This window comes from Mya arenaria, chromosome 4, assembly GCF_026914265.1.
Source record: "Mya arenaria isolate MELC-2E11 chromosome 4, ASM2691426v1".
Classification (NCBI taxonomy): domain Eukaryota; kingdom Metazoa; phylum Mollusca; class Bivalvia; order Myida; family Myidae; genus Mya; species Mya arenaria.
In genome coordinates, this window is record NC_069125.1 from 3,797,658 (window position 1) to 3,858,605 (window position 60,948).

General features: G+C 35.5%; 3 protein-coding genes and 1 long non-coding RNA gene across 5 annotated transcripts; 3 read left to right on the top strand and 1 right to left on the bottom strand.

The window, feature by feature from the left end:
• The first annotated feature begins 22,017 nt into the window (after positions 1-22,017).
• On the top strand, positions 22,018-26,551 carry LOC128231227 (uncharacterized). The gene is made up of 3 exons (XR_008260317.1): positions 22,018-22,056; positions 26,208-26,274; positions 26,435-26,551. It is a non-coding gene; the product is annotated as an uncharacterized LOC128231227 (long non-coding RNA).
• Positions 26,552-27,488: 937 nt separating this feature from the next.
• LOC128233035 (uncharacterized) lies at positions 27,489-30,407 on the top strand. Its single transcript, XM_052946892.1, has 5 exons — positions 27,489-27,543; positions 27,816-27,947; positions 28,189-28,323; positions 28,595-28,723; positions 29,404-30,407. Exons 1-5 carry the CDS (start codon positions 27,489-27,491, stop codon positions 29,478-29,480), a joined length of 528 nt encoding a protein of 175 aa, XP_052802852.1. The 3' UTR covers positions 29,481-30,407.
• Positions 30,408-37,846: 7,439 nt separating this feature from the next.
• On the bottom strand, positions 37,847-47,655 carry LOC128232398 (uncharacterized). Its single transcript, XM_052945916.1, has 7 exons — positions 47,404-47,655; positions 46,827-46,866; positions 46,340-46,531; positions 45,947-46,044; positions 39,067-39,202; positions 38,495-38,733; positions 37,847-38,291 (listed from the first exon to the last, which is right to left on the bottom strand). The coding sequence occupies exons 1-7, from the start codon at positions 47,503-47,505 to the stop codon at positions 38,175-38,177; spliced, it is 924 nt and encodes a 307-aa protein (XP_052801876.1). The 5' UTR covers positions 47,506-47,655; the 3' UTR covers positions 37,847-38,174.
• A 1,627-nt stretch (positions 47,656-49,282) lies between these two features.
• LOC128229599 (uncharacterized) lies at positions 49,283-60,651 on the top strand. 2 transcript variants are annotated; one of them, XM_052941355.1, is made up of 8 exons: positions 49,283-49,382; positions 51,335-51,472; positions 53,987-54,100; positions 54,974-55,057; positions 55,816-55,938; positions 56,742-56,846; positions 58,956-59,022; positions 59,413-60,651. In XM_052941355.1, exons 1-7 carry the CDS (start codon positions 49,295-49,297, stop codon positions 58,973-58,975), a joined length of 672 nt encoding a protein of 223 aa, XP_052797315.1. In that variant the 5' UTR covers positions 49,283-49,294; the 3' UTR covers positions 58,976-59,022; positions 59,413-60,651. The 2 variants fall into 2 exon arrangements, with proteins under 2 accessions (XP_052797315.1, XP_052797317.1); XM_052941357.1 differs by lacking the exon at positions 51,335-51,472 and having other exon boundaries at positions 49,291-49,382.
• The last annotated feature ends 297 nt before the right edge of the window (positions 60,652-60,948 follow it).

A 60,948-nucleotide genomic window follows, 5' to 3' on the forward strand; every position in this document is an offset into this window, starting at 1 on the left:
AGACATTCTTGCATACCGGATGTTTGTTTCCGGTCATGTGGCCAGTGCTGGAAAAACTCATCTTACATACCCTATGTAAGATGAGTCACGCGCATCAACGCGCCACTTCTTATTCATATACTGTATGATTTATGAAAAATATGTTATGCCATTTCAAAAAAGCGCAATCAAATATATACGTTTCCAAGACTTTCAATTAAAATTGAAAACAAATAATCCTTAAAAAACGCTATTGTTACTTATTTAAAATTACTGCGCTCTATGACGTCAGTTAACAACGTCTCACGCGCTTTTTGGTGTTATTGTACAAACGTTTGTTTTCAACGTCTTTTTTACCACAAATTGATAAATATAGATTTGCAAGAAATAATATTAATCATGTTTTTCCGGTCCGGATAGAAAAATCCGACCCTCGGGCACGCTTCGTGGCTTTTAACTCGGTAATGATATGATAGATACTTATAATGTTCTACGTGGCAGAGCGGACGTTGGCCGATCAATTATTTTCTGCGACTGCTTGGAGGATAATATCTTCTTAATAACTCATAAAGAAAGAAAATAAACAGATAATGCAATAAAATGTGTTTTTTTTACTAGCTGTCCGAAGGAAGCTCGATGCTTCGTTTCGAAGACAGAAGTAAGACATAATGAAGCCATGGACTTAATCAGTGGCGAATCTCATCTTCTGTTGTGCCACAAACTTCAGCGGTAACCCACAGACTTGTTCGTGAGAAATGACAGTACTTAATGCCTTACACTCCGACAGGAATACCATGGTGTTTGTTTTGCAACATTACTACGTGGACCTATTAGTCGAAAGTTGGTTGCTAAAGATTGATAATAATTTCTGAAATTTATTATTCAATACATGACAACACCAGTTGGGTTGACTTTAATTATTCATAATTGTTCCCCCTATAAACAAATATTGACATTAGTATTGTGGAAAGCTAAATATAAAGCTCTGCAATTCCATTCCCATAAAATGATAACAGATAATAACTGCCTAAAAATATGAAATGCAAGTATCCCTCAAACAAATCCATATGTTAAATAGATTATATGTATGCAATTTATCTAATTTAATACTTTAATAAATGAAACATTCAAGTACCGGTAAATAACAAGGAAATTAAGGCAATCGTGTGCAGTCTGATTTGAAACTCGATGAACAGACATCCCACGTTGAAGCACTCCATAGAGTCATCTGCGCCAAACCATGATCACTTAAGGTAGAATAAATGTACACTACATACATTTTTATAGCACAGACACGCGCACGCACTCACGCACGCACACGCACACGCAGACACACACACACGCGCACGCGCACGCGCACACGCGCACACACACACACACACACACACGTATACAGCATTCTTTTTCGAATAACCCCATATACAAACGTACTGATTCCAGCCCCTGAGTATATTTCAGTTAAATCAAGTATGCGGTTTAAGAAAAATAATATTAAATAACAAACACGTATCGCATTTGTGTACAGTGATTTTATATCATACTGCTTCAAATTAGTTGTCATGCCTGTATTCCATATAGCACACTGACTCAAATTCAGTCTAAAGATGACTACCGTCTGAGTGTCGTCTGTTACGATCCTGATAAATCTTACTTTTAATTTCGATTTAACTTCACAAAATTGTAAAACAGCTTGGAAAGATTTTTCTCGCTAAGCATTCAGTGTTTCGCCACAAAGGTCAAGTCACATTTAGATGTCCATCATAAATCATTCTGACAAGGCCATATCGTTACCAATGTTGTCGCGTTCCTGAGACGGCTCTAGCTTATAACGATAAGTGTACCCCAGTTTGTAATACAGACTAGTAAAAGTGTCAGTGTCACACTAAAGGTTAGTTGAGTTTGTACTGATTCCCTACCAAACAATTATAAGAAAAGTGGTATTTCCTCTTTAACTGCAGCATCATTCACTTTCAATTATTCATTACTTCGTAGACACAGTACGCAGCTAGCATTTAGAAAATTTCCAAACCCTGTTAAAGTTAATGCTGGAACATATTTTTTCGGTTAAACCAACATATCTCAAGTTTGTAAGCCACTATACGAAAATAATTTTCCTTTCAAATGCATAAGTGTTCATTTTGGTACTAACTTACCAATGTTTATCTAGATTGAAAGTTGATAAAATTGCCATGCTCATGTGACATCATTATGTTTTTGTGTTATTGCCAACATTATTGAATTAAAACTGATGATAACGAAACATAATGATAGTTTCCAGTGGAACATTTCTCTTCTGGAAACCTATGTTGGGATGTCATTAGGGATATGTTAAGTCCCAACATGATTGGCATCAGAGAAGGTCTTGCTCAAAGAATGTATTAATCTGACATAATTAATTCTGTTCCGGATTGGTGCTGATAACAAGTTTCGATAAAATTCAAATGGTTATCAATGTCATTGCTTTTACGGCAATTTTCTCATTTTATGAACTATTTGAACATTATGTATTGTTTCAGATTACATTGCGGATTGGTAGATGCAGTATGGTAACTAAGGATACAATTTCCTTCCCCGGCAGATGCTAAACATCGCATATCTAAGCCCAGAAGTGCTCTTTCATCAATTGCGAGTGAAGCAGCTTTAATCCTCCGGGGGAAGCTATCGAGGCGTTTACTCTTCAAAATTAACTTGGACTCACATTGAAGGATTTCAGAAATGATTTAATTCAAATTAAATCTACAGAAAAGGAGGAAATAAAATTAATGAAAGAGCCCAACTAGATACAGTTCAATTTCAAAACGAGTTCGCAGGAATACTTAGAGAGCTTGCAAAGATTGTACTTGGCAGAAAGTAATGCAGTAGTAGTATTGCCAAAAGTCAGTCATAAAAATAAGCTTATACAAGTTGCAGACAAATCCGCCCGGTGCTGGTTAGCAGTCAATGAATATTACAAACCAGGTTAATGTTCCGATAGCGAAGACGTAAAGCGTCATTGTCAAGCAAACACACTTTTTAGAATGCAAGCTCTTCCAAGTATTCTACTAATCAGTTTCATCCTTACAAAAGTATTGTTCCTATGGCGAGGCCCGCCAGCACAGGGGGTGAACGGTTTGGGGATCAATCAGCAGGGACACTTCCGGGGAAAATGTTGTGCCACATACCCAGGGTATGACAAACAGACCTCCTATGCAAGTGTCAAAGCGGAAAATACTGCCACCGCTGTAAGAGATGAATGAATACTATTTTTATGACTTCGTTTACAACAATGAAAGTATATTTTTTTCAATTTTGAAAATATGAACTTCATTCCAGATGTTTATAAGATAAAATAGATCGAACGAAGAAAAATTATATTTTCTAGATTTTTTTTTATTATTAAACAAGACGAGCATAGTAGAAACACCATTTGTTCCCCAATTTGTTGATCCCCTTAGTGGTCCCATTAACAAACAAGGCAAGAAATGCCATATTTTACATTTTCGCAAAGTTGAAAAGTGTATTTCGAAATAATCGTTTTCTTTCGAGGGCTGAAATTTAGGCTAAGAGTATATTTGAAAGAAGGTCAATTTGTATTGAGTCAAGGTTATCATTATGTTGCAATATTTCCATCACATCATTCAGTTCCAAAGTTCGCAGTAAAGGGACATTACTACTGTGTCCCAATCTTACCTTTTGGCTCGAATCCTGCCCCCTTTGGTTAAGAAAATGTCTCAGGGCTATGGTTACGTTTTGGAGGTTGAATGGATTCAAGAATGTTTTTGTATGACGGATAGGGTACAAACAGATTTTGACAAGCTAGCTGATTCCGAGTTTCTGGGAAATAGTTTGGTTAATGCTGGTTTTGTAATTAATCTAGATAAATCAGTCTAGGTTTCTAAGCAAGAAATAGTATTGATAGGGATTTATGGCATAGAATAACAGTGTATGTATACCGCGTGATGAATTGCAAATTTAAATAAGGTTCTTTACTCTTGAATCCTTGTTGTGTATATACAAATGATCGTTGTTATTTCTCTATAGATACACAAGCATGTTCATTCATGGCTTCTACTGCTTATTTGCTGTAGTTTTACATTAAATTTAAAATGCATGTTTGTAACTCAAGCATTACTTGTCCCATTTTCAATAGCGTTTGTAAAGCATTTCAGCAAAACAGATTATAATATATATATATATATATATATATATATATATATATATATATATATATATATATATATATATTGCTTTTCCCTTTCATTAGTGTATCAGTTGTTTGTGTGTGTGTGTGTGTGTGTGTGTGTGCGGGTAGAAACCAGCCATTCATTAAGTTTAATTGGTTAAGCGTTGTGCTAATGTTCCGGCGGTCGTGTGTTCGAGCCCTAAACCGGGCGCACTTTTGTCCCGGGTTAATGTCATTGGTGTTAGAAGTAAACGGCAAGAGTTCCTATATCGGCTTAGTTGGGGATATGAAGAACTAGCTATAGTTACGGCTGTCGTGGGTTCAAGCCCTGCAACGGGCGCAGGCTTCCTCTCTTGGTTATATTTATCCTATGATCTTATTCGTATATCAGTCGGTATATGATTGTATTTGAAGTTCAATATGTATATAATCTTATTTCTAAATCAGTATCAATTTAATCGTTTTGTATATATATTTTGATTCGATCGTATGTGTGTATCCATTTTAAATGAAGTTATATGTGTATCGATCTTTTAAGTATATGATCTGATCTGTATGTCAATCTTAAAATTATCTTTTTTGTATGTCAATCTTTATATGATATTATTTTATTCTAACTCAATGTAATTTTCGACAGTATATACCCCTTGTTTTGGCAATAGGGTTTTATAAGTTTATAATACAATCCTGTATTTTTCTAAATATTAGATGTTTGAATTGGATTATCGTCTTTGTTTGCTTCAAACTTTATTCAAGTTATATTTAAAGTATCCTTTTACAAACTCGAAGCTTGTCTCATTTGTTTACTTTCTTGATGACATGTGTCATTAGACTTTGTATGAATAGTCCGTCTGAAACCTCATTACAGCTCAATCGAGGAGAGTCTTTCATTGAACAAAAGCAAGTCGCCAAACACAAAACAACATAATTATTTTCTATTAAGACATGTAAAAAAAACCAAGCCTTTCTATAAACATGTCAAGATGAATAAGTTTTTTTTGCGAATTTTATTTCTAAATTATAGCAAATTATTCAAGGGTGTAGAGCAATTAAAACAAGCATGAGTTTGCAAAATACAAGTTTATACTTGTTAAAATCAGGCCTATATGTGTCTGTCAGTCAGTTTTCAATAGACATAAGATAATAAAACATTGTTTAAGTGACACTCTTATTCGAAATCAATACATACACATGTATAACAAACATCAATTTTGACTAGTGGTAACAAGATTTTAACCGTGTATTTAATAGCAGAAAGCGCAAAAATATTAAATGATTGGTGAATGCTAAAAGAATAATAGTGATCTACTTTAGTACCATAAGGTAGAAATATCGAGTTTTCATGCACGTTTGTTTCAAATCAAACTCGGTATCCATAATAAGCAACATTGTTTTCGACATGGATTCATCTTTTTGGAATATTTAAAAGCATATTATTAATTGTAATACATCTTATTTTGGAGTAAGAGTGCATCTTTAGGCGTTTAAACTTTTCCCCGTCGTTCGTCTTAATCGGGGTGGGAGCAATCCTTAGATGTGTCCCCGCACCGTCATAACCACTTACATATATGCCTTAATCGAAATAATACGACAAAAATGTATTTTTATCACTTAACAACAACTGTAAGCTAAAATCATACCAATGCCGGACCCAACACGGAATACCATGGATAAACCTGGAACTCCCCAGGTCAAACAATTTTTTGATCCGTTATTGGGCGGGTGGTCCTGATGTAGCTTAGTTCTCACTGTGCCGGTTCTGGTCCCGGTATCTCTCGGTGAAATATAGCCGGTTAACCGGGTTAATCCGGGATGATACGGGACATTTGTGCCCCAAATCAAAACTGCATTCCCATATTCCTGTTGCTGTCCCGTCGAGCTCCCGGTTTAGAAGTTGAATGCTCCCGTTTGATCCCGTAATACCCCGCTCTGACACGGTGGATTAACGGTATCGTGCCGGTGAGTTTCCCGGTCCACTGGATGTTACCAAGATCGTGCCGGTCCAACCCGGTAGAAACCCGACCGCGCGCCGATGAAGCCACTGTGTCATGCGGTGTCAACCGTATGGTTTATATAAACCGAGACAAGCATAAATCAGCATAATTTTTTTATCAACTATTGAAGAAAAGTATCATACATCGTATAAGATGTTACATCTTAAAATAACAAAGAACGATCCGCTTGTTAGAAAAAGTATGATGAAGAATGCACTAGTTGGCACTATGCGTTTAATGCTGATGACGAATCGATTCGTGAGCCAAGACCTCCAATCCTGAGGAAGTCTTCATGCTAAGCGTAAATCACAACCACCATCACCGACGCAGCATCGACATAAAAAAGCGACAGAGGCTGCAACATCTTTCATGAACAATAGCACTGGCTTAAACATATTTTCACTTTCATATTGCAAATAAAAATGTGATCAATGATCCAAAATGACCAATAAAACATCATTTTACTGTATCATTGAGACTGCTGTTGTAAAAGTTAATGGTAAACTAAAAGGTGATTTTATTGAATAAATTTGTAATTTGAAATCGTGCTCAAAGAAATTAACATTGCTTTTTATAAAGATCATTTTTTCTAAACAAAATATAGCATTTAATTGCGACCTTTATTTCTTTCCTATTCTATAATTCTAGATGAAGACAACATCCAAGGCTACATTTGCAACAAGGGATAACATGGGACTGCCCTACCCAGTGACTCTGACCCGGAGGAGGTAGATGGTGAGGAACCATTTTAATGGCAAACCGACCAACCCGAATCCTCTCAAGCTGAATTGCCAGTAATAATTCCAACACGCCACAAGCGTGCATGCCGGAAGCTTTCTCGCGCCACCACATGCGAATCCCGATCAGCTATTCAAATCGAGGGCCGGTACAGTGGCAGAGCCGTTTCATTGGTCACTTTTGGTACGGTTCTATCTGACCTTCAGGCCTCAGCAGTCTCAGCAGCCTGATGAATACCTCACATACAAGAAGGTCCACCCTCACGTCATTATCCGACCTGCAGACGGCCCAACCTCCACATGATACCAAGTGAAGGATTCGTTCGTTAACTCGTTATTTATTGCTAATTGTTTAAAGGTATTTATTAAAGGATAGAGACCGAACTTCTGTGTTGACACACTTTTAATTATTTAAATGGGATTAATTTCATTAGCACTTGGATGCTCTCAACAAATATTGCTGTTATCGTCGTAAGTGGTTTTACTATAATAGTAATTTGTAATGTTCATTAGCTATGAAATGTTTTTTTTTATGATTATAATTTGCCAGTAGCATATTTGTTTTAATAATCATAAATGTTTTGAAATTGGCCCGCTCCTGTTGTAAAACAATAAATTTAAAAGATTAGTATTTTTCTTTGAAATTTAGAACTTGTCGTTATCTATCTTAATGCCTAGCTGTTAGTATCCGAGTTGTCTGACAAAAAGTCATAGACATGCGTATTGTATAACCTGAGCTTCAGTATTCATATTAAACTAATAAAACCAAAGTGATGGCCATTGACAAGGTCAAAATAAGGCTTATAAACATTGTTGTACGCAGTATTATTTTATAAGTTGACTATTTATTGACCTTGTCGGTATCAAGCAAGTTTGTAAAAACACTTGTCAGATTTAAATCGTTTTAAATGAAGTCAATCAGCCATGGCACAGCACCAATGGGAGCAATGTAGTTGGCGGCCATGAAGTTTTTATATGCTTTTGCTTGTTATGTCTGTCTGTTGCCACGGATCATTGTAATATCCTTAAAAAGGCGATTGTTCCTTTCATACTCCATTGTTCATAGTATGATCAAGGTCTTCTTGGTCCAATTCAACATTCTGAATAGGTGGAAACCGCACGCGCATGAGGTTGTGTAAGCAGATACAGGCCAGCCAAACGGATGAAACAATGGTCGGTTTCTGACGCATGGTAGTCAGGAGAATCTGGATGCTTAAATGCCAGATGAGTTCTCAAAGATCCTTTGAGCTCTGGAAAAACCGACAATTGAGCTCCCTTGGGCTTGCATGAGCTACGTCTTTGAGTCAAACGTGTCATCTGCTGCAATAAAGTACCCTGCATCTGTGTTGTCATCAGGTAGGGGTCATGTGCAGGGAAACATGCACTCCAAATTTTCTATACAATCATTAAACTCTGATCTTTTGAACACTTTTGTGCCACCTGCAGTCCTTGGCTGCCAACCGTCCACCCACATGGACTTGTTATCCCTTTCTACTAATGCCTTCAGAATAATTCAGTGGAACGTCTTAAAATTGAAATACTCAGATCCACCACCCGATGGACACTTAATGGAGAAAGTCGTGGGTTTGATCTTTTATAATCGATCAAAACAACTACAATACATTTAATAACACTATTATTTATTTATTCGATACACCACATGATATTAAATTATGTATAATTGCGTTAATACAAAAATGCTAATAATAATTACTCACCTCGGGATTAAAGTTAGAGATTGTGTTGTAACCTACTCTAAATGCGTACGTCAGTGAATCCCCGCTGGCGAGGTAGCGCAAAGTGATATCTTACTTAAGACCAGTCTCAATAGACTTTCTGTACCATGAATCTTGTTCGGATATTCGATGCTCTTATCACTGCAGCAGTTCATAGATCATCCTAGGATCAACTTGAAGGACGTTTCGGAACGACCGCTCATCTTCAATACGCAATTCCTCTAGAGGTCTGGAGTAATGTCCGAGTTGAAATTTTCTCTGTAACCAAGGACGAACCCACACTGTCTGTCTTTGGTGTCTTCGTGGATATCGTTTGTGGTGTAATAACTGAGCCCTATCAATCACTTCGGTTCAAGCTGTCTGCTGATGCGCCAACTTTTCCTGACGGTTTGCCAACTCGAGGCTGTTTATGATCTGGATCATATAATTCATCTTACTGATATTTGATATTCACAACTTATACATACCGGGAATCTATCCGGGGTAAACCGTTACTACAGCCACTTTGATCGTAACTTTGCCGTATGTCATACCATCGTAAAAACGGGATGATCCGGCATAAACCCTAACAACCCAAGTCAGTCTGTAATGAAACGGTGGTCTACCGGCCTTAACGGCAGAGACCAGATACTGCACGCATTGCCTGACCTGCTCAGATAGTATTAATATTATTATTATTATTATTATTATTATTATTATTATTATTATTATTATTATAAATATTTGTATTATTATTAAAAATTACTTAGTGTTTTAAATCTATTGCATATTTTTTCTGTATGTTTCCATTTGCCATATACATTCATATACTGCTTTTGCCAATTAAGTGTGGATTTGAGATAATTCATTACTAATCGGGCCTAAAGCATGCACGGGTGCCCGCGGGCCGGGTACGTTTTTGTGCACATCCGGCTATAATTTTAGTACCCTTTACCCAATCAATACAATTCCATCAAATATTTGATGCGTTTTAGTGCTCAACGTCAGCCTTATTGCCTGCTGCTTGTTGAAGGGACGTGTCTTTTTCCACATGATTTTTCATAGATAATGTTCCCCAACCTTTGTGATAGAGCTTTCATGATCAAAGACGAAATTTCACCTTTTAATATGAAAAACGATCATTAAACTTTTAAACTGTACTTGTTTTTTTCAATCGGCACGGTTAATTTGGTTGTGTTTTTTTTGTGACGTGATATGTTTATACGGGTATCCGCGGGTATTAACAATCGTTACCCGGGTCAACAAGTTCAGTTAAGCAGTTGGCTAGTGAAAGAAATCCAATTCTAACTCGCGAACAAATTTAAACATTTTATAGTTCAATTTTTTCAGCCAATTAGTATATCTCATAAAAGATGAGCAAATTTGATCATACGGTAAGCATGCTGCCGTTATAATTGCTATATAGCTGTATTTGTTTTGGTCGATTGGTGCAATGGGTTATTAACAGCTATTGATAACCGTTAAACGAATTTGAAAGGAAATCTTTCACAGGACTTGACGATTAATCACATTTGAATGAGACCCATATTTCTTTAAGGATTTCAAATTTTATTGAAAACCATTCTAAATTAACCAATTTGAAAGAGTTTTGTTCTTAAATGGTTTAACAAGAGCCGTATCAAGTAAAGTATATTACATTGTGGGAAAGTAGGCCACACATAAATACTGATGAACGATAAAGAATGAGTATAAATAAGGCAAGGTAAAAGGACTAGGCGACTTATCTTTAACATACAGAAAACGTCCTATTCATCATAGTAAACAATACTAAATTACATTTGTTAATGCATACAATAAAAGCAAGTTTTTTTATATACGAAGAGGAGAAATGAATTATCGCTATTCAATTAAGGCATCGTCGCTTACAAAAACATCAGAGTTTAAGGGACCAAAACACAAATCGGAAGTTGAAAGATGTAACATGTCTGTTTGATTCCAATCGGTCAGCAAAGTTTGGACTATTGTTACTTCCGCTCTTGCAAAGATATGGAAGGAAACTGTAACTAAAAATTTTCAACTTGCCTATTTTGCTTTATTGCATGCCAGCGCTTGAAAGAAGACATCTTGGGGGTTGTTTTCACTGAGTTAGTTGGGGTTATTCAGACTAATTAGAATTAATTATAGACGGACTTAGAATAGCTTGAGACCTTTTTTAGTCAATTTATATCAACCTTTGATGTTCTTTTGTGGCTTCGTCAAGTAGTGTTTTTGCAATGATATTAAAATATCCCAAAACCCTACTGTAATAATCCTGTATCATCAAAACGTACTACGGGTCCATATCTGCCATTATATTGGAAAATACAATTGTGTTTAGTTTAAAGAACACATACATACGCTCCATAAAATAAAACCTATTCAGCCGTGTCCCCACTGAATTGTAACTAAACGGAAAGTGATATGGCATCAGTCTAACCGATAGAGCTTCATTCCATGTCATTTATTTTGTCATTTGAGATTAGTATGATTTGTGATAGAAGTTGTGACATAGCATCCCACTGGCATTGATAATACATGCTCTAACTTAGACAAACTGTCATGTACTTTTCACACTCGTAGTAACCTGGTCAAAAGTTTCAATATTTTGAAAAAAAATTGTCACATTTTTAATTTTTAGTATCGTCTAATTTATTTTCAATTATTTTTCTTAAAGTTGAAAACAGAATAGCTCGATAAGGATTGCTACATTTATATATTGTCACATTTGTGCTTAATCTACTACCGATGTAGTCACTGTTTTCCAAACGCTTGACTTTAAAAACAAGATGACCATTAAATGGCTAATTTTCAAGGAAAGCGTGTGTAAAACAGTTACTATATCGGTAAATGATTTAGCACAAATGAGAGACCTGTGTTATATGTTTCAATGTGGCCACACTTATTCCAGCGGCGAATTATCGGAAAGATAAGTATAATGCATGTTTGGGTTTAACAACCAAATTAAATAAAACGGACATTTTTGTATTAAATTAAGCGCTAAAATTAAGCAAACTGTTTCTGAATGTTTATTGAATATATTGCATATCTAAGTGTATGTCCATGCAAACTGGACTTGTATTACATGTAAAATGGAGAAAAAAACACTGTAGAAATCTCCTAAACACGCGGTGGCAAGGCGATATCTTCTTAAAACGACGAGAAATAGTTTTTGATGCAATTGTTATGGATAAAAATAATTTCTGTCATCATATAACCATTCATTCATTATAATACTTTCTCAACAAGATGATTATGCTGCTAATAAATAGACTATTAGAACATTATTGCCATGTTTATAAAGTAGAACATCAAAACATATAATTTTAAGTACGGTTCAGATCAGGTATACAATAGGTGTATGCAAATACGATATTAACATAATCATCTAACGTAGTTCATGTAAACATATCCATTATTCCAAACGCAAAGCAAAATTGTAAAATGTATTAAACACATCTTTACATAACAGAATACTAAGGTTAAATAGCAACATGTCATTACAGTCTTGGTTTGTTATTTCATTATTTCCTAAAGCCAAATCCTAATGATATTCAGTCTTTCTTCTTCTTTCAGCTTAGTCTGAATCGATATGTTTACACAAATTAAATCAAGATAACTTCAAACACTACGTGCACTTGAACAGGGATTGTTAGGTTTTGTTAAGTTAAGCTTATTAATAAACCGAACACGATGAATGTAGTATCCGCGTTGTTTTTTATTTATCACTTATGAGCAATGAGGTTCGCAAGCTTTCAGACAGAGCTAATATTAGCAGACTACCATACAGCACATGTCTCAAAATGTTTATGAAGATTCTGAACAGTGCAATTATCTGCTAAGCAGTCGCGCCAATGCCTTAATTCCGTTTTTTATTGATTTTGGGCAGGACCTTTTCAGTTTCACTTTAAACATGTGATATTTTGCACGATAAAACGTTTAATACTCTGTTGAAACCGGTCATTGTATAACAAGGCTCTTATATCTGATATAAAGCAAAGCATATATTGTCTTGTGTTATGGTTAAGATATATTATCTTATACATAGTAGCAAATGTCAGAACATTGGCAACGCCATTATAAGGTTTTGATTTTTTTCAATGAATCTTGATAGTAGACATATCCCCACCTTTGACTTGCACATGGCCAATCGAGAGTTTTCATTGAAATTTTGGATCATTTTTACGAAATGTTGCTGAGTTAGAATGCCAATATCAAGTTCCGACTTCTTTAGTTTATTTAAATAATACAAGCTCAGTAGCATTTTTTTTAAACATAAACCCGGTTTAATGGCACTGGGTAAACGCCAAAGACATAGAGTATAAAATTACAAACAAGAAACATTGAAGAACAGTACAAAACTCCACAAGCAGCACGGTGCATACATACTATATATACACAAAAGTAGGTATGTTTATCAAGGATTGTAAGGTACCGCCTTGGAACAGCCAGTAAAATGTATATTTACTGGGGGGTTTAACCAGTTTATGTGCACACACCTCACTCTTATCCCAACATTCCTAAATAAAGATAAAACGCAAAAGGTAAATCTTATCAAAGTATGCATTAACTTGAAGAAACTTAACAATAAAACAGATAACAATAAACCTCTAGGTAAACCCCAAGTACTTCTATGATAAGAGATCCCAACTCTATCTGCAGACGGAGGAATACAATTCAGAGCATCTAATGCAAAAACTTTTCAAAGATACGATGCAGCCATTGTTTGAAACTATGAAAATTACACACAGCCTGCCTTATAGAATAAAAGGTTTAAAACTGTGTGATCATAGAGTTTCATAATTAAAAGCATCATTGTACTAAAACTGGGAACAAATAAAGGAAAACATTATTTAAAATAAAAGCGACATGTATTAGCTAATATTTCCTTCCAAATGATTTGAAAATGTAACAAATTTGAAGAAAATGAAGTCACATGCTAATACACTCCGAGTCAGCAAAAAAGTTTCAGCCAAAAAAGGTTTTAAAGATAGCATGAATTAGCAAATTCTTCATAAAATCAAAGGACTGAAAGCTTAGTTATGTTAGGATGCTATATTCAACCCTATATTTTGTTTCAGGAATTCATCTTCAAAAAGTAGAAGGCAAGTGCTCTTCAAAATATTGCCTTTATATCCACGGTTTAAATAAATTCCAAGTAATTCATTGAGTCCATCTGCCCAACTACCTGCTGAAAACATTTTAATTTTACGAATTCTCTTTAAAACATCACTATAAACATCGGTATGAGCAATACTATTAGCAATCAGCGATTTAAGACTACTATTGTACTTTAATATGAGATTATAATGACCATTAACAAATTTTGAGAAAGTTTTCTTTAATTTATAATATCTTAAACCCTGTTTTAGAAGTTTTTCTGTCATAAGTTAACTGCGAGAGCTCACTTTTTTACATCTGTACATATTCTAGCACATCTTATCAACTGTGCAATATTTAAAACTTACTTCGCTGCACAAGTGTCGAAATAAAGCATTTTCGATAAATGCTTATACTCGTAAGCGGACTTAGACCATCACTATGCTACCCATGGCAATTTATAGAACGGAAGAAGTTTGTCCCTTTTCAAAACGGTCCATGCGTGCTTTAGCTCGTATCCAGTATATAGTTTAGTTTATTTCCAAATACATCTAGACAAAAATGCCCATGCGTATACATAATATGATTACGAAACATGTTTTTAAACATAGTCAAGGTCCAATACATTCATATAAGCAACTGATCAACATTATAAATATATCAATTCATGCGACCAAATGATATATCATCAATAAACTTACATTTAAGCGTGAAGTAATTAATGTTAACAAATAAAATTACCCGTAATACAATAAATATCTTTCTCTTAGTTCCATTGCCTTATACACATAAATGGCAAGGTTTCTGTTTACAGTTACATTTTGCGATTTAAATAATTTAATAAATTTAGGTATATTCGGTGCAGTATAATAATATGTTTTTAGGTATTGCTTTCTTAGTTCTTTATACAGTTGACATTCAAGAATAAAATGAAATTCGTCTTCAAGTAAATTACATGCAAGACATTTTCTATCACAGTGTGGTATTGCTACTGGTTTGTGCCATCTACCGGTTTCTATTTCTAATCTATGTGCAGATACTCTTATTCTCGTTAAAGCAGACCTATATTTTACTATATTAACATTTGACAAATAAGATTGAAGTTTAAAATCTGCAAACAATATGTATGATCTAGCTCTAGTAGAATTATTTAACTCGGATATCCACGTTTGTATAAATATATCAGTTATTCGTTGTTTGACTGTAGACATAAATAAGTTAACATCTCCAACACCTTGGTACATCCAAACATGATTAAAGCCTAAGGTTTGGAGTAAATGCCTCACCAAAAAACCCATGATTTAAAATTTGGAGTATCATATAAATCACAATACATTTGATCATACACTATCCTAACGTATCTAATAGTCTCCATTTGGATAATTTTCATCCAATATCGTATTACACTTGTACAACGTTTAGCTAACAATGTTGTTCTACCAAGTTCTTCATATACAAAATTGTTTTGAGTCTGTGTTCTAACACATAATAAATCCTTACAAAAACTCAGGTGTACTCTTTCTAATTGTATACTATTTTGTAGTCCCCATACTTCCGAACCATAGCTTAATATTGGAAAAATGAGTTTATCAAACAGGTCTAATCTGTGCTTAATTGACAGAGTAGGATATTTAGTTAAACAACTTTTTAGTTTAAAAATCGCTTTAAGAGCCTGTCCTGATAAAGTATCAAACGTGGTAGAAAATGACCCTCCAGGTGTAAAAACAATACCCAGATAAGTAAATTTATTCACTATTTCCAACTCCTGACCATTATATAAAAATCTTAAATTTCTTCTCAGTCTTCCTCCTTTTTTAAAAATCAAAACTTTTGTTTTCACAGAATTTACACTTAACTTCCATCTATTACAATAAGCTTCTAATAATACTAACCCTTTCTGTAGTCCTACCTCTGACTCGGAAAAAATAACAATATCATCAGCATACAATAACAAGAACAACTTAAGAACACCCATATCAACGCCACTAAAATCATTTGTAATCAAGTATTCTTCAATATCATTTAAATACATGGAAAATAAGAAAGGAGATAACGATTCCCCTTGACGTACACCAAGAAAACTATCAAAATCCTCACTGATAACATTATCACACTTAACACGTGATTTAACACTTGTATACATAGATCTTACTATATCTAACATTTTGCCTCTTATTCCAAGCTTTATAAGTTTAAACCACATGATGTCTCTCACAACATAATCAAATGCTTTAGTAAAGTCAATAAACGCTGTATATAATTTTTTGTTATTGCTCAACAATCGTGAAATAATACCGTGTAGGACAAATATATTATCAACTGTGCCCATATTCTTTCTAAATCCAGCTTGTGCTTCTATGTATACATGGTATTTTTCAGCCCACTCATTTAATCTCTCATTTAAAACTTTTGTAAACAATTTTCCAAAGGTACTTAACAATGTTATCCCTCTATAATTACTAGTATTGTTGACATCACCCTTTTTGTGAAGGGGTATAATATATCCCTCAGACCACTTTTCTGGGAAATAACTCATATCAAACAATTTATTGAATAAATTACATATAACATTTGTAAATTGTTCATTCATTGAACCATATTTGAAAAATTCATTCAGAAAATAATCAGGTCCAGCAGCCTTTCCATTATTTAGTTTTCTACATGCTTTTTTTATTTCATCTACTTGTATTGGAACATTCAATTCATTAAACATAACATCTATTTCACCATTCAAGTACCTTTCATTGAAATATAAAATGTCTTCATCTGGTTGAAAATATTGTGAATCTGGATCATTTATTGACTTAAAGTAATCTAAAAATTCATCTGATGTCAATGAACGTGGTTTCTTTACCACAGAGCCTTTAAGCAATCTCCAATACATCTTTGCATTTTTGAGTCTAGCTGTTTCTAACATTTTGGTTTTATTTTTATCATATAAAAATTTCTTTTTCCTGATAGTATTTTTATAGTCCCTTCTAGCATGTACCATATCAATTCTTGTTTGGTCACATGGATAGTTTCTGTATACATTTAAACATCTATAATACTGTTGTTTATATCTATAACATTCATCGTCAAAATATTCACTATCTTTATTATCTTTAAAATCCTGCTTATTGTATCTGTTTGGGATATTCTTTTTAAACAATGGTTTACAAACACCATCCACTACATTTGAAAATTGTTGTAAATTTTCATCTAAATCTGCCTGACAAGTTGACATGTTTATATTATTACATAATCTATCTAATTCCTCAACAGTTTCTTCACATAGCAATGCTTCAATAAATAAATCTTTCTTATCATTGTTCCATCTATACATAAAGGGAATTGTAAATGAGTCAGTATCATTATCAATATTTTCAGCACATTGTATAATTTGGTGTAACCTAAAGTTAACAACACAGTGATCAGATATAATATTAGGTTCCATAACCTCAAAAGATGAAATGTTTTTAATAAAATACAATTGACTAAAATTCCTACTTGGATGGGGAATTCGACATACTTTAGAACTTGTCCTCCAAAAGTTACAAATAATGACGATGCTTGGCATTTGGCCGAAAACGGCATGTAACCTTGGTTTATTTATTTCCAATGTGTTAGTATCGCTCGATCACAGACGATTTTCAGCATATATTTTAGGCCAGAGACTGTAACAGTGGTATATTGTCCAAGAGGGTTAAATTATCTCTTGGACAATGTCATATTGTTTACTATTTGAATATGCCATTCATCAGTTCCAAGTAATTTCAAACTAACTATACGCCCCCTTGCCGGATACTTCTGAGAATATTAATAGATTTAGCGGAATATTCAGTCCACCGAATCTTTGTTTGAGGGTTTTGTTGACCGTCAAATATTGTTTTTAATAATTGTCCATGAATTCCGAGATTGCATATTTTAGAAAAAAGAGTTCTGCAAAGCAATGACAAAAACGCTTTTTTTTCAAACCTGAAGAAACATACCTATCTTTGTCGGGATCTTTAATATTAAAGGCAGGTATACAACTAAGTCCAATTTGAAATCCTTGTTGATGCCATGCTCGAATCTTCGATTAAGCGTTGAATAAAGGAAGACCCGCCTTTTACTACTATCACTTGACCGAAGATTGTCATTTCGTTTGTTTATCGGAATACTGACGCAGGACCCTTACCGATTTATATCATTGAACAACACTTAACGAGTAATACCAACTAGTTGCTAACTGTGTGAAACGTGTTTTTCAACACCGAGTCTGGACCTTGGCCTTTCCTGCGTTTTATCTTTTACACGCGAAACTAATGTATATTTAATCAATATGTTGAGCTATCATGGCATATCAGAGTCAATTCTGGAACAAGAGCAGCTTCAGACGTGCCGCGAACATAATAAGTACGCTCTCGTCCAGACGTATTTGTTGAAGTAATCAAATAAAAAAGTATGCTTTATTGTCGCCTTGTCATTTCCTTTATTTGCGATACCTCTAATCTTAGCTCATAATTTTATTCATGTTTTTATGTTCGTAACAATCTTCTTTCTTATTTGTTTGTCTGATCCGATATTGGTTTGCACACGTTTGTGAAAATATATTTCATTGTAAGATAGGTATTTATGTATTGTAAATATACTGACATTGTATACAACGTTAAGAAAACATATTTCTTGTATGTTGCATTCGCATAAAATCAAATGAAGTTCGGCGGAAGCAGATAAGAAAGTTTGAGCGACTGTACGGGAATCGTTGAAGAAACAGGCTGCGGAACCAAATTGATCCTTAGTACAAGAAAATATGAAGTATTCCGGAAAGCCGAAGGCATGTGTTTTTCTCAACAGAAAATGTTAGAAACAGCTGTACAATAACCGTATATGTTGATGAAGGGGAGCGTTTAATTGGGCTAATATACCACTGTTTGAATGTTAAGACGACTTTCTATATACGCAACATGTACATTGAAGTATTTCGTTGTTTGTTTAATGGAAACAGTTGTCCATCAGTCAGCATTTTAATGACATTAAGTAATATTATACATAGATATAAACTTGGAAAATACGCACCGTTTTTATGGAGAAAACAAACGATGTTCCATTATCTTAACAGCTAAAAATGAATAGAATGATTCTGAAATCCTGTGTTGGGACTGATGCTGCGAGTATTCAACAACGTCAAAATACAAATATTTTCCGAAGTACTTAATACGATCTTGGCATTGTTGATTAATCTTAAATAATTCTAAGATGCGCATATCAAAGCTTCGACAAACAAGTTTTCACAATTCCAAGATAAAATTGGTAGTATTAAACGTCAGGTTTGTGTGTGCACGAATGAAACTAGCAGCGACTTAAAAGACGTGAAAATGGAAGCAAAATAATAATAGGTATAAGAAATGGCGACCACTATGAATCCACAACCGGATAGAGCTGTGTGTCTATGAGAACTGTAAAAAGTGGACTAGCAATATCAGTAAGCCAAGAATTTATAAATATACAAATCTCAGGCGAACCCGACTTCCGGTTTGAACAATGTACGGCTTAATTCCCGTGCTTCAGAGAGGTCTGATACTCTAAATAATCGGAGACAGTATTTTAAAACGGACGTGGCTTGCCTGAAAGAGTTGATGTAGAAACTCTTTCCGGTGAAGGAATATGGGTTCATATCGGTGACTTTAAGATTCATCTACTGATGTAATTAGATACAGTTTATAACCGTGTAGTAATCTATAGTTAAAACAAAAACTCAAAAAAATGTTATTTTTCCTTCTAAAATGGTACGTTAAAGAAATGTCATACTCATTTTCAGAGAAGGGTTACCAAACGTACAAATGGACGTAGATCCACTAAAAAATGACTACGTCATACCAATTAATTACTCTCATCAAGCATCTACGATGATAATCGATGAAAACGATTTCATTGCATGGTTTTCACTGTATTATTTTATATCGGAATACCTTTCTTACTTTTTCGAATATTTTAATTTAATATCAATTTGGTGATTTAAATGTATTTTAAGGTATGCATTGCATTAAAAGTACAAAGCGGAATTATTTTACCTTAACATAAATAAAGCTAAGTAATTATGATGCACTTATTCAACCAGCAATCACTCTAACATCCTGAATTGATCCTCGGGCAAGTTTTGTACACGGCCTTTCGCGTTTGAATAGCTCAATTACGACTGCTCAGTTAAAAAAACGCTTCTCAAATAGGATATTTGTCAGCTTTTGCATTGATCCATCTGTCTCAATAAGCGAACAAATACCCTTTTCAAAAGTCTTAATTTCAAGTTATCGCATTGCCCCCAAGAGAAGGCGGTGCAATAGAATGATCGTGCAAATTGTCATTGTACAATTATAATTTAAATACGTTTGATCATAGTCATAATATCGATGCACCATTATCATTGCGGCGACTGTTGGGTTAAACAACCAGGATTCACGGCGTTCTTACCGGTTTTATTTCCCAATCAGTTAATCGACAGTCCAACGGTGGCGATATGATTCGTAATTAAAGGAACAACCTACATTGTAGGATAAATAGGAAAGTCATTATAAATGTTTGGCTTCTGCAATCCACATATCTCGATGGTCACCGGTGAGGTTTTTGTCTCAGCTGAGCCTTCGTTACTGTTTGATGGACGAACCGCTCCAGTCAATGTCCCCAACTGGTTGTATATTCGAAGGTTGCACGCTGGACCCTGCCTCAATAAATGAGAAAGGAAAAACTATACAAGTTGTTGAGATTCATTGGCGCGTGTGAAATGTAAAACATTTAAACATATCGATTCGTGAGGACCGCTACTGAAGCTCTGCGTGGCAGAGGAAGGAAGTGACGTTGTCTCTTTCGGCAAATTTCTCCAAATGACTGATTTTTGACGAATGTACCAAAAGAGGCCATGACCAAACATTCAAAATGGTGAGTTAGTCATTAAACCTCCGAAACGTTTGCACTTTATTCGCTGATGAAAAAACAGATCGAAACCCTTAAAGACAGTTATTGTGCACACGGCGTTTTATTTTGGTCTTTACAACATGCAAAACGATCGACATTATATCGGCTATTGTCGCATAACCCTCCATGTCTCGGACATGTTCCTGACCTTGTTGTCGTCATGCACCAACCAGTACCGCTGCTGTGGTCGGTAGATCATCAGAAGGGTGTTTATTGTTTAACATCTAATCGCATAGCGACAGATCATCAGACAGGAGGCCAGCAACTCTTGTAAAATCGTTACAAAACTACTTCAGTGAGCGCGCATTTGTTTAACTTGGTAAATTTCGACTTCTCGTCTTCTATATTGTCTATACTTTATAGCGGGGATGCCCACAACACAGTGCGACATATTGTTTATATATTGAGGACACCTTTAACATGACTGTCCCATATCTCTCTGTGAATTTTATGGCATTCGTAATATGTACATGCACTCTAAGGTGAATGCGTATTTAATCAATTGCAGTCACATATCGATGAATTCAACATGTTCTGAATACTTTTGATAATGCAAAAAGACGTTTGTGGTGTTCAAATTACGTTTAGTCGCAGGGAAAAATATTTGAACGATGAAACAAGTGAGTTCGTTGACGTTGCCGCTGTCAAATAGCCACTTTTATAATACGTTCAATATTCGATGAGGCATTATTGTTCAGCGTTTAAGTAGGATGACACCAGCGAAATTTTCACAAACATTGAATATTGTAATTTCTTGAGGACCTTTGGACTTCCCTTTTCGTAAAGAGACTACGTAGTTTGCTACACCGATGAAAAAGTTAAACATTAAATATCATGTAGACAAAAGCTAAGTACAACTAGGTTAATGAATAATGTATAAATTTTATATTGAGAAAACACTGATTATTTTGTTACGGGTTTTGGAACATATTTGCGGCAAACTGAAAATTAAAATATTTACACTAAGCAATCTATCTTATATCCTTTCATGAATTATTCGCGGTATTAAAAAGTTGTAACAAGTCTCAGCATGCTTAACACTTTCCACCCCAATACACCCTTTAGAAAATAATAATATTTATCTGTAAAGTTGTGCAAGGCTTGCACATAAAATCTACTCAAATTTCATTGCCGAAATTGAATCATTTTTGGACAGTTCATGTTTAAGCTTGGAACGGGGACTTGCATGTCAACTCACGTAACCATGTACTAAAATAGACGTTCTGCAAGTGGCCAATTCGAATTCGTTTTAATATCCACGTGATATCGTTACTACTCAACTATTTGTGTTCGCAACGCCGAACCAATGGTATTGATGGGATAGTGCGTCATGTCAACGTTATTTGTATAAAAGACGGCGCGTCTTGTGCTTTGGGCGTCGATTCTTCAAGGAAGTTCTAGTTTCAGACTATTAAAGGACAAAACAGGACAGCAAAATGGTAGGATCATATTACGTTTTAATTTCTTCAATCTCTCTGAATTGTTATAAAACAATTTGAAATGAAGACAAATTATATCTGTTTGGTGTTATAGTTTTCTAATAATGCACATGTACGTTTAATTGCCAAGATTTTGATATTACCAATTTTCGGTTGGCTGAAAATTTGTAAATATTTTTTATCAATAAATGTTTAATAAGATGGCAAAAGAAGTGAAAATATAATTTGTAATTCAAAATGTTTATGACTCTAACTTATATTACAGTTTAGTGCATCTGATCTGAATTTAAATTATGCACAATATCATCATCTACTACATGGGATTGGGCAAGACGAATATACTTAGTACAATTTAGAAACGGAATTTACTTTACAATATGCTAAAATGTAAAAATTGTTAAAATTATTGATAGGAATATTATATAATGTTACGTTTGCCAAAAGTGTAAAGTGTACTAAGTCTCAAAATAAATCAAGAAAATATTTTCGATAAAATAAAAGTTCACGTTTTCGCTCAAATGAATGTGTTTCATGCCAATTCGTCGGTATATTTATGCAAACATTTCGGGTTTGAAAGGTGTTTTTAATTCTTTACATATTGTGGTCAATTTATTCGCACTTGCAAGAGCTGTTTTTGTGCATTTTCAATATATTTTTTTTCTTGAATGTATCCATTATTTATTTATTTTCTTCATTGGAACTTGTTTTACTTAGATTTCGTTTCGCATAGATTGTTTTAAAGATTTTGATGTCAAACCATATATCAAACCTAAACGAAATCAAATACAAATGAAGTATGAATAATTTTTGCCATGTTTTACAGTAAATGTTAAAATTTTGTGCGCTTTTATATTTTTGTCGATACGTTTATAATGTTTAGAGTCGCAAAATTAAACGTATTTTGCTAACAGCGTACAAGATCAGGGCCCATTAAATACGAACAGTCTGAACTCTAGACTCGGACAAAATGTTTTATCAAATGGCAACAAATCAACTTGTTTATTCCTCTTACAAAATATTTGTGAAAAAAAAAATTTTGCTTAGTAAGGTCATTAAGCAAATTTCACTAAATATATACCAAGCTTTAATTAAAAAGAATATGCTACTCTAATTTAAAAGAAAACTGTTTAGAACTTCGTTAGGTTTACAACGTAATCAACTGCATCGTTGTTAACTTTTAATACTGTACTATACTTTGTTATGGGCATCTCGTAATTTGAAGTATTACAAACTTTGGGGCAACTGTTTAAGCTGTACTTGTATTATCTAAATATATTAGCGCATGTTTAAGAATTTCAATTTCATGCCTTTAAAAGAATTTCGGTTTACTGAACAAAAGAAAGTCTGGTTTTGCAATGAGAAAAAAATCCAAAAAATCTAGTACATTTTAAAAGCCTTCGCATTTGACCCAATTATGAGAGATTTGTTTAAAAACAGTTGACCAGTTTGCATTAAATTGCGAATAAACCGCAACACATATCATCTTCCAGATTAAGATCAATAATTTCAATTAAATGAGAAGATCGCCCAAATATGTGTCGCAAGAAATATTTGTTTGAAGCAGAACACAATTTTTAATCGTTTAAAACCTTATTAGCTAAACAAATGATTTCTATCAACGGATAAGTGTTCAGTATATTAAATTTACTAGATTAAAATCGCTTAGATTATTGATACCAATCTTTGAAATAACAGTTTTTTTATTACCATTTTGTCCGCTTTATTGAAACGTTGAGAGGTGCTTTATTTCATAAGCAATGCTATAAAAAATATATGTATCGTCGTTTACTCCTCAATTCTAACGTACTTTTACGATTATTCTTTTTCGTTACATTTGCTTACAATTTTATGTATTTTACTAGGTTATCTATTAGCGCAGTCTATATTGGTTTTCATTCATTTATGAATTATAAATTTCTTTTGTTCATATTGAAATCTACTCCCCCTACAATTGTACGTCTAGCCGTTGTCATAACTATAATAACAAGGGTAGCAATAAGAAGTCATATTTGATTAGCGCATTTAACCAAGGAGATTTAGTCACATTAAAATTACGCGTCTGTAAAAATAGCATTTCCAAAAATGAATATTCCCAACTTTAACGCTACAAATTGTCTATACAACCACTAGGCTTTTGTAATTGATAGATTTCAAATCACAGCAGCCCTTTCCACAAACTACTGAGAATATACCGAATAATATATTGCGAAGTACAACTCTAAAAATATATATTTAAAGTCCTTGAAAGAGATATGATATAATGTTACGTTCACCAACGACATTAAGTGTGAAGTCTTAACATAAATCGGCAAAATATTTTCATTCAGAATTTTTTTTATGTTTTCGCCCATATTAGAAAGTTTCATGCCTATTCGTACGTAAATTAATTCGACTGTTTCGAGTTTATGAAGTTGCTTTCTTTTCTTTTAATATTTCGGGCAACTTTATTTCTCCCTGGCAAGACCGGTTTTCTGGCATTTTCAATATAAGGTATCCTTTACTTAGGGGCTCGCTTATGTTTTGGCACAAATTTCGTTCCCAGTAATGCATATGAAAATACTTATATTATAACTACTTTACTCTCTGATATCGAAATTTCAGAAAAAAATACACTTTAAGAAAAAAAATCTGGTTTTTGTAAGGGTGCGAACGCACAAAAACATAGATACATAACTGAAATAACCTTATTCATTTCATCAAAATTTGTGATATTTTGTTTCTGTTTTCTATGTCTTTGGCGTTAAACCGTTGCCATTAAACCGGGTTTATGTTTAAACATTTTGCTACTGAGCTTGTTGCTGTAGTTTTCACATAAGTAATCATAATAATACTCGTCTACTTAAATTGTATTATCATCAAACATTAAAATGCAAAATAATTTTACAATATTTTACTGATTTTTTTATCTGTAAAAGATGCAATTTATCCAGAAACTGACACAGTGCAATGTTTACAACATAAGTGTTATCACAAAGACGTTTAATTGTTATAAACTCATGTATTCATAAATATAAAGTTGATATCGTCTCAAATAAAACCAACATCTTCATTGTTTTATTAAATGCATTCCTCTTATGACTGCAAATGATGTTCAATAATATGAAATGTAATGATAAAGTGTTTGAGTTTCTTTTGTGTGCAATATAGAACAGAACAGAACAGAAAGATGATTAATTCCATTTGTTCGGGCAAGTAAAGTGTATTTCGGGAATTTAAAAAAGCAGGTAGCTTTTCGACCATTTGTTAGCTATTTTAAGCAGGCTTAGCGACGTATGAAATAAAGTGTCAAAAAAAAACAACATTTTGGACCGTATTGACATGGGTTTTTTTATGCAGGACCGAGACAGCAATATCAAAAAAGAGACTGTGACTCATTTGTGACTCACATTTTACCGACCAATATATCATCCATTTAATGTTGTAAATATTGTAATGGAAAATGTTCTTGAAATACATACATTTTGGCTTGTCATGATTTTTTGTAAGATAAAGGTATTTTGTTTATTGTACTAGTGAAAATCTGCTCAATTTTGTAGACTTTGAAAAACATACGCCAACAGTGTTCTACATAGAAAGTGTTTCAAAATGTTTATATAGAGACGTTATATTTCAACTATCATATACAAAACTCATTTGCCATTTACTTCGTGTTCTCCTTTTACAAGCAAGGACTAATATTAAAATTGTAAAGTCCAACGCGATATATACGGATATGTATACATATATAGTTTTATTTGTGTTGTCGCTCTTTTTTTTCTATTAAATTGTTTTTCTAATATGCGGCTCAAGTATAGCATTGAAGTCAAATGTCATTTTCAAATTCAATCTCTCCATTCACGGAACACGATTTTCTTTTTCAAAATGTCTTCTAAATGTTTCTATATGGGAGCATACATCTATATTGTGTTTTGTTATGAATTTTTAAACTCTATTGCACTAAAAGGTAACCTGTTGTCTGTTTTATATGACCTTTATGGATATAAAATAAACTGTCAGAATAAAATGCGGTTTGATTTATAACAACGATTAACTTCATATTGTTTTATACGTCCCGATTAATGCCAAAATATTACACCAACAACAATTATCATTATTGTCTATGGTAATATATAAATATGGAATCATGTTTCGATTTGCAAAATGTATTTCAGTGTCGTCTGCAGCTAGCATTTATTGTTGCCGTTGTTGTACAGCTTACATGGTACCGTGTGGAAGCAGGTAAATCGAACACTCAATCTAGATCCGCAGTTTAAAAAACAATACATTTTAACATCTTATTTCAGTTCAATTGGAGCTAAAATGTAATTTTCTGACAGTGAAATATTTATTATTATCAGTGTTACTAACCATTCTATTTCGAGTGTATTTTTTATTCCAGTTGCGCTTGACGCCACCTGTACCGTGACAGCGGACTGTACAGCAACTAACAGTGAATGTACTGGCACACCTCTTGTTTGCACCTGTGTCGCAGGTTATACGGCAGATTATAGCGGCGGTTGTAGCAAAGGTAAATATATTTTAGTACGTACGTATTCATTTCACAATTGCACTGGATACAGAACGGGTTATAGAAAACACAAAAATAAAAGGTAGGATGGTTACACTTTGATGTTTTGTTTCAAACGTTTCCCTCTCAAAAGATCATGTTATCATTACAATAATTGTATTCACTATCAAAACAAAGTGTTGCACAATCTACATTGCGGAAACACATAGGAATCAGTTGACAATTCGTTCCCAGGTTACAACATTCAAACCTGGCTATTTGACTTGAATGTACCACCTGTTTATTTTTCTAAATATATTTCCGTTATGAACATCCCAGTGTTAGATAAGCTCTAGACTAAAAACAGACATATATCTCAAGCATTAAATAAAGGTTATGTACGATTATATTTAACTAACAGGTAAATGTTTTATAGTTGCACAACATAATGTTATCCAGTTGTATATACTCACTGACCAAAAGAACATTGAGCATTTTGACTTATTCATAATAATATGAAACACAATCTCAAGGCTATAGGCAGTATCTTGGACTTAAGGTTAAAATTGGTAAGTGCATATGTAATTGGTAAGTTAGATGTAAACACAAAATCCTGTAGAACGTTAGTTACCCTGTGATTAATATGTATTACTGCAATTATGTAGATAGCATTAACATATAAATATTAGCATAATCTTATGAAACGAAAACATGTTATTTACTTTTCAGAACTTTTTGTCTTGAAGTTTTAGAAATTATGGTTGGTTGTAGCCTTCAAATTAGAAACTCTCCTTACGCCCCGATATATCAGAAACATTACCAGAATAGCCCGATATTAAAAATTGAAAAGTAAATATACTGTTCGAAGATAGGTGAGCGAATAAGGGCCCATACAATTAATCTTAAAATGAGCCTATATTAATGTTTAATATCTGTTCGTATAGGTATGATTACACTCACAGGAAGCTTTCCTCGAGCTATCGTAGATACCCTCAAACAATGTACACATACTTTGAAAAAGACGTATTCACGTACACGTACCCGTTCAAGTAGTGCTTTGCAATCCATCTATTACATTTTGTTTCAGTATTTATTTTCCGAATATATCATTGTTACACGATTTATTACATTTCACATAGATAATGTCGCTTGACAAATTAAAAACATGCATATAATTAAAAAAAATAGTCGATCTTAATTTATGCGTCAGTAGCAGCGGTATTACCCTATACGACAGTGGTATGGACTATTAAACCATTATCTTCCTTTATAGCATTCGACGATGCATGTACTGCTGTTGCTGACTGCTCCAGTATTGGCGGCGTGACGTTATGCACCGGTTCAAAGTGCGCTTGCGGGGCAAACTATGCCACAGGAACTGCTGGAGACTTCACTTGCCTCGCACGTAATGGGCTGTTTGCATTTATTAACATAAATATTACATAAAAAAATAGTTTGATGTTACTATATCTGATAATATATAGTACAGTATTTCGCCTTTTAATGACTTATTGTAACTGATTATAGTAGATGGTTATACATATACCTCTATTGGAAAGTATTTTATCGATCACAATAATTATATTTTTAGTATTGCATTTTTAAAGTAGTATATCTTACATATGAATAATAATACTTTACTGTAGAGGTTGGCGCAACATGCACGGCGTCGGGTAACGAATGTTGGACACTTGCTGGGGGGTATTGTGACACAGGGGCAACTTCCCCTGTCTGCGCGTGTGGCAAACTCTACACAGCCACCACAACATGTGCCGTCAAGGGTAAGTCATCGTTCGTTTTTTTAAGTCTTTGTTCCTGTTTTTAATTTTTACCCGTCGTAACTTTTTTATAGAAATTAAACGAATTTGTATAGTCAGTATATTTTGATTTATATTGTAATAGTATTAAACATTATTTTATTAGAAAGTTAATGACGCACAAATAATAATGTCATGAGCGACAAATCACATCCGTTCTTTAGGATGTAGATCATTAACTTTTAAATTTTCCTTGCTTGTATACAATCAGAGAAAAGAAATGTTTGTTTTGCAGCATGTACGCTCGACTCAGTATGCACTACTCTCGATACCAACTCGTACTGTCTCAACGGTAATTGTGCCTGTAAAGTCGGTTATTCTGTCAACCCTGGCGGCACCACTGGCTTATGCGAATTAGTTGGAAGTAAGTGAAATAGCATGTTTTAACCATTTTTATATGACCTACCATCTAAATTTTTAATTAATTTTAAACTTTTTAATATATAAAACACTAACCGCGCGGCTCTGCGTTTATTTATGGCTCATATTAGAAAACTTGTTTGTTTTGAATCCCTGTTGCATTGCAGCGCAAACAATACAAGCGGGGAACCAAATTTTAAACGTTAGCCGTAAACAATTTTTTTCTGATCGCAAGTTAAAATACATTCCAGTTGGATGGACGTATCAACCGAACAGATCGAACTCAGTAACATTTGTCCAGTGCCATACGCATGGCCTGATTAAGGGCGTGGTTCTAGTTGGATTGATTGTTTCTATTTATTTCTGAAAAATATACATGTATGAACACTGCATTGCAACTAATACTATTCTATGATATATTATAGTACATTGACTTATTGGTATGGTAGAGCATTTACCGTTAAACAGAGGTTTTGACAAACGCATGCCAGTCTATAAAAGCATATAACCTGTCCTAATTTATGCACTGTGCTGTTTGTAGAGTTGTGTGCTGTTCTATGTTTCTTGTTTTTGAATTTGTGTTCTATGTCTTTGGCGTTGCCCATTGCCACTAAACCGGGTTTATGTTTAAACTTTTTGCTACTGAGCATGTTTCTGTAGCTTTTTGCATATATATTATTTTAGGTAGTGACGCGAAGGGTGTAGTTGCATCGATGGCGGTTCTGATAGGAAGTCTCATTCTTACAGTTCTACACATGTAAAGCGCGCCAATACCGGATATCGACACATGGCCTCACAAATACGGATTACGGATTACCGGGCAAAATAGAAATCTCATTTTCTTCAGATCGTGAATTAATTTAACAAACATATTATCCTGAATGCGTGTGTACATTGATTAGTAGTACAGGATTATTTTACCTTTATATGTTCCAATGTCAAAACTTTGACACGGAAGTTTTCATTGAATACAAAAAAATTGGTTCAAATGTGACAAGTTGATGATTTTGCTTAAGAAAACCATGAAATACAACCGTGAAATGCAAGTTCAGTAAAAGCTTTGCGAATAAGGTACAATAAAATATTGGTACATTTTTAACTCGGAAAAGCTTTCAGATCTATTGAGGATTTTAAATTGCTCTTGTTGATGCTGTGTACTATAATTATTGTGTATTAAGTAAACATGAGTTCGGCTGAACAGTTATCTCCCTTGATAGACGTTGGTATTACTTTTAAAATATTGCGATAGCATTTTGTTGTTCAATTTTTTTAATGTATGTGTATCAGCTTTCTTTAGGTTGAAGACGACTGATTAAGCCTGAGCCTGTTTACACATTCATGTTACTCCTTTAAAGCATTTTCAACTAGGCATAAACTACGTTCACTATTGTTTGAGAACAAAACAAAACTGAAAGCTGATCTGTAATATTTGTATCAGTTTTTATGTACGTTTCTGTAATGATAACAATAGTGCTGTAGTGGTGAAGCGAATTTTATTTTGAATCTGTGTTTATTATGAACATTCAGTATTTCATTATCATGTGCTAAAGAACTGCGCACCGTCTGATATTCACTTTGGGTATATATGTAATCTTACGTACGTTTACTTTACAGTTAATATAGAAACAAGCTATAACGTAGAAATTAAAGAATTATATAAACGTTGTTATAACTATATTATGAAATAAATTGACCATTAGAATAGTCTACTGTAACACATTCTCCATGATTAAATCTCTGAAAAAAACTGTTTTATTGTTAATCATTTTTTTCTTATGATCAGCTGATTGTGATTGATAATTCAAACTTATGAATAATTGCATGCATACCTGTTTTTGCCTCCTATTAAAGAATAAGAATTTTTACTAGTAAGGAAACGAAGAAAAATGTTCAAAAGACCACAGATGTTAAAGTTTATTGCAGTAACCACTTTTTGATTAAATCAGGAACGAGTTGAAGTTTGTTTGAAAAGCCGAATCGAACAGCGTGGCGACCACAGATCTGAATACTAGGCTGATTTATACCATTTAACACCGATGCATATTTCGACCAGTTAATGTCTCTAATGGTGATGCGGATGAATGTGTCTGTTTCTTCAAACTCGAGTGACCGTGCTCCTGTCTTGATGTTATTTCAATTGGCATCCTTGCATTGCGATTGAGACAATTGCCTTTTTAAGTTTAGTTTTGTTTTTCCTTTAATGTTTATTGGTTCGTATTACAAGGATTTTAAGCTAGTCTCGAAAGAAATCGATTATTTATACATTCATACAATAAAAAATATTTTTAAATTAGTATGGCGAAAACATAATACGTCTAGTCTTACTAAGAAAATATATGAAGAATGTCAATTCTTTCGTTTGCGTGAAGTAAGCTACATATTATAAGTCAATATTTATCCAACAAAGGTTCAAACAAAATCTATTTCAAGATAGCCGATTACCTTCCCGCATCTAAGACTGCACGAAAACAAAACGGCATCTGGTGCTGGCGCTCTGAATCGTGGATTACGAGTACAATGGCTGCCTATACCGCTAAGATTGACGTCTGTTCACGCCATCGTCGATTAAAAGTATTGGGTAAAAAGGAATCATCGTCTTCAATTGAATTATAATATTTGTTAGAAGGTCAGCAATGATCTCATAAACAATAAAAACAGAGGCATTGCTAGTCTAAAAAATACGGAACAATCATATAAAACAACCAACAAGAGACAAAATAACCACGGGTGAAACGCTCGGCGAAACAGAAACAATCCCTTTTTCCAATATTTATCAAGATCAGAACAAAATTTAACTATACGCATTATCGGAGACAACATGAACTTGACGAACTAATCTATGAGATATCACCCAAAACAAACAGTCGTATACATTGACATTCAAATTTTCAACGACTAGTTGCAGTCAAACAGTCAAATGGATAGCGAACTACACAAGACTTAGGACTTAACGCTTGCTTACTAACTGATGTTCGGAAATCATAAACTCTTTTTCATCCAACACTGCGTACTTGCCCTTGGCCTCTCATCTATATTTGGCTGGAATTTTAAACATTTTTGTCATGTCAATGTTTAAGTCGAGTCAGAAGAGGTCTTAATCTTGCCTCAGAAAAGCAATAAAAACAACATTATCATTTATATACTAGTAACGAAATTGTTCATGCCCTGTGTACATAACCATGGTATTTGTTAGTGACATTGAATCGATAACCTACATGAAGGACAATCAAAATACAACTAAGATTGGTAGTTTTGAATCAAGTCTCACACTTCAGAATATGAAAATGAACAATAGGAAAGGAATAATGTGCTGGGTACTTCTGATAACTATCACAAATTATGCAGCCATACATGTTCATATAAATATTACATAAACATTAAAATGTTCATCATGGCAGACCGGTAAACATACATGAGCAAGTGTCTGAGAAAACCTGTAATAATGACTAGGTTTAAAACATTAAGAATATAGATACTAGCAAAGACAAACACTTCATCTTTGCTCACTGAAAGTTTGAGAAAACACATATCTATACACACTGTGAAGGATCCTTTACACGCATTATTTAAAATAAATTTAATTTGATTGGCTAACTGAGTCTGAAAGGAACTAAGCAACTTTAAAGGTAAAACGGCTACTTTGCTATAACAGTAACAATGGCAACATTGATTAGTGATGTGAACATTCATGTGCGGATACGCTTCTGCAAAAGTACTAGCAAAAGTATAAACATTAATATTAAACATTGTGTAATATGTAATCATTTTAAATACTTAATTGTTATGAAAGGCCACTGGTTATTGCAGAGACAGGTTTCATATGCATTTAAACGTACATGCTGATTGACAAGTGTTCACAAATCTGCGCACTTACCAGTACGATGCCATTGAACAAGTCTCAAAGATGTAACCAATACTTTTGCATATGATATAAATCTAGGTCAAGCAGGAAGAGGTCACCAGCAGATTTAGGGCCGGGGGGGAAGCATTGAAGACTAAATTTAGGCATACTTTTCTTAGCCCTCTCTAGACTTGAATCTTGAATTCGCCAACGAAATAATTTATGATATTGAAGAATATGAGGAGGAAGAGGCGGATGGACTGGATGATAAATACCATGTTCATAATGAGAATAATAACGTTAACGCCAAAGTTGACGGTAAAACAAAAATATAACGTAATAGTGAGTATTATAAAATGGTGGCTTCGTTCGGGAATACTTCGTTAAAATATAATAATGGTTGACGTGGCGGTAGCGGTCATAACGGTATCCAACATTAAGAAACAGTTAAGTATAAATGTGTGTTCTGTTGTCGATTCACATTTCTGTAACAATTCAATAAGCAAAATCTCTGAAAAGGCGATTTTAGTCCAAAACACAAGGCCAATTTTAACGTTACTTATCATTGATGAACAATATCTTCCAAGTGACATTTTTTCTCACACAGAACAAGACGGGGAATATTGTTGCATTTTTTCTTCTTCTTTTATACGCTGATATTAACGAAAGAGATATCTCCTTATACACCGCGCTGAATTACATATATGAGACATGACCAATGTAAGTGCAAAAACATAAAAGACGCGGCTGAATGGTTTAAGTGTGAATATAAACATGTTTCGATCATAATTCAAATGAGGGTAAATATATATCTACACTTATACGTCAAGGGAAGTAACTGAATTTCAGTTGTGGATAGTTTGTCAGAATACATAACTAAGTAAAGGGAGACTATACAAAATTTAAAAATGTGCATTGCATTAGAACTAATGGTCCAATATTTATAATCATAACTCAGGGTATGTAAAAAGGCTTTGAAAGTATATTTTGTAAAAATCATTTTGTGGGATCTAGTGCACATCTTTCTTTGGTCATAAACCAAATTTCAATAATATCAAGATATAACGCAATGTATTTACAAAAGATACCAAAACTAGTACAACTGTATACGTTTCCACACGAACATTTTGTTTAAAAATAGCAAAGTTGTCCGTCTTTTATAGAACAGTTCTAAAATGAGTTCTCAAATGAGTTTGTGTCTGAGATCCTTTATACATTTGAGTCGGACAGAAAATTTAATTCAGATTATATCACATAATAATAATTGGTGTGTGTTATCATTCATTAAATATAAAAAACAGTTAAATATTACAGGTGTAAAGTTAATTAAATTCATCAATACTTGGTTCAAGTCAATCGAAATTGTTTAATCATTCTTTAACTGTGACTATTTCCAGGTATGTAATCAGGCAGTGTGCGCATGTGCCATTCTCCAAAGAGCACAGACAGCGGTCTGAAACGGAGACGTGTCCGCCTATAGGCATGAGCTGAAAACAATAACTAAAAAATCAAGAATAATTGAAACAGCAATGCCAGTTTCATCGACCACAATCTTAGTACTATATTCCGTTGGAAATGAACGTAATAGTATTCCGGAGTCGTCCAGATATGTGTTAACTATCAAGCATAAAAAATCGAAAACGAAACTTGCCAAATGAAGACATAAAGGCAAGAAGTATGTTCTTTGTAAATATTAGATGAGTAATGACAGCGCAAAGGTTATATCCTTTTAAAATAAAATCAATTTTACAGCTCCTTTTTCCCTTGTATCACTAAAGTTTTGTAATTAGGTTTAACTCTCCAACCATGTCATTCAACGTGTAAAACACTTGTAACGTCACAACAACGTTGATAGGATTGACGTCAGTGCTGCTTTTGTATCGTATGAATCCGCAATCTGGAATTAAACGCGAGAAAACGATCTAAGCCTCTTTTCAAGATGAACATCCGGCCACTTTGTATACGTGAGAAATTATTTCTGGAACACGACCTGCATACGCGTTTGGCCGCTATCATTGAAACGAGTGAAACAATTGGTATTTATACTTCAAGAGACAGTACGACTCTATCCGTGTAAGATATTAATGTTTTAGAATTTAACTCCTACTCTAGAGTGAGACAGAACGTCTCACTTAGTTTGAGAACGTAATTTTGGTATAATACGGAAAACTACTGAGATACATGAGTATTGCGACATACACCACAATAGCTCATTTTAACAAAGGTTATTGTTTAAATACTGAAACTGCATATACAATTTTACTAGGAATGTTCCTGTACTTTTCATTAAATTGATGAAATATTCATGTTTTATATGGCCAAAATCAAAAGTTACCTTACATTCTAAATTGAAAATTTCTCCAAGACGTAATGCTGCAACCACCAATCCAGATCTAACTTTTATATGTTTTTTTCCTACGAAACAGCAGATAGATGTTTCGATTGTAAATCAGTAGGACATCCCTCAAGGCTAGTCACAGGATTTCACCAACACTTTGCGAAGTGACCCTAAGGAAGCCGGGAGAGGACCTCCCGTGCCCTGTGACAGACCATGAAGAAATACGGTGAGTCTGTCTCAAGCAAGAGACAGCTAGCTTCCATACTTTTCATTGTCTCTAAGTCTTGGCATTTAAGGCGCCCACAAATATATACAATATTGGTTAAAAGAAAGGATGTCCTGTCCAATGACAGTGACTATCAATGGCTACCGGCAGTAAAGGGGCCCACACAACTACCTTATTGGTTAACACAAAGGATGTCCTGTCCGATGACAGTGACTATCAATGGCTACTGGCAGTAAAGGCGCCCACACAACTACCTTATTGGTTAACACAAAGGATGTCCTGTCCGATGACAGTGACTATCAATGGCTACCGGCAGTAAAGGGGCCCACACAACTACCTTATTGGTTAACACAAAGGATGTCCTGTCCGATGACAGTGACTATCAAGGCTACTGGCAGTAAAGGCGCCCACACAACTACCTTATTGGTTAACACAAAGGATGTCCTGTCCGATGACAGTGACTATCAATGGCTACTGGCAGTAAAGGGGCCCACACAACTACCTTATTGGTTAACACAAAGGATGTCCTGTCCGATGACAGTGACTATCAATGGCTACTGGCAGTAAAGGCGCCCACACAACTACCTTATTGGTTAACACAAAGGATGTCCTGTCCGATGACAGTGACTATCAATGGCTACCGGCAGTAAAGGCGCCCACACAACTACCTTATTGGTTAACACAAAGGATGTCCTGTCCGATGACAGTGACTATCAATGGCTACCGGCAGTAAAGGGGCCCACACAACTACCTTATTGGTTAACACAAAGGATGTCCTGTCCGATGACAGTGACTATCAAGGCTACCCGCAGCGAGGGTATCACCCTTTGTCTCTTCTCTAGTGTGAGACAGAACGTCTCACAAAGCAAAGTGTGGGAACTTTTGTGGTTCCAGCATAGGAGGAAGATGGTAAGCCATTTTAAGGAAGATGGTAAGCCATCCTCCATTGCAGCAATGTTGTGACTGCATTGCCATAAAGCAAAATAGTCTGCTGGTAGGACAACTAACATTACTACACAAAAGTGTAGATGTAATTTGGAACTACTTTAATGCTTTAGACAGTGCTACCTTAAACTTTTTCTTGCCCTGCCAGAAAACATTATTCTGGCTTTGTTTTTACTGAGCTTCAGAATACATCTTATGCCACAACCCATCTATGGCTACGGATAACTGTTTTGTCACTCAACCACGCATTTCATGTTTACAGAGTTTCTCGGATTCCATTTACCCGTTTTACAGTGACTCGCCTCGAACTAACCGTTAACTTAACATTGCCGTTAGACATGGAGATTCCTGGTTCACACTGTTATTCAGGCAACTCACCAGTTGCCCCTGTGGTTCCAGGAAATGTGTCAACCACTTCAGACTGTTTTAAATGATCGACAGTCATTCACTAGGTATCTAACTTGGCTGCAGCTACCATCGGGAGAGGCCTCCCGACTGAGCCGAAACCACTTCAGGTAGTCCCAAACTTTAGTTACCAGTCAAAATCTGTCACTTGTGTTATAGGGGCATTTATAACATAAATTATAACACACCAGAATCTAACCCCTCCCATTTAAGGATGGGCATGGTTACCTGGACTGCATCCGCTGCTCTACCTACAGCCGGACCCACGGCAAATAAATGTTCACTTCACTCTGTACTAGAACAATACACATGTAGTGAACCTGTTGATACTTTTTACCAGTTATATTTTGCCTGCATTCATAAACTTAAAAGGTGTCCAAGTGTCATAACTCAGTTTCTTTCATCTCAGTGTCAACAACGCGTCCCTCACCAATTAGAGTACGAATTGGTCTTCAAAACGTAATAATCAGCTGCTTGCCAATAAGACACTAGCAGAGAGCACACAAATATTATTTCTATCCAACCAGAACACTCAGCATAAGTGAGCTTACTGCACCCCAATTCCCCTCCCCATCCCAAATAAGGGATTCTGGAAGAGTTCTTGGTCGCTGCACCAATGGACAGACTTCAGTGCACAATCTGCCGGAGACGTTAAAATCGTGCCAATTTGTTTTTTTAATCAATTTGTAAATAAATAGCGATCAAAATGGCGGCCAATTTGAAAAACAAGTTTTCTTTTTCCGGATATAACGGAAAAATGCCAAAGTTATTCAAATTGCAATTAAACTGGTAAAGCAATTTAATAAAACAATACTCGTAGGCGGTACTGAATTCGAGCTTCATTGCATTGAATCTGTAATCTGAATCAAGCCAGAACAGAAAAATCACCCCTCTTTCAGAGCGGACGAGAATCGCAACGGGTTCTTTTCGAACACCACTGCCATAATTGTTGTGTTTTACAATTTACTTTAATATACCGTTTAATCTATTAGCTGGGTACCAGAACCGAACGATACCACAGGTATTTTATATACTACAATTGTGCTCACATTCTTTTAAAATTGAAGTTGATAGACGTAATAGAATAACACGATAGTATACAAGTTGAGTTAAATCTGAATACCACCTTTTGTTATGATGTACGTTTTATTCTGCTGCTCATGGAATGCATAGAATCGAAATGATGGGTCGGTTCGGTTGTGAGTTTGTTTTGATTGATGAGTGAGTGTTTTGGCAGGCGGGTGTGTCGGCATATTAAGTGAGTGGACGGATAGGCGTGAGAGCGAGCAAGCCAGTGTCAAACTATCATTCATATGATATTATGGGTATCACATAGAATGAATCAACGCTCACCTTGTTCAGGTAAAGGCACTATCAGTACTTTGATTTATAAAATACACCAAAAATAGTACAGCTGTATACGTTTCCAAGCGAACAAATTATTCAAGCAGAGCAAAGTAGTCCGTCCGTCTTTAATTCAGCATGATTAATTAAACTGAGATTGTTATTGACATCCTGCATATAATGTCTTAGATCCATTATCTATTAAAGTCGGACAGAAAATTAAATTATGGTTATATCACCTAACCATAATGTGTGCTTGTTAATATTCATTAAAAATGAAACATGACAGTTGAGTAATACAGTTGTAAACTAATTGAATTGATCACGAATTGGATCAAGACAATCGTATTGTTAAATCATTCTTGAACTGTGACTGTTTCTAAACGCGTTGTCAGGCAGTTTGCGCATGCGCCATTCCCCAAAGAGCACAGACAACGGTCGGAGACGGAGAAGTATTCGTCTATGGGTCTGATCTGAAAAACAAACAATAAACACATCAAGAATAAGTGAAATAATGTTTTAACAGCAATGCTAATAACATCTTCGGCAATTCCAACGATATGATCCGTTGAGAAAGACCGTTATAGTATTCCGGCTGTACCCGACGAAGTGACTATTATTCATCAAAACAATATTATCAAAAACAAAAGACGCCAATGATGTTACAAAATCTTACCATAACTTTATATTCTCCAGGCGTTATGCCATAAAAGATGTAGAAGAACTGTGACGTCACTACAACGTTTATGGCATTGACGTCAGTTTTTGACGCCAATGCTATTTCGTATCGTTTGAATCCGTACTCCGGAGGTGGACGCGAGAAAACGATCTCAACCTCTTTTCCAGACGCATTTCCGGGCACTAAATACCTGATTTCCGGTGACCATAGGGCAGGAGGAGGCGAAAGGAGGTTTTCTTGTTAAAGAAAAAGAAAATATTAAATGTTTTTGTTTCAACCTCATTTTTTGAACACGACACGTTCCTTGCAAGTATAACGTATATATACACTTTCTGTGTTTGTATTACACGTGCGTTTTATAACAGTTCTTGGTTTCGATTGGTCAGAAAATGTATCACTCCATTTGTATATGGTGGTATTTGGTAATAATTTAGTTATGATAACTTTTTATTTGAAAACAGAAGGAAAAATTCGATCGAATCTACTAGTTAACACATTTTCTGTATAAAGCTGTGTAGTATGTGACGGCGAGTGATATATCTTACATATATATTATCAAATATACTTACTATTCAGCTCCCATTTTCCGGTTGCCACGTCAATGACGTCAGTACCCTGTTCTGCGTATGTCCCCGGCAGCGTTGTCGCGTGAACACGATAATGTGTCATTCCAAGCATCGGAAACAACTCAACCGTGATGAGATCCTGTTAAAAAAATAAAATACAAATATATGCCTTCGTGGCGCATATAGTTCTTTTTTTATACTGACATACATATTTTATTTGTCTAGACAAAGAACCTAGGCTAATATAAACATATATTAATCAACTATTACGTATTTGACGAGATACAGACACAACTGCGGTATCAATACCAAACAATTGAAGACAATATATGCCATAATTCGCTCAATATCGACCAAACTCGGCCAATATCAACAAAACTCGCCTAATATGAGTTTCCTTCGTTCTGATTGGCTACAAAACTCGCCTAATATAGGATTTGAGAAATGGATCATTTTCATTGGCTGTCGAAACTCGCCTAATATGAGAAATATGCTGGAAATTGCTTTTTCAAGGTAGCCATTTTGTTTTCCGATTACTCACTTTTTAAAACAAATGTGCTTCGTATAAAGTTATTTGGAATACTTAAACCTATTGAATGATTGAACCACTTTGTACGGTTTGATATAACAGGGAGGAGTGGTGTCCCTTGATAATGGCGGACGTGTGTTTTTGCTCAGGGATTATAAACCAGTACAATTTAACAATGGGTGTAGATATTGCAGTGAATAGAGCTCGCATTGGATGTTTTGTGATGCCGCATAAAGTGAGGTGTAAAATGAAGGGTATTATTGTGACTAGAAGTGCATGTAGTGGATTAGTAAGACTTGTTTTGGCGTGGTCAATACTAATTGTGGTGGGTGGAGACGTGGAACTCAATCCGGGACCTACACCAGGGCCTGTCCCAGGGTCACATCGGGCTACTCGACAGAGCACACTCTCGTTCGCATCCGTGCCGGTAGCCAGGATTATGACCTCTCGCCACCGAGGGGTCGGGGTAAGGAGCCAGCGCGCAAAGCCCGTCAGGCCAAGGCGGGAAGTGATAATGAGGATGTTATGTCTTATCTACGTACCATGAAAACAGAGGTGAGAAGTGATTTGATGTCTATAAACAGTAAAATTGACGATATAAATAGCACAATCAGTAACTTACAGAAGGAAAATGAATTCTTGAAAACTGAAATTTAGAAATGAAATCAATTCTGAAGAACTTGACAATAAAAGTGGATAATGTTGAAGGGGCGTCACGCAGGAATAATCTTCGTTTTATTGGTATCGACGGCGACATGAATGAAAATTGGGAAACGAGCGAAAGCAAAGTCAGAAACTTTATCAAAAATGATCTTTCTTTGCCTGAGCTTGAAAATGCTGAGATTGAAAGGGCTCATAGGGTGAAAGGGAAGGATAGAAATAAGTGTAGTATTATTGTGAAGTTCGGCAAGTACAAGGACAAAGATACCATTTTGAACAAGGCCAGAACTTTACTCAACCGAGGCTCAGGATACGCTGTGCACGAGGACTACACAGAACGTGTAATGCGCCATAGGCGAGAACTTTCAAAACGTTTGGTGGCAGAACGTAATGATGGGAGGTTCGCAAGGCTTAGCTTCGATAAACTGATCGTTGATGACAGCGTATATAAATATGACGAGGGAAGTAAACAAATAGTGCGCATCGGCGCTGCTCGTGGGCGGCCGGTAAACCGGGCTCCGGATACACGACCGATTACTATTACAGGCGACGAGCCACGATACCGGGATGGGAGTCGAACTTCGCAGGATGACGATGACTCATCGGATGAAACCCTTCTTGGTGCCGTCGGGGGTGGAGGAATCGACTAGGGACGCGGCCGAAGCCCAGAGACAACAAATTACGATAAAAGATTATCTATTTGTACATGGAATATATGTGGATTGCATAAATACACTAATGACCATGAAATCCATAAATATTTACAAAGCTTTGACATTATTGGATTAGTTGAAACATGGAGTAATTTTAAAAGTGAATTTGATAATTTTTTGCACAATTATTGCCACTTTGACCATATCAGAACAAATCAATCGAATTGTTTTCGAAATAATGGGGGCGTTAGTGTTTTTGTTAAATCGGGCTTAGTTGAATCGGGTCTTATTCGTCAAATACGTAGTGATTTTGAAGACGGTGTAGTTCTTTATATTAAGTCAAGCATGTTTGATTTAATAAAAGACGTCATTCTCTACATTGTATATGTTTCGCCAGAAAGTTCACCTATATATGATAAAAAATATCGAGAAAATGGCATTGTATTGCTAGGAGATAGGTTAGAGTTTATCAAGAATCAATTTAATGATTGTTACATTTATTTAGTGGGCGATTTTAACGCAAGAACTAAAGATCTGCGGGACTACATTTCTTCAGATAACTTAGATAATGTGTATGGATATCATGTAGATTACGTTGGCGATACGTTTGAACAACCGCGAAATAATAAAGATCTTGGTCGAGTAAATAATTTTGGTAGGTCATTGATTGATTTATGTTGTATTCACAATGTACATTTGTTAAATGGTAGATTACATGATGATACTTCGGGGGATATAACATGTTTAGCAAATGAGGGACAGAGTGTTGTAGACTATCATATTGTTGCCTCAGAACCGTTTCCGTATATTTCATACTTTAGCGTCATGAATCGAGACGAATCGGACCACTTTCCCATCGTCTCTCATATAAGATACCGCGATGCACGAAGCGATGTCCCTTATCGGACTCAGATCAATAATGCCCAACAAACAAATATGACATACGATACTTATAAATGGCGACAAAATGTGTCGACTGAGTTTTTTAACTTATTTGGCATAAATCTTGAATTAAGCCTTGAACGTATTCAAACTGCTATTAACGAAAACGTCAACGAGGCGGTCGCGATCATATTACATGTATATAAATCGTCTGCATATAATATGCGCTCAAATCAAGGATTTAAGGCTACTATACAATCACAACCCGTTTGGTGGGATAACGGATGCGATGAATTGAAGCGCAACAAGTATTCACTCTTACGTCGCTTTAGGTACACAAATAATGAGCAGGATTTTGCTACATATAAGGCGTAACAGGTTTAAATCACTTTGTAGATCTAAACAAATTCTGCATCAAATTAACCGTAAAAATGTACTGTTACGAGCTAGCAACAATTCAAAACAGTTTGGGTCATTATTGAAGTCTAGCGCACGCCAAACTAATCCAATTCCTTGTAATATTAAGAATGAAGAGTGGTTTAGGTATTTTAAAGACCTATTATTTAAAGATGGTCAGTTTAACTTGTTAAATATAAACACGGATGGTATATATAACCATGGCATGGATTCAGTATTGAATTGTCCTATTACTTACGAAGAAGTGTTTCGGAGTATCGGTAAACTTAAAACGGACAAGGCATGTGGCGCTGATGGGATATGGGCAGAGGTTTATAAGCACACGTGTGACCAAATAGCACCCATATTATTGATACTTTTTAATAAAATTTTAGATACAGGGTCATTCCCAGATGCTTTGTGCGAAAGCATTTTGGTGCCTATATTTAAGTCAGGTTCGAGAAACGATCCATCTAATTATAGAAGCATTTCTCTCATCAATGTCATGTATAAAATATTTTCTGGTATAATAAATGACCGACTTACACGTTGGGCGGAGGAGTTCGACGTAATTGACGAGGCGCAGGCGGGTTTTCGCGCGGGTAATTCTACTATAGATAATATTTTCTGTTTGCTATCAATGATAACGAAATATACATCAAAGCCTGGGGGGGGGAGGTTTTACGTATTGTTTGTCGACTTTAAAAAGGCATTTGATTCGTTAGTTCATCAAAAATTGTTTACTAGTTTGATGAGTAAAGGCGTTCGTGGAAAAATATTAAATGTTCTTGTATTAATGTATGCAAATTTGACCGCGCGCGTTAGAGTAGAAAAGAGAAATTTATAAGAAGCCTTTACTTGCAACATCGGTACCAGACAAGGAGATTTGAGTTCGCCGATAATTTTTAGTCTATATAAAAACGACCTCTGTTCTTATTTAACGGACAATAATAATAGAGGAATTTTCATAACAAATGATATTCCCGACATTTTAAGTCTGCTATTCGCTGACGACGTAGCAAATTGCGCAGAAACCGCGATTAACTTACAATTGCAACTTAACCGTATATCGGAATATTGTGATAACGCTGAAATGACTGTTAACTTAAAGAAAACAGAAATCATTGTATTTCGAAACGGCGGTCCGTTGAGAAATTATGAAACTTGGTTATACAAAGGTCAACATGTTAAGGCAACCTCTATGTATAAATATATGGGTCTATTTTTTACCCCCCAACTTTCTTGGTCAGATGCAAAACACCAGTTAACATTGCAGGCCAGGAAAGCAGTTTTCGCTATCAAATATTATGAAAGACCGTTTGGTCGTTTTAATAACAAGGAACTTTTTAAACTGTTTAACTCTATGGTGGTCCCCATTCTGACATATGGAGCGGAAATCTGGGGTTGTAGTTACGCCCCCGAAATCGAACGAGCTCAAAGTTTGTTCTGTAAAAAAATTCTCGGTCTAAATATAAGTACTAATAATTGTATGGCACTAGGTGAATGTGGTCGTGCTCCACTTTGCGTGATATATTATTCAAAATGTATAAAATACTGGAGTAAAATTCTGCATATGCAAAACCATCGCTACCCTAAACATTGTTACGTTATGTTAAAACGTCAAGACGATATTGGAAGAATAAATTGGGTAACAAAAGTTAGAAAAATATTATTTCAGTACGAATTTGGCTACGTCTGGCTATGGCAAGACGTAGGCGACATTAATACTTTCAACGCGCAATTTAAATTTCGCTTAATCGACTGTATGACTCAGGGATGGCACGATACCGTTAATTCATCTTCAAGATGCGATCTCTATAAACATGTTAAATCCTTACTAAATCCGGAAAAATATCTTTCCATAAACTTGTCACATAAATTTGTCCGTGCGCTCGCGCGATTTAGGTGTTCAAGTCACCGGTTAAATATCGAAGTTGGCCGACATCTTAACATAGACAGAAACGACAGAATATGTGCGTCCTGCTTAATCAACGAGAACAGGCTTTTATTAGAAGATGAATTTCATGTGTTTTTCATATGCCCAAGGTTATCTACTGTAAGAAATCAGTTTTTATTTAGCTGGTACACGGGTCGATCTGACCTACATGCCTTTTACAGACTCCTAAAGTCAGATAATAGTTTTGTTATTCGACAAGTGGCAATATTTATTTTTTACTTGTTAAAAATAGCAGATTGAAGTTTGTAAACAATTTGTATTAAGCAATGACACCACTGTATTGTAATTAATGATGTATATATTATAGTATGTATTTTGGGCCGGAGGCCTTTATGTACTGAATAAAGTTGATTTGAGTTGAGTTGAGTTGTATTTAACCCGTTGGTGGATTTTACGACTATTATAATTTTGTACGCCGACAAAATGGACGACGAAGGTAAAACATTTGACGTTTTGGCAAACGATTTACAAAATAAGACGAAAAGACAAGCTTCCTTACAATGTACAGTGCTTTATGTGCAATGTCACTATAAGGATGCATGTCAAAATCAGCAAAGTCAAGTCTAGAAAAGCAGACACCATGAATGAATAAGGGATAAATACGGCTTCAATGTGAACTAAAGGTAAGTTATAAGAATGTTTTTAACCAAAACGGTAATAGTTAATTAATAAAATACTTATTAATTAGGTGATTTCATATTGGCCCAGTTATTTGTCCTCGGTCAGCTGTATTTGCCTTCGCCCTTTCGGGCTCAGGCAAATACAGCTAACCACGGACAAATAACTAGGCCAATATGAAATCACCTAATTAATAACATTATAATACTAACTATTCTTTATCAACCACTCCTCATCATCACTCTTACACCAACGACACCATCATCATCATCATCATCATCATCATTATCATCATCATCATCATCATCATCATCATCATCATCATCATCATCATCACCTCCACTCGATTAAAATCATTTGTCAATTCAGGTGTTAGAGGGTACGATCCAATTTAAATAACTCATTTTTGATTGTCCGTGTGTTAAAATGGAATAACAGTCGTGTGTGTTGTCGGCGGCGTCGGGATGATTAGGTAAAATGATTCCAGAGTTTCTTGTAAAACTTTCACTAATACATTGAAATATGCGATGAGTGGTTCTTTGTCATCATCGCGATTAAATAAACTCGTTAAACAATGGACTCAATTTAGTAAAATCTTTCAGATTTATCGTTCTCACAACTACTGTGTATTGATCTTAATCTTTATTGCCATCAGTTGTCTATCAGACCTTAGATCTGCGTGTCCTGCTGTGCAGTTCTGGAGATTTTATAATAGAAATGAAAAAAAATCTTGTCTAATAGTTCTTTTGTTTAAATTTTCGAATACTTTACAAAATTTCATTACAATGCTTTAGAACGAGAATAAGAGTAATAGTATATGTTATACATAAAATCCTATTATCGTTCCCAGTTTGGGTATAACAATCCCAACCATGATTTAAAAGTGATTGAAATATATCAGTTATATAACTTATTTAAACACTTATTACTCTAAACTAATTAATGCATTGGCAATGTCTATCTTGTATTTATAAGCTAAACAATGAGACAATCTACTCTAAAAGTGTTTCGAAAAACTCTAAATGGCCCTGAGCCAATAAACAAATACACAGGAAACGGACACCTGCTGTGGCGCCATACAACAAACAAGTGATGCACAGCAGGGATTTATCATGCCAAACATTCCTTAAACTAGGCCTTTAACGTGTGTTCATCTACGCAGTATAATAATAAAAAAAAGTTTCTTGCCTCCCTTGGCCATTGTTCATCAAGCTGTACCACGAAACACATCCTACTCCTTATTCGTCCCACGGATATTTCGTACCCTCGCGTGCTGGTTATCCTTTCTGAAATAGTTCAGAATCTTCTCAATACTAACAAAATAATCCCCAACTTAGATCATGGAAACCGAGAAAAATGACGTTTAAGCAATACATCGGGTTCAAGCATATTGGAAGTCAAACTTCTGATTGTAGGTAACATTAAAGTGAATTTGTTGCTCAACTAATATACGTCTTCTCTGAAATTGAACAGATGATAAATATGAATCTTTAATTGGATTAATGAATTCAATGTCACAGTATTACAAACAAAACATTTAGCAAGCTGTGTATGTGTTTTAAAGTGAAGTTTTCTTCGTACCGGAATTGTAGTAGTCGGATTCAAAGAAGGAGTCCAAAATGCCTGGGTAGAAAACACCAGGCGCACCGCCATTGGCTTCTTTTTCCAGATAGGTGGCGCTGAAGTTGATTGGTGGGCTTAGAACTCGACTGGCGTCGGAAACTGTTTCGTATAGTTCCGGAAATCGTATTTGTTTATTTGGCAGCGAACATCCTGCAAATGGGTAAGTTATTAAACAATATGTATAAAATTAAAGAATTAACACTCATTGGCGAGTAAAAACGTTCTCATTTGTTGAATAAAATAAGAATTAATATACATGTGTACAATAGTTTTGATGCTAATTATACTGTTTTTAATCAATTTCAAGCAAATATTATTTGTTTATACATGCTATCCAACAAGAACAACACAACGCGAAAAGCGCAATTTTTATATGTGACATAAAACAGGCATTTTTATATAAGAAGATTCCGAGAATACTTATATTAATAATTATTAACAATACCAAAATCATTGCTGTAGAATACTTTCTTTCCGTCTCTTTTCTGTAAAGGAATAAGAAGGTTCGATATGACTGCTAACATAAATGCCTATGATGTTTTCTTCTAAAATTATGGCTATCTATAGATAATAATTAAGCATAAGGCAAATGTGTGTTACTGACATAGTTTGTTCTAAATTCATAATTGGTGTTGCTGTTGCTGTTGTTGTTGCTGCTGTTTTTGTTGTTGTTGTTATTGTTGTTGATGTTGTTTTTGTTGTTGTTGTTCTTGTTACTATTGTTGTTGTTGTTGTTGTTGTTGTTGTTGTTACTGTTGTGGATGTTGTTGTTTTTCGGCTGGAATTTAATACTGATCGATGAGGTACACCTATCCTCGTGTTTAGGTGTGAATTTATGTAAACTGAAATGGTCATGGGTCGAAGCGTCTTAGGGACGTCATTTCCTAAAAATTCTAACGAATCGTAAAATGAATCATATTTTAGACAAATTAAATGTAACAAATAAAGGAGTCATTGTTTCTTATTATTGAGTGTAACTTTAGGATAAAAATAATAGTATTAAGAACAAAACATGTACTTACGTCTTGAAGAACTCTGAAATTTTGACAAAAACACGTAGCAGGGAAAAAAAGCAACAAACCCAAAAATAAACACTGATTCGCCGTAATGTTCATATTGAGCATTAATTAGGATATATTCTGATTAAACTCATACTGGAAGCGTTGCAAATAAATAATTATAATAAACATATATATCCAAATCACAAATACGCAGAAAACTCTATATTTCTTGATTATCTTGAAGATGATGCAGATTCGATAGTGTTTCCTATGTTCTAGAAAATCTAGTGTAAACATATACACCTGTTCATTTCAGACTTGAGAAGAACCGTTTGTTCTGTTTGCAATAACATGATAAAAGATTTGATAACATGATAATAATATCTTAAGTGTTAGAGTAATGCATTTTTTTTCTAAAAAATGTTATTTTTGTAATAATGATTTCATTTCCATTATTGAAAGACCGACATGTGTATTTGAATTACCGCTGATTTAGAACCTTCGTAAATGGTGTGACTTTGTGTGTAATTACACAAACTATCTTGATTGTCCGGTAAGCGCAGTAGTCAGCGCACTCGCTTCTCATCAAGCCGGACAAGTGGGTTTTCTCCGGGTACTCCGGTTTTCCCCACAACACAAGACCACACTCTCGCGCAACATCGTGCCAATAAGAGGGAATTAGTATAAGCTATAAAAGCTTTCTTCACAATCGTTGTAAAATATATAATGTTTAAACTAAAGTTAAACTAACTATCTTGATTCTGAACAACAAAGTCGTGCGGCTTCTTCGTTAATATTTTACAAAAACTTGTATTGAAAATAAACACAGTGATTTTAATGTACATTCTGGTAGCAAATTTCTTCAACAAATATTTTTTAATAGAAGGATTTTATGGTGAAAAGGGTCTCAATGCATTAAAGCTTTGATAAAAACATACAAACTTTGACTTGTCAAGCATTTTGAACATTTCGAATTCACATAAAGAAATGAGTTTCTTTTATTTCATATTAAATATTTACTAAAGTTGGTTTGAAACGTCTGTGCTCAAAACTGTTAACAATATTATGTCTTAAAGCTGCACTCTAACAGATTGACCGTTTTGAAATTATTTTTTTTTACTTAGAATGAGCCAAAATTTTCGTAAATATCTGGAAACAAGTGATACAAGACTGCTGACAAAAGACCAGATCGCAGTGTTGTTTTTTTCATATAAAAATAAATACGTTCGAAAACTGATGTTTTATACGTAAGTTACGCTTTAATCAAAATGGAGTTTTCGGCAGTTTTCTCAATTATAGTGATATTTTCTATTACATGACTGAATTGAAGGCTTTAATACCAAATTAGCTGATTCCGAGACAACACACTAAGAAAGGTCAAAACTGTCAATTTGTTGGAGAACAGCTTAAATCAGGTCCAATCTTCGGCGAGCACATTTCACGTTTCTTTGCATGTATACACAAGTGGTTGATACTTGAGAAAATCTTATCAACGAAATTGGTCAATTGAGGCAGTCCCTAAATCCTAATCACGAAACAGTAGATCTTAACAAAAATAGTAACTTATAAATCTCAATTATGTAAATTGTTTGATGATCACGTAAAATTATGTTCGTTTTTCTTGTCATATTTTATAACATACTGTAATGTACTTATTCACATTAACAGTTTTATTTATGATACACAATGGTTAAGTTATAAAATACATTCATGACTTCTCGTGATATTTTAACCTCAAATTAACTGATGATCTATTTATTATTCGTATGTTTTTTCTTGAAGAAGGCAGTGCAAGGGAGTTAACGACCGTTTGGTATTGTTATCAAAAGCAAGAGTTGCCTCTATTGAATTTTCAGGATGACGTCATAACATGTAGTGACGTCAAAGCAGTTTTGTTTTACGCACGAGGACGATGGCAAGGTTGTGGATTATAGCGTGTTTTGCAGTATTTTACATGCTGAGCTGCTCTCCTTCCTGTGTTGATGGCAGAAGACCGACACGTAAGATTGTGTTTGATACATAACTGTATAGACATAAGTAGGAGTACTAGGACTGACTGAAGTTTAACGTACATACACTTCTGACTGACACTGACATTTGCAACAGACACAGGTCAAGATCCTGACATGATATTTTTTGTTCTTGAAACTTTGTAACTTAATGTGAGTTCCGTTTTTTTCCTGTGTTTATAAAAAACATTTTTTTATTAAAAAAGTAATTGTAAATCTTACTTTAAAAATATTTTTGTCAAGTTTGTTTGGCCTTACTCACTGTAGCTACTTATGAACCTATGCGTCCACAGTTGGCGGCTTAGATGCTTGATATCTGGTTTCTGTGGTTCTTATGCACCAGTCAATTTTAACCACGCCCCCCCCCCCCAAGGTGCGGGGAATAGCAGATACTTTGATTTTCGGTCCAGCCAATCGCAGGTAAATATCCCCGCCCTGTGGCTGTGGCTGTGGGGACAAACTGCTGGTAAAATCCCCGCCAAATGCCCACCGCAACCCCAGGACATCCTAGGTAAGGCCCATTCCCCACCATTTTCGGCGCGAAAACAAAACCACCGCATTCACTCGGCACTGCGGGGCCACCTTGAAGGTAAGACACGGCCTATTTCCCGCGGTATACCCCCGGACCTGGGGGCCGTGGTTACAATTGACTGGACTGACTGGTGCATTACAGGTCCGTGGTTACAATTGACTGGTGCATTACTGCTTCTACAGTAGTCAAGATTACTCATCCCTTCATTTTACATTTTATTAAGAGTCTTAGTCGTAACAAACTCAAAAATGTACCAGGTACGTTACCTTAACTTAAATACCGACCAAAATTATTTTTTTACAAATTCATAGCCAAATAATGAAAATATCATGTGAAACTTAGAGTGTGCGCAATTCAGATTTCCTGGAAAATGTCGGGATTTGTGCGCCAGGAAATTAACTCAGCTTTGCCAAAGACATTTCACCGGAAAACAACAACAATATCATTGTATTAATGAATAAACATAAAAAGAACAATACTGTATTAGAAGAACCAGTACCGACAATTGTAATATTGCCACCGGAACGATTCTCTGACCAATCAAAGTGACTCGGAAGCGATCGGATAGACTATCGATAATTACCGAATATTTTCGTCAGTATGCGATACCAACGTTATTTGTATCACCCAATGAAAATGAATAATTTCGCTGTAAATCGTAAAACGTTCCTTTCCATTTAAATGTAAAGGTCACAGAATGATAACAGCTATCTTTATGATCATGAAGAACACAAATTGCAACAAGCACGTCGGTCTTTCTGCATTAGCCCGATGCAATTCTTTCAAGTGTTTACATGTCGGGCTTCGTACACTGGATGCATTAAGATAATTTCACTTCACGATATTTTTAATGACACTGGGCACTGGAACCGTCTCTGTACTGTAGACATCATGTTGACATGTGTAATATTATAATTAGAATATCAATGTTTTCGTTGTTATTAGTAGCCTTATACTATCAGCTATATGCCTTTTCTTTCTACTGGATATTTTATTTATTAAATATAATACGAGAACATTGCAATTTTCAGTGTCTAACTGTAAACACCAATAAAGTTATGATTAATCATCTCGTTGGTCACTGTGCTAGCAAAAGCAGCATTACAATGATAGAATGTTAGTGATTTATTTTTAAAAAGTGTCTTAGTTATATACGTTTTATGTTTTATATACTAATATTATAGTCACTAGTATTTAAAACATAAAACTATTAGTGACTGAGTATCGTGATCTGTTCTGTACTGTACACTCTGCTTTTGCTGATGTGTTTTGTTTTTGTTGTTTCTAAAAAATAGTAGTTTTATGAGAAACATAGAGCCAAGGGCTTTCGTTCGAATTTCGACTTAACCAAAATATTGAGAGAAATATCGCAGACAACAAGGATTATTTTATTTATTTTTTTATATAAAAGCGGCGAACTGGATGTGCGACGAGGACACTGTATGTGTAGCACATTCCACGTGTCAACACACACACTGGTTTGACAACTCGTACTGTATATGTGACGACGGCTATTTGGCGAAGTATGGCATGTGTATCCGCAGGGGAGGTAAGTTTAGCGAGAGTAATGTGGAGGGTTTTACATATACATCACAAGAGAATGTGTGTGCTGCGAAGGCGCTTTTTTCAGTGTTGGATCTGTATTAGAACTTGAAAAGGGAGGATAAATGTAGCCTGAGCTATGTTTAAAAGGTTGATATCATAAAGGGTAGTAAAGGTTGGGATCGGTAGGAGAAAGGGTCAGGTTAGTGTGGCGAAAATTATGTTTAAAAGTTCGGTACCAGTTAGACAAAGGGAAGTAAGTAAGGGAAAGGGAGGTAAGTGTAGCCAGGGCTATGTTTAAAGCTGCACTCTCACAGATTGAACGTTTTGACAACTTTTTTTTATTTGTTGTCTTCGAACGAGCCAGTTTTTTTAGAAAATACATGGAAACCAGTTATATAAGACTCCTGAAAAAATAATTAGATCGCAGATTTTTATATTAAAGTTCAAAAATTTATGTTTTATGCATTTTTCTTAAACCGCTAGTAACGGTTAGAAGGGATTTAAGTGTATAGAGGGTTTGGAATCAGTAAGAGAAGGGAGGTAAGTGTAGCGAGGGCTTGGAATCAGTAAGAGAAGGGAGGTAAGTGTAGCGAGGGCTTGAAATCAGTAAGAGAAAGGGAGGTCAGTGTAGCGAGGGTTTGGAATCAATAAGAGAAAGGGAGGTCAGTGTAGCGAGGGTTTGGAATCAATAAGAGAAAGGGAGGTAAGTGTAGCGAGGGCTTGAAATCAGTAAGAGAAAGGGAGGTCAGTGTAGCGAGGGTTTGGAATCAATAAGAGAAAGGGAGGTCAGTGTAGCGAGGGTTTGGAATCAGTAAGAGAAAGGGAGGTCAGTGTAGCGAGGGTTTGGAATCAGTAAGAGAAAGGGAGGTCAGTGTAGCAAGGGTTTGGAATCAGTAAGAGAAAGGGAGGTCAGTGTAGCGAGGGTTTGGAATCAGTAAGAGAAAGGGAGGTGAGTGTAGCGAGGCTTTGGAATCAGTAAGAGAAAGGGAGTACAGTGTAGCGAGGGTTTGGAATCAGTAAGAGAAGGGAGGTAAGTGTAGCGAGGGATTGAAATCAGTAAGAGAAGGGAGGTAAGTGTAGCGAGGGTTTGGAATCAGTAAGAGAAAGGGAGGTCAGTGTAGCGAGGGTTTGGAATCAGTAAGAGAAAGGGAGGTCAGTGTAGCGAGGGCTTGGAATCAGTAAGAGAAGGGAGTTAAGTGTAGCGACGGTTTGGAATCAGTAAGAGAAAGGGAGGTCAGTGTTGCGAGGGTTTGGAATCAGTAACAGAAGGGATTTAAGTGAAGAGATGGCTATGGTTAAACGGTTCGAATCAGTATAAGAAACGCAGCTAAGTATAGCGAGGGCTATCATGTCTTAATACTTTTGGATTCAGTATAATGAAAGGAGGTAAGTGTGGCGAGGGCTATGTTTAAAAGTTTGGAAGCAGAAAGAGAAAGGGAGGTAAGTCTAGCGAGGGTTTGGAATCAGTAAGGGAAAGGAAGGTAAGTGTTTCCAAAGCTATGTTTGAAATTTTGTTGTCAGTTAGAGAAAGGGAGGTTAGTGTTGCGAAGTTTTTGAATTAGTAAGAGAAAGGGACGTAAGTGTAGCGAGGCTTTGGAATCAGTAAGATGGAAAGCGAACCTTCCAAATTTGGAAGAAGAGTATAAGTTTTTTCCGAGGCCGAGAGTTTCTATCTTACACGAGCGGCTATCCTTTTTCTCCCACCTCAGTTAAACAAAATAAAGTTAAAATGTATTTTTTCGCTGGAACTCTTTTATGCGTTGTAAAATAGTTTGCGTACAGGTATGTGATATGTGTGGTTGTCATGGATATGCACGCAGTGATTCCGATTATGTAAATATTCGTTCTTTAAATAGTTCTGAAGAGAGTGTTTTATATTGTGTATGCGCATGCTCACATATTCCCGCCATTTGTTGAGGCCCAAGATCAGTTGAATAGAATACGTTAAGCAGTTAGCACGCGTTGTGTTAAAACTCTCCCACGCTAGTGGAATTTACATTACAGACTCACAAAAGAAACAGAGAGTGCAGCAGTATTTCTTCATTGGAGCGTGAAAACTTTTTATGGTGCGAGAAGTAATTAATTAGGATTTTAAATATTGCCAAACGACGGTCTTGAACATTGGAGGTAATTGTGAGATGACGTCAATAAAATAGGAGTTCCATACGGGTACTTAACTGTACTTGTTTTATCTTTGCCCGACGGCAAGATAAGATTTTCGGGCATGGCCAAATTTTGGATCAACATATCTGAGAAATTGTTGAATTAAAGTTTTTTTTTTAAATAACCAAATAACAGACAGACATTTTGGACGTTTCCTACTGTCAGAGTATTCTAAAAACATGTAGGTTAATTTATCAAAATATCTTTCAGCAAGTATATTCATTATGAAGATCATGCAGATAGTATTTGTAAAGTTCATTCTTGCAAATGCATATCTGAGCTCTTGTCATTGATTGAGCTGTAGGTCAAACACGTATTTAGACGATATAACTTATCGTTTTACTGTTTTTCACAGCATCCATCGATAACCTCGAAAGCGGGGCGGGGTCATTACAAGTAGGACTGTGGTCTGTCTTCACCTGCATCGCTCTAGGATTTATGCGTGGAGCGAAGTCATGTGGACGTACAGGTGAGGTGTCAATTTATTTCTTAAAAAATCAAAAACACTTATTTTAGTTATTTATTAAAGGCAAAAGAACTTACGAAGAAATAACACTGCACCTTTTACCCAAGCCAAGGGATTGAACCTATACACAGACAGCGCTAAGGACGGGTTTTGTAAAATTTAAATCACCATGGGTGTATGTAGTAACTGTTTGGACCATATCGTCGGGCTTACCGTTCATAAGTACTCTGTGTATATTAAAACAGCATTGCTACTTATCCGAACACAACTTATTGCATGGTACTCCTGGCCACAGTTCTGACTGGTATAAGAATTCTTTAATACACGCATACAAAGAAACAACTTTTCCGCCACCTATTATAAATAGATACAAATATTTTAATAGCTCTGCTTAAAAGCCTTATCTTTACCACGGGCATTCAACTCATCTTAAGAACCCGTAAAAAAAGTAAAAAAAAATATGATTTTTTATCATATTTTGTTTCACTTTAACTAAAGCAGGAAAAAAAGGGTTCCTTCTACAAAGGCCGCTCGTAAAATGTAAAATAAGTCCATCATAATCCTCGCGCCTATCTTACGCTCTCGACCAGCCATTGTAGATACTTATAGTCTATCATGGTACAATAAGCAATGTTGTTGATCGTCGTCTTTCAATAAAAAATGTTAGTTCCTTGTACAGTGTGTGTGTGTGTGTGTGCGTGTGCGTGCGTGCGTACGTGCGTGCGTGCGTGTGTGTGTGTATCACGTGATAAATTACGTCATAAATAATATGTCGGAAGGCAACATTTTGCTTACAATGATGACTGTTAATACTATGTACGCCTAGCTGGAGCACTGCTTTCTTAACTTGGTTAATGTGGAGTAATTTTGTCTCAGGTTATCGGTCGGGATTGGGCATCTTCCTGATATGTCTCGTGATTGCCGCTACTTGCTTTACGGGAACGTCGGCCAAGGTCATCTGTGAGTACTCGAAAGTTACTATTCTCGGAAGCAATTGCCTCCCGTGAAGTCAGGGGAAGTTAGTTTGTCAGTTTTCGGTGGGGTGGGGCAGGGGCTTAGTATTATGAAGTTTTGTGTTACCATAAAACACTTTGTAACAACTTCATTTGTTGATATCATGTAATTGGATAATCATTTTGATATAAGACTTATAAATTCATTATCCAAAGAAAAAAATATCATAAACTACGAGAATAGTTGAATTATAGTAGCTTTTGACCGGACAACAGTCATTATCATGTGATATTTAAGGATTGATCGCATTGTTTCTTGCCTTCATTCTGTATGAACGCAGTGGGGCACACGAGCAAATTCCATGAAGCGCGCAAGAAAAAATCCGATCAACACATATAAAAAATATATATTTAAGTTTTTTTATTCACTATGATTTAAAATTAGCATTATCATCTGCAATTGAGTAATTGTTCTTAAAGAAATGTATCCGATATAATTCGTTTAAATAAACAATGACCATATAACTCTATGCGTGTTAAACCATGTTTTATCTGTTCAAAAGATTAGGCAAAAGTAAATATTTGAAATCGAAGCCAGTTTTGTCATCAAAACCGTAACATGCTTGTATTTTTTACAAACTATTCTGAATTGTGCAACAGTTGTACGGCAGTTTGTCCTGATTCCTAAACGACGGAAATTAATGTATTTTACGAGATACCTCTTACCTCCTGAAGGTCTATTTGTTCTATTTATTGCCATTTTAGACGCAAACCACGAATGTCTCGGCGACGACACATGCATAGAACACGCGGTGTGTGCCGATAATCTGTTCTGTACTTGTATCGAGGGCTACGAGGCCGTGTTCGACCTCTGTCTCAAAAAGGGAGGTAAGTTACCTAAGTGCTTCTTCCACCATTTGGGAAATGGGTCCATTCTGATTGTGAAAAACAATGCTAAGTTTAATCTTATTCAGTGACTTCTTTCGGAATTATTTTCACCATCTGTTGTTTCCAAATTGGGATTTTTATATGACTTTAGAAAAATACGAAGTCATGATGAATTAGCAAATATATTACCAGATATCCATGTTTTTACTTTTTTATGCATACTTTATGCTGTAAAAGAGCTAGTCTTATCAAGATTTAACTTATAATTTATCTCATTCATTCACAGAATCTGTATTTCATAAAATATTATAATTTGGGGGAAAAAGTGTACCCTTATTTGCAAGGAGAAACTGCCTCAGTTAAGTGCACTTAAAAACACTTTTATATTTTACAACGATTATGAAACAAGTTAGTAAACATTATATCAATCACTCTCCGCGTCTCGTTTGCACGATTTTACTCGAGAATGTGGTCTTATGAGGTGGGGGATGCCGGAGTTCCTGAAGAAAACCCACTTGACCGAGTTAGTTTAAACTTTATTTAATTTTACAACGATTGTCCGAGTTGGTGACCACAAACCAAACTAGCATGCGCCTAGGCCGGGAATTGCCTATGTGAGAAGCCAGTGCGTTGACCACTGCGCTAACCGGACAACAATGCCTGAACAATAATGTGTTAAAACAACCAGAAAAGACAATAGAATGAGTACACTAACCATTCAATACAAAAACGTTTTTGGGATCAAATTCCTTAACAACAATAATTTTATTTTCACAGTAGGAAAAATGCATATGTTTTTACAGCAGCCGGAACCAGTGCTGGCGCGTCATTACACTCAGGGATGCTGTCTGTCTTCACCTGCGTAGCGCTGGGGTTGATGGTTGGAGCTAAACTGAGCAGGCATGCAGGTAATGTCTCTTAATATTGCCATACGTTCAAAAATGCCAAAATCTCAGTTGGAACTTATTATAAAACATCTTCATTATGGAGCGAGCGGATCCATCCCTGTCAGTTTATAAGACAGCACAATATATTCTAACTGACTTTAGAATACAACCTTCATTTTAAGCTAATGAAATTACAGGTAGGCAGTCATTAAGTCCAAGACTAAATCTATAAGAGAATTTCACCTTTTGGGCGTGTTTCAAGGTCCGCCAACTGTCACTAATCCATAGACACTCACTGCGTCAGATTTTGCGTCACCAACGGGGAATCTATGAGTAAATAATGTTTACAGGCAGTGAGGTGACCTGAAGTAAATTCTTAATGATTAAGCAGCGCCCGTTCACTATGTTCACTCCGCCCATTCTTATTCATTAAGAATTTACTTCATGTCATCTAGTTTATTACGATTGCTCAATTTTAACGTGTGTTTTGCAGACGGGGAACTAAAATTTAACATCATGGGCCCGATTGTTCAGATCTTTGCTAAAGTTACAGGGATGTGATTTGTCCGCGGATTCGCGGAATTCCGCGGATCTAATGGCACCAGGGACCCCCCCCCCAAAAAAAAAAATAAAAAAAAAAAAAAAAAATAATGATAAATAAATAAAATAAATAAATAAATATATTTTTAGCTGATTTAAAAAGTTTATAGAGTGCTTTTGATTGTAAGTTTTGATGTTCCAGTTTGTTTCAAATTTATACTCAGAAGAACTTTCAAAGGAGCTTCTAAAAAACCAGTTTTTCTTATACGGCTGTGTGCTTTTGACCCCAAAAGTACCCCCGAGAACCCATGGCCTAAATGGTTTCAGCCCTCCAGTTGCCAGGTCAATCACGTCCCTGAGTTAACAACAGGATTCACGACATCGTTGTTAACTTTTAAAGATGAACTATTTGGCGATGTGCTCATATATTTAAATAAAACAAGTACAGCTGAAACAGTTGTCTCACCTCTTGTAAGGAATACTGCAGATCATAAGTGTATCTGTGAAACTTACAGAGCAATAGTGACTTGAAAGTTAACAACGATGACGCCTTTGACGTGAACAACGATGACGCCTTTGACGTGAACAACGATGTCGCCTTTGACGTGAACAACGATGACGCCTTTGACGTGAACAACGAAGACGCCTTTGACGTGAACAACGATGACGCCTTTGACGTGAACAACGAAGACGCCTTTGACGTGAACAACGATGACGCCTTTGACGTGAACAACGATGACGCCTTTGACGTGAACAACGATGACGCCTTTGACGTGAACAACGTTGTTTACTTTAACAAAGTTCTGAACAATCGGCCTCATGTCTGTTTAAACGCGGGTCACAAACGTTGGACGCTAATGTCGATAGGCGAGTTCATTACTGAGCTGGAAACGTCAGTTATGTAATATTCAAAACACATATTGTAAACTCTATACTTTATAAGAAGGCGGTGGTCAAAATAAGCAAAAGACCGCAAGCCCTGCACTGGTTAAACGCTTTTCGGGCTCGCTCAAATTCTGGATTTTATATAGCAGGGCTTGTTAAGAATGTTCATGCTAAGCACTTGTGTTGGAACTCGGGCTTGTACACCCAAAGTCTAATTTCGATGACTGAGAATGTCGGGTCGAGCAAAATGAGAAAGCCCTATTCTTAGTCATTAAGCTTTTACAAAATAGGTTTTTAGTAGACGGGTAATAAAATTATGACGTAGAACCAAATTATGACGTCATTGGTGTTAAATCTTTGTACTTATTGAGGGCCAATAGGCGACATCATTTGGTTGAAATGGAGGTTCTTATCTAAAACATGTTTACATTGTGTAGTTTCTGCATTAATGTGAGAACATTTATTTCTTCCAGTCAAGAAATGTGTATGAATGAACATAACAATTGAGTTCATACAAGAGTATTAAACGTTATGACTGTGATGCAAGCTAGTAGCATTGACAAGTTCAGCTATGTTTAATTTTTTTAAGGTGAACTGTTCTATTAATTTGCCTCGTGCTGGCCTGTTCATCTGAAAGTTGATATCATATTCTGTATTTGTTTGTTAGCGTTTCAAATGGAGATTGAATTGTGTTTTCTATTTCAGGGTATAAATTTGCAGACTGACAATGAATACAGCATAACAGTTTAAAAAAAATGGGCATTGGCAAGAAGAAGAAAGCTGAAAATGAAATTTGTTTTGTTGATAACCAAATTAAAGTTTTTAACTCACGTTAAATGTTTGTTTACTGTAAAACGGTAGAAGAATAAAAGTATCGATCATGTGTTTCCGGATCGGATCGAAAATTCCGACCCGAGGGCACGTGCGTAGTCGGAAAAACATGATGGCTATTTTTTCTTGCATATCTAAAATTATCAATTTGTGGAAAAAATGACAAGAAAACGCCATTTCATTCATTTCACCAAAATACGCGTGCGACGTTTTTTTACTGATAATGTACTTTTCATAAACCATAAAATATAAAAGAAAAAAGATGTGACTCGTTGTTGCGCGTGACTCATCTAACATGGGGGTGTAAGACGGTTTTTCCAGCACTGGTCACAAAGAAAACAACAAATTTTTATAGAGCAGTATGTATTGTTTCCCATCAACCATGACTATGAGTAACATCACCATGGGCGTCGTTGCCGACATCATCACCGTCGCCTACACAACCTTCCTCGGAAACAATCATCTCCCGATTCAACATTACCATCGCGATGATTATCATTACTAATGTCGTCGTCACCGACACTATGACTGTCGCCTACAGAATTGTCGTCGTTACCGACACTTTGACCGTCGCCTACAGAAATGTCGTCGTCAACGACACTATGTCCGTCGCCAACAGAAATGTCGTCGTCACCGACACTATGTCCGTCGCTACAGAAATGTTGCCGTCAACGACACTATGTCCGTCGCCTACAGAAATGTCGTCGTCAACGACACTATGTCCGTCACCAACAGAAATGTCGTCGTCACCGACACTATGTCCGTCGCTACAGAAATGTCGTCGTCACCGACACTATGTCCGTCACCTACAGAACACCACCATCGCGATCATACCAAACTATATCCACCTGAATCATACTTTGCGTTTATGTGGTTAAGTGAGTTGAGACTGAGGCTGAGATCTGGCTTGAGTATTTTTGTGATTTTGGGACCTGGTCGTCAATACGTACTTAAAAGGTGACGGTATTGAGCGTATGGACTGACCATCCCGATCGCCCGACTTAACCCCAATAGAGCAAGCATGGGACATACTCCATAGACCGATTAGTTCGAGACCCTTCCCTCCTCAGACACAGGAAGCTCTGTCACAGGCATTTAATGAGGAGTGGGCACGGGTCCGCCGTCCACAGATTAGGAAGTCGATTCGCAGGTTCCGATCTTAGATGCTCGTGGTGAACACACACGGCATAAACATTTGGTGGTGTATGCTGGTTGCTGGTGAAAGTGTTGTGATTTTTACACACCCATTTTACGTGTAATTAATCAATTGTTAAGATAGATATCGAACGCAGATCTCTTTGATATTTATTTGATGTCATTTTCTATTGCGAACCTTCACAATTGTTTATAAGAGATAATAAATTATCATCCGTTTGATCGATGTCCATAAACAATCTAAAAACAAAGGCTTATTCAGTTTGCGGTCCTTAACTTGTTTTGAGGAGTATTTTTCAAAAGCATTTTTTTAGTCACAGAATATTGCTATGAAATACATATTTTATTACATAAACCTACACGTGTGACTTGACCTTTGAGATGACGGTTGTACTCGCTACACATCTATCCATGTTGAAGTATAATCCTGTGAAGTTTGGTCGAAATTCGAATGAAATTGAGTAGGTCACAGCTTAGACACTATAGTACCGGCCTGATCAACATACTGACGGACGGACAAATATTGGTATGCATCAAAGAAACAATAAAAGTTGCAGTATATTATTTGCGTATAAAGTATGTTTTGTTAACAAAACATTACGACTGTGTCTGCCAACAGATTACATGTACATTCGATTAACAGGTTACATTATTGAAAGTGTTTCCTTTGCTTTCGTATAGACATCAACTCCCATACCTGAACGACTTTTAA

Bases quoted from the DNA above. Each gene is read 5' to 3' on its own strand.
- LOC128229599 (XM_052941355.1), top strand. From the start codon at position 49,295: ATGGCAAGGTTGTGGATTATAGCGTGTTTTGCAGTATTTTACATGCTG. The intron at 51,473-53,986 runs GTAAGTTTAGCG...TGTTTTTCACAG, and splicing joins CATGTGTATCCGCAGGGGAG to CATCCATCGATAACCTCGAA. The intron at 54,101-54,973 runs GTGAGGTGTCAA...ATTTTGTCTCAG, and splicing joins GAAGTCATGTGGACGTACAG to GTTATCGGTCGGGATTGGGC.
- LOC128232398 (XM_052945916.1), bottom strand. From the start codon at position 47,505: ATGCTCAATATGAACATTACGGCGAATCAGTGTTTATTTTTGGGTTTG. The intron at 46,045-46,339 runs GTACGAAGAAAA...GAACTATTTCAG, and splicing joins ATCCGACTACTACAATTCCG to AAAGGATAACCAGCACGCGA. The intron at 38,734-39,066 runs GTAAGTATATTT...TTCTTTAACAAG, and splicing joins CGGAAAATGGGAGCTGAATA to AAAACCTCCTTTCGCCTCCT.
- LOC128233035 (XM_052946892.1), top strand. From the start codon at position 27,489: ATGATTACACTCACAGGAAGCTTTCCTCGAGCTATCGTAGATACCCTC. The intron at 27,948-28,188 runs GTAATGGGCTGT...ACTTTACTGTAG, and splicing joins AGACTTCACTTGCCTCGCAC to AGGTTGGCGCAACATGCACG. The intron at 28,324-28,594 runs GTAAGTCATCGT...TTTGTTTTGCAG, and splicing joins CACAACATGTGCCGTCAAGG to CATGTACGCTCGACTCAGTA.